At 37.0% G+C, this 60,948-nt stretch overlaps 1 protein-coding gene across 1 annotated transcript; it reads left to right on the forward strand.

The window, feature by feature from the left end:
• Window positions 1–35,196: 35,196 nt before the first annotated feature.
• Window positions 35,197–53,060, forward strand: LOC134844666 (uncharacterized). Its single transcript, XM_063861467.1, has 3 exons — window positions 35,197–35,715; window positions 39,429–39,604; window positions 52,724–53,060. The coding sequence occupies exons 1-3, from the start codon at window positions 35,652–35,654 to the stop codon at window positions 52,961–52,963; spliced, it is 480 nt and encodes a 159-aa protein (XP_063717537.1). The 5' UTR covers window positions 35,197–35,651; the 3' UTR covers window positions 52,964–53,060.
• The last annotated feature ends 7,888 nt before the right edge of the window (window positions 53,061–60,948 follow it).

The raw sequence follows: 60,948 nt of genomic DNA on the forward strand, positions 1-60,948 counted from the left end.
TCTAAGTTTAAGTGTTTTAGCCTGGGTCATTTAAGAGGAAGGGGATCAAGTGAGGGATGAGTAACCGAAGTTCTTCACTGTTTATCCTAATCAGAATGGTTAGCTATTGAAAAATTTCTGTTACTTCTGGGTCTTTAAAAAGGGTTGGGTAGTGAATCGACGTTTGAGGTCATTAGACACTAATTTTTTTTCAAGATGTTTTTAATTTACTGCAGATTTTTCAAGGAGAACAACTAGTGGTGTTTTTATCCGTCGTTATTGAATAATTATTAGGTTTAGCGCCATGAAAGGTTATTGAAGATGTTTCTTCAAAACTTCAGTAAATGTAAGATGTCAGTAAATGAAAATTTAAATTTACTGCTGTAAGTATTTTAAATATAAAAGTTTGATCTGGTTTTGTCGTACAATCATGAAATTGATTGGTAGATTTCTTCCTAGTAGTAAGTCGTCTCTTGTCCGAGGTTTTCTTGCAACACCGGGTAGTTTTCGTATTGTTTGGAAAATTGGTTCTGATCTATTGAGTCGTAGAGACCTTTCTACTAAATTTTGTCATATAACATTTTTTAATTGTTGTATTTGTCAAATTCTAATCTAATGTTCCGGTTGATGTTTCTACTCTAAGTTGGTTAAGGTCTTGTTCGAGACTTTTGGTCGCACCAGATGAGTTTATATGTTATATGGTAAACTCATAGAGTAATTTCAGATAAGGTACACCGTCTTTTTTCGGCCGGATAGATTCGTGCAACTTCTTAGTCTAATACCAATCTTAATCTTACTCTCAAATCTCCTAGTCTCAATAGATCTAGTGTACACCGGTTTATGCGAGTTAGTTTTCAGAACGAGAATAACTGTATTCCAAGTTTAATTCAAATTGCTCTGGTGCTGAAACATCAAGTAGTTTCAGCACTTACAAATGAGTGGGTTGTTAGTTTGATGGAGATCGTATCATGATTTCTGATCGGTTGTGATGAGTGTTTATTTGGTTTATTAGAGAATAGCCATGCTCCAATCTCCTTCGGATGTGGCATGTTAATTTGATGGAGTATGATTGGTTAGTATTCAATATTTTATAGAGATAAAACATCAGAATAATAACCAATCATAAATTCTAGTTTAGATCTGGTTCCACTTTCATTAGAAAACCTATAATTTTAGAAAATCTATCAGGGATTAGAAACCTGCCATCCTAAGACCTCCTGAATAAAAATTGAACATTAGTGTACTATGAACAGACAAACAAATGATAAGTGAGATTACATCATTTGTGAATATTGAATTTGCTCTTTGTGAGTTTTGATGTTGTTGCTTATGTTTTATGTATTCTGTAGAAGCTTGTTTGGTGACTGATATCTGTTGTGTAGACTCCATATTGTGATGTGAGACTAAATATGCCTTTGAGATAGTGGTCAACAAATTGTTTTTTGTTTTTACATCTGGAAATTTTTTTGTCCATGTAAAAAAAAATTTTTCGAAAATAAATTTATGATTAAGTTTTGGCAAAATTGTACCTGTCCACGAGCTTCAGCTTGTGGATGTATTAAAAATGGGAGTGTTGAATCTTCTAGGTTTTCTTCATTTCGAATCATTCTTGTGTTGTATCACTGTTAGCTTCTAACTTTCAATGTGTCTTATTGGTTGATTCCAATTGTACAGACGTATTGGTTTTTTTGTGTATGACTTTTTTGTTCTACGTTTTCCTTTTATTGATGCTGGTGACGTGTTTTCTGAGTCAGAAAAGTATATTTGATAGTTAATTTGATGGTTTTTGTTTATCGAGTCTTTTAAATTGTAGAAATCTTGTATTGCGCTTGTTTCTGATTCTGAGACTGCGTTTCTTCGATTTTAAAATCGTTTCCTAATAATTTGTTTTGTTTGTTAATAATTTTTTTTCTTAGTGTTTGTCTTTTTGTTCTTATGTATCCTATTTTTTGTCTGTGTGGTGTGATTACGAGGTCGTATCTTTCGTCGTTAAATAAACAGTTTTGTAATATAATTGTTTGTTTGTTTGTTTGTTTGTTTGTTTGTTTGTTTGTTTCCTAAATTGTCTCTTGACATAAGGTTGAGGTAGAGACCAGTTTTAGTTTATGTAAGTTATATGAATTTCTTTCTGTATGAAACCTGCCATCCTAAGACTGCCTGAATAAAAATTGAACATTAGTGTAATATTAACAGACAAACAAATGATAAGTGAGATTACATCATTTGTGAATATTGAATTTGCTCTTTGTGAGTTTTGATTTTGTTGCATATGTTTTATGTATTCTGTAGAAACTTGTTTGGTGATTGATTTCCGTTGTGTAGACTCCATTTTGTGATGTGAGTCTAAATATGCCTTTGAGATAGTGGACAAGAAATTGTTTTTTGTTTTTACATCTGGAAATTTTTTTGTGCATGGACTATCTCCTTTTTCGAATAAATTTATGATTAAATTTTGGCAAAGTTGTACCTGTCCTCGAGCTTCAGCTTGTGGATGTATTAAAAGTGGGAGTGTTGAATCTTTTAGGTTTTCATCATTTCGAATCATTTTGGTGTTGTATCACTGTTAGCGTGTAACTTTACAACTATTCTTTTCTTTACTATACATTTCACAACTTCAACATGGCGCAGCCAGCGGAACAAAAAAGAGGGGGAAAAATCCGCTTAATATACTATCATTTTGGGACGCACGGACGCCAAAACCACCAATCTACTGGGAGGAATGGATCATAAAGTTCCACTGGAGTGTGATAGCGAAAAATGACATTGACCCTGATGATTTTTATTTTGCGCGTACGTTAAATGCTGCGGCCATTGCAGCGTTACCAGAAGACGCAAAGGGGAAAAATCGTATCAAGGCGGAGAAGAAATTGAAGTCTAACCTATATCTATTTATTGGAGACGAAGCGCAAACAAATTCAAAGCCCGAAAACCGGCGGTAAATGTTAAAACGGAAAGGTACCAACAGGTATTAGACGAAATGCAAGATGTCTTCAAACGCGAGCGAAATGTGACACATGAGAGGGGACTCTTCTATGGAAAAAAAAACAGAGGGAGAATGAAAGGTTTGAGAAATTCTACGCGGAATTAAGCGCCCTTGCGGGTAGGTGTGATTTTGCTAAATGTTTGTGATTTTATTATGAACATGCGGGAATCTGATTGCCAAACAGAATTGTCACGGTCAACAAAGTTACCAGAGGAGGTTTAAAGGATAGCACTGTCGTATGAAAGAGGTGAAGGCGCATATAAATCCTACACCGGAAAACCGGCCTCGTCCGCGCCGCCGATAACCATAAAACAGGAGCCAGTTAATAATATCAGAAGGAGACAGGGCTATTTCAGAGGTCGAGCACGCGGGGGACGCGGAAGATATACCCAACGATCAAGCTGTGGGGGCGGCGGAAATAACCGTAGGTGTTTTAATTGTGACGCGCCGAATTTTACTCCCGATCATATTGCGAGTTGTCCTGCAAAAGGAGCAACATGTAATGCGTGCCGAAAATTGGGGCATTTTGAACGCACAAGCAGGGGAGTTAGAAGAGGTACTAACCAGTGGAGAGGACGAGGACCAGTGGAGATGGGTGAATCAGCAGGGAAGCGGGGAGAGTGAATCCATGACGTCAGGATCCGATGACTACATCGTGATGTCGATCAAGAAAAAGAACGTGATGGAACAGGAGCCAGAGTCCAGGTTGAGGTGTCGGGAAAGAAGATGCGGCTGTGGGGGGATAGCGGATGTCCAGTGACAATTTTTAGCATGACGGACCTGAAAGCAACATTAGGTAAAACTAATATTCAGTTACAACCATCTCAAGATGAGTTCTTGGACTACAAAAACAAGCGAATACACATACTTGGGAAAGAAGCGGTGACGATGGCGTTGAATGGCTGGGCAGCTCCAGCGCAAGTGTCAGTAATATCAGAAAATCATCAGTCAATCCTTGGGCGCAATCTGATGGGTACCCTAGGCCTGGAGTTGGTGCAAATAAAGAAAGTGATGAGAATCACGGGGGAAGGGAGCAGCCAGGAAGAGGAGGAATATGATGAATTACAAACATATTTCTGTAAGTTGTACCCAAATATATTTACCAGAATAAGGAAAATCCGAAAAGCTTAAATAAGAGCCGAATTAATTGAAAATCTAAAGCCGATACAACAAAAAGGGTGTCGGGTGCCTATCAGTCTACAGGATAAAGTAGACAAAGAAATTGACCGGTTATTGAAAGATGGTCATATCATTAAATTACAAGAATGTTCGGATAAGTACTTTGTCTCCCCTATAGTAATCACAGTAAAAAAAGATGGTAGTATAAAATTGACATTGGAATCAAGAGAACTGAACAAGCAGGTACACAAGAATAAGTACCAAATGCCAAACTTTGACGAACTAGTAGACGGGGTAAGTCAAATAATTGCAGAACAAAAAGCGGGGGATGTATATTTTACAACATTGGATTTCACGCTATCTTAATCCGGCCGAGAAAAAGTATTCTACAAACAAATTAGAATTACTAGCGGTAGTGTGGGCTACGGAACATTTTTGAAACTATATCATTGGACGTTACTTTACAGTTAAATCAGATCACAAGGCGTTGCTTACACTATTAAATTCTTCCCCAAAAGGAAATAAAACATTCTTTAGTCAGTTAACTCGATGGTACGCTCGCTTAGTACCGTATGATTTCAAAGTTGAACATCGACAGGGGTCGAAAGGTGGAACGGCAGACTATTTGTCTCGGTTTCCATCTGCAGCGACGCCCGAGACAAGTCATTACGATGAAAGTTTTACACGAGCGAAAATAAAAATGATAAACGATGCATTGAAACCTAAGGACCAGTTAAAGCCTGGCGGTCAAAAAGTGAATCAAATTAGAACAAATCCGACAGTAGAGGGCGGACGGTCATGTTTCTACTCAGAGAGAAAAGTTGTGTCCGATGAAATTAAAAGAAAAACAGAACATGCAAATATTAACCGTGAGCACACGCGCTCACTAGAGGGCGTAGTTACATGTAACCGACGGTTAGCCAATCAGAATTGAGATATTTGCATACCGGCGGAAATTTGCAAATTCCGAAGCAAGAAATCAGACGTTGTTCTCAGTACGTAAAATCAAGTTGTTATCTTAAAGAAAAAATTACGAAAAATAGGTCATCTATAAATTCAACCAAGAAAAGCGATCCGAAAACACCTTCCGCTATTGTTCATACTTCCACTCATTCCGGAAGTGTAAATTTCAATCTAGTTTTAAATAGAGTTAACCAGCCGCCGAGTTTAAGGTCTGATTCTGATATAAAAGTAATACCGCCAGATGAAGTTATTCCGAAAACGTCTAATTCGAAAAAAAATTTAAATCCGTTATTTCAATCTCCCATCAGTTCCCCGGATTATCTTATCCCCTTGTGCAAAGTGATAAATGGATTTATTCAATTTTGCCTACTGATAGTCGAGTAGTTAAAAAATTGATTATCCTGAAATTCTGAATTTGAAATTAGTTGAAGCCAACTTGGAAAAGAACTCGATATTGAAAACAACCCAGGACGCAATCCGAGACAAGGACCCACGGACCAAGGACATTATTACTAGATTGGGGCATTTTTACGCTCAACATTTCAACGATTTTGCAGTGCGCGAAAACTGCTTGTGGATGGATGGCCGGCTGGCCATATGGAAGGATATGCCGTCAGCAGTGTTAAACCAATTGCATCACATCCACCATGGCCGGGACAAAATGTTCGCGGCGCCGAAGGACGTCTGGATACCGCTCAGGAACCATGCGGCCACAGCCAAATATTGTAAAAGCTGCCTAATGATCTGGTTCAATTAGATATCTGGGCCCGGTAAATTATGTAGGTTCTAGTAGCAGTAGATACGTTTTCAAATTGGCCGTCGGCTTATGTCTGTTCCAATAACAAGTCTAAAAATGTGTTAAAAAATTCCTAAGGAAATACATAAATACATATGGGCACCCAAGGAAATTACATATGGATCAGGCAACTGGGTTCTTCTCGAATGAGATACAAAACTTCTGTAATTATGAGGGCATTGAACTTATAAAATCTCCGGTTAAGGACCACCGCGCTACGGGGATGTTCGAAAGAACAATTTGCACGATAAAAAAACTACGTTCTAACATATCTTCAGGAAAATAAGAACTATCAATTTGGATTGATGATATCCGGTGCCTTGAGCGCTTTACGATTAGTGCCGCACTCTAAAACTAAGCTAACGCCATTTGAGGCCTATCATGGAAGAGAAGCAAATACGGCCCTTCGAAATTTGACAAAAAAGCCATCATTGAAAAACCTTAATTGGAAAAATGTCATTAACCAGAAATTATCTCGATTGGGAGAAACGTAGCAATCTCATGTACGCCCCGGAAAACCGCAAAACACCAAGGGTTTTGGATGAGAACGACCTGATTGAAACAGACGTGGACCCTAAGGTCAAAGAGGTGGACAAGGCACATGAGTTGCCTGAAAGCGACACAAAACCAGTACCACGACGGTATATCAGAAGACCGGGAAAACTGACCCAATGGGACCAAGAAGGTATAAACTTTTACCATTAAAAATTGAAAAAATGACAAATTACACGGTGCAAAGGGAAAAAGGATCGTTACTAAGGCGAAGTGGTGTTTCATTTAGATCGGCGGCTGAAGAATGCTGAATTGAGAAGGGGACCGACGCTAACATCCCGGGTCCAAGCAAGCCTACGGAGCAAAAGAGCAAAGCGGAAAAATCGAAAGGAGACCAATTAGAAATGGAACGAGCGTGAAAAACCTGTGAGAACCGAAAAGCGAAGAAAAATCGAATAGTCGAGAGCAGCGAAGACGAAAGCGACGAAGAGGAGGAGAGCGAATAGGCAGTCGTGGGGCGCGAGGGCGAACCCGAGAAAACTGCAGCGAGCGGGGCGAACGAACCGTCGGGAATGGATAAAGAAAAAACACCGAAAACCGTCGGTAATAAAAAGGAAGTTGAGTGAGGAGGCAACGCGCAGATCGACGCGACAACGGAGAGGAGTCAACAAAATGAGTGGAGTGATGATTCACCGGATCGAACAAACATGAGAGAAAACCTTAGGAAGAGGTTTGGCAAGCATGCCAAAAAACTCTAGTTGAAGCTAAAACTGTTCAATAAAACTATAGCGAAAGTTATGAGTTGATAAATTTTCCATCTACAATCTTAAATTTATTTGTGGTTGCTCGAATGAGATAGGGCCCAGTTTGAGTTTATGTAAGTTATATGAGTTTGTTTCTTTCTGTCTGAGGACCTGCAGTCGTGACCTTGCGATCTCTATCGTCCGGTACGAGCTAAAGCAGAAAGCTGCAGTAAGATTTAGATTTGATGCCTAACAGTTGCTTTACAATTAAAGTTAAACAATTATTCTTTTCTTTACTATACAATTCACAATTTCAACAAGGTTTGGGATGATGGATGCAATATTGGGGTTAGTGATTTCTTGTGTCCTAAACTGTTAGTTCTTACAATTTTTTGTGGTTAGCTTAACTTGGGGCGTATTTGTGGGGTTGGAAAGAAAAGCATATATCGATTCGTGAGAATGGTTTTTACTTCCTCGTGAATAATTCTAAGTTAAGATAGACTTACCTAATCTTACCTAGGGGTTGTGATTTGTGATCAAGGGTTGGAGATTAGTATATCGACCCACACGGTTCAGGTACAATTAGAACGCAAGTAAATAGTAAGATACTATTTTATGACTTTCTAAGTTTAAGTGTTTTAGCCTGGGTCATTTAAGAGGAAGGGGATCAAGTGAAGGATGAGTAACCGAAGTTCTTCACTGTTTATCCTAATCAGAATGGTTAGCTATTGAAAAATTTCTGTTACTTCTGGGTCTTCAAAAAGGGCTGGGTAGTGAATCGACGTTTGAGGTCATTAGACACTAATTTTTTTTCAGATGTTTTTAATTTACAGCAGATTTTTCAAGGAGAACGACTAGTGTTGTTTTTATCGGTCGTTATTGTATAATTATTAGGTTTAGCGCCATGAAAGGTTATTGAAGATGTTTCTTCAAAACTTTATGTCAGTAAATGAAAATTTAAATTTACTGCTGTAAGTATTTTAAATATAAAAGTTTGATCTGGTTTTGTCGTACAATCATGAAATTGATTGGTAGATTTCTTCCTAGTAGTAAGTCGTCTCTTGTCCGAGGTTTTCTTGCAACACCGGGTAGTTTTCGTATTGTTTGGAAAATTGGTTCTGATCTATTGAGTCGTAGAGACCTTTCTACTAAATTTCGTCATATAACATTTTTTAATTGTTGTATTTGTCAAATTCTAATCTAATGTTCCGGTTGATGTTTCTACTCTAAGTTGGTTAAGGTCTTGTTCGAGACTTTTGGTCGCACCAGATGAGTTTATATGTTATATGGTAAACTCATAGAGTAATTTCAGATAAGGTACACCGTCTTTTTTCGGCCGGATAGATTCGTGCAACTTCTTAGTCTAATACCAATCTTAATCTTACTCGTATATCTCCTAGTCTCAATAGATCTAGTGTACACCGGTTTATGCGAGTTAGTTTTCAGAATGAGAACAACTGTATTCTAAGTTTAATTCAAATTGCTCTGGTGCTGAAACTACCAGAAGTTTCAGCACTTACAAATAAGTGGGTTGTTAGTTTGATGGAGTATGATTGGTTAGTATTCAATTTTTTATAGAGATAAAATATCAGAATAATATCCAATAAAAATTCTAGTTTAGATCTGGTTCCACTATCATTAGGAAACCTATAGTTTTAGAAAATCTATCAGTGATTAGAAACCTGCCATCCTAAGACTGCCTGAATAAAAACTGAACATTAATGTACAATTAACAGACAAACAAATGATTATTCATTATTTTACAAAAAAAATGATATTGGAAACCAAATCTTACATCGAGATTTGGAAACCAACTATTTTTGTCTAGTTCGTGAAAGCTTGGCAAGTTTTCGTTGACCGAAAACGTTGATTTGATTATTGTTTATCCAAAACTGTTTATCTATCGTCTAAAACAGTTCTAAAAATTTTTAATCCAATTTCACTAGTTATTGAATTATATCAAAAATAGTGTAATTTTGAAGAGTGTCTTTAAGATTGAATAGCTCCATACAGAAAAATATGGCGTTTTTGAAAGGAGCACGAACGTTTTTTTTAAATCTTATTCTCAATAGAACAGAAGCAACAAAATCGAAATGCTTTGATCAGTTCATATCTAGTAAAAAGATGGAATGTGCATTTTGAGGACAACTATTAGTTGCCGTTAGACGATAACACAAAAAATTTGATTATCGAGATCTAAAATATTTGAAATTTTTGAACATTTTGAGATTTGCTTTTAGAGGTCTCAAAATTGAGGACATTGCAAAATTGAGCATTTTATGGTAGTACAACGCAAGCTATTGGCCACTTTATTGTTAAATTTGCACCAGAAAAACAGGAGTACGAATTATACAAAAAGTTGATTAAAAAAGGGTAAATACAAGTCAAAAATGAGATGGAACAAACCAAAAATTCATATTGGTGGATTTTGTAAAACCGAGTTTTGCCATCAATTTTATTGAGCTTAAACATATGAATGCAAGTCGACAGAATTTCCTAAAAAAATACTGGCAGTTCATATAGTTCAAAAAAAAGTCTTGCTCGAGATATACCAAAAAGTACATGTTTGTGAAAAACTTCAAAGGAATGATTTATTTTCTTTTTATTCTTTTTCGAGATGTGTGAAAAAATTGATCTCCGTAAATTGTTTCAAATGATTACATTTTTTGTTCGAGGTGGGCTTTGAGGTAGGTTAGAGTAATATTTCTACCATGCTCAAGGTTTGTTTAGACAAAAATTTCAGGGTGTTGTTAGGGTGGTTTTTTCATCATACAGAAATTATTTGATCATTCGTAATTTATTGCATTATTGATGAAAAATGTTTTTAAACTGTGTTGTGAAATTTTTTTAAATTGCGTTTGGTTTTTTTGCAGACTTGAGTATGAAATTTTTGAAAATTGTAATAACTTCCACATACTACTTCGTCCTTCCCGTGGTAGATTTGTGAGTGTGCTCGAGGTATTTTCCGATTGTACTCGAGGCAAGTTTCGACCATGCTCGAGCAGTTTTTGACGCATTTCGACCTGTTTGATGTATGTTTCGACCAGACGGAAAATAGTTTTTGGCGGAATCTATTTCAACATCAGGATAGTAATTTCGTCAAAAAGAATATATTATAAATATTAACAAGACTGCTCGTATCAAGGTTTACTGTTTATGTAGCAGTAATAACATTAAATGAAATGTAATAAAATAAAGTTAACATTTCTTATTTAAAATTTGAGATGTTTTGTGAAAGTCATCCCCCCACACGCCATATATAAATTCAAAAAGATAAATTTCACTCCTTAGTAACAAAACAATTATGGCACATAAGCTTCCTTCAACCAATGTGGAACGATTTCTTAGACGGATTAAATCGCGTTAATAGCGCGAAATATATCGCGAAATATATCGCGTTAATAGCGCGTTAATAGCGCAAAACATATCGCGCGTTAATTGTCCCAATTTGGCCAAGATGGCAATCTGTAAACCCCCATAACTTTACGAAAATGGTCACAGGTAAAATATTTTTTCAAATTTAGGCTCAAGACAACAATAGCTTTCGAAGGATGATTTAAAATTCCGTCAAAAATGGCTGGTTAAAAAATCGAAATTTCTCTGAAGAAAAAAAGCGCACCCAGAGCACAAATATTCCGCTTCGGATTCAATGGATTATAAGCAGGGGAAGTGCGATTCCTTGGTCACCCCAAAGCCAGGACTTGAATCCATTGGCTTTTTGGCTATGGGGTCATTTGGGTAACATTATATTTGATGCCAACCCCCACACAGTCCCAAATCTTATGCAAACTGTGGAGAACGCTTGTGGAACAATAACTCCGGCCAGGGAGTGAAAGCAGCAACAAATTTTGAGATGCGGTTACATCTTTGTATTCAAGAAAACGGCGGACATTTCCAGCATTTATTATAACTCTTATGTACGTGTTCCAAAATCTTAATCTGTTACATAAAAATTGTAAAAAGAATCAGTTAAATCCAATGTTCAACCCGATCCAAAGTTAATTCCGATTGTTATTGGAATTTGAAAAAAAAAGATTTCAAACCGTATTTACTCGAAGTTTTGATTCTATAGCATTGCTAGTTTTTAAAAAAATCATTTCATTATTCATCTCACCCAAGATGGTTTTCGAGCATGCTCGATGTGTTTTTCTATTGTGCTTCAGGCATATTTCAAACGTGCTCAACAATTTTGTATGTATTTCAACTCTGTTTGAGAAATATTGTGACCAAAAATGTGAAATTTTCGAAAAATTTCTGAAGTTTAGGTAAAATTTTTGCTTGTGCTCGTCACAAACCCTTGTCTCAACTTTTCTTTACCGTTCGAGCAACGATTTTTTACTCAACAAAATCGAGACCTCAAATCAGCAACTCGACCGAAAATTTTTTATTGCCCAGCGCATAGGTTCAAATAACCTCAAGAATTTTTTCACCGTATTTCCTAGTTCTTGTCATACCTCTGAGTATGAATATCTAATTCTCGAATCCGAATGGGTCGATAAACAATGAGTCTCAACCGAATCGGTGTAAAACAACTAGTTGATAGACAACGTTTATTTCCGTCTGAACAATAGTTCAGACACAGTTCATGTTTTGTGCCTATCAAGGTCAACCAACCGACCAACTGAGTGATTTTAACATAAACTATGAATAATATAAATAACATGTATAAAGACTGAGTTTATTGATCCAGGCCGGATGACATTCCCCTCAGCAAGAGCTTTAAGCGACTGTTTTGATAATTTGAGTTTTATAATCCTCGTGGGACTGATTGGATCTTGAGTTTTATAGTCCCCGTAGGACTTTTGATTTCCACACATTTCTGGATGTTTTCCATCTCTGTTGGCGTCCTCTTGTATTTGTGATCCAGGTGGATACGTTCGTCCGCGGAAAACACTCCGACCTCTTTGTGGGTTTTGATTGTTTGACTAGTTGTAGCGGCCACGTGTGTTCATGTAGTGTGCCTGTTCTTGTTTTGTTGTTGTAGTTTATCCTCCGTAGGGATTTATCTGCAGGTTTTTGGAATATACTGCTGGCTGCACCATGTCATACCTCTGAGTATGAATATCTATTTCTCGAAACCGAATGAATCGATAAACAATGAGTCTCAACCGAGGCGGTGTAAAACAACTAGTTGATAGGCAACGTTTATGTCCGTCTGAACAATAGTTCAGACACATTTCATGTTTTGTGCCTATCAAGGTCAACCGACCGACCGACCAACTGAGTGAGTTTATCTCGCCAGGCCGGATGACAGTTCTAACAGATTTTTCGATGTTAGTTCTGATGTTTTGATGATACCTCGAAATTGAATCTTGAGCTGATAGTTTGAGTTTGATGGTACATTATTTTTTGGAGTCACTCTTAATCACATTTAAAAACATTTTAAACAATTTGCTGCTGCTATCATTGCGCATTCAGCCATAATAACATGTAAAAAAACTTTTTTGAAAAATGCAAATTTGAAACGTGGGGCAAACGGGGGGGAGGTGTTTGGAAAAAAAACAGCGAATTGGCACCGAAATTTATATGCAAAAGGATAGATTTTGCTCCTTAAAACAAATCAATTATGGCACATAAGCTTCCTTCAACCAATGTGGAACGATTTCTTAAACGGATTAAATCTCCGCTTACGCGTTAATAGCGCGAAATATACAGCGCGTCAATTGTCGCAAATTGGACATAATGACAACCTTTAAACCCCCATAACTTTACAAAAAATGATCACAGTTAAAATATCTATTCAAATTTAAGCTCAGCACAACAATACCTTTTGATTGATATTGAAAAATGGCTATTTTAAAAGTCGAAATTTGTCGGAAGAAAAAAAAGCGCACCCCGAACACAAATTTTCTGTTACTTTCGCATCGAAAGTCGGAACAACAAGACTGCTCTTATCAGGGCGTTTTACATAAAAATCATTAAAAAATTAAACGTAATAAAAACTGATGTTAATTTTTTAAATTTGAAGTTTTTTCTCCCCAAACGAAAATCATCCCCAAACGAAAATCATCCCCCAAACGCTATATAAACACAAAAAATATATATTGCTCCTTGTAACAAATCAAGTCTGGCAAATAAGCTTCTTTCAACCAATTTGGAACGATTTCTATGGCGGATTAAATCTCCGCTAACGCGTTAATAGCGCGAAACATATCGCGCGTTAATTGTTCCAATTTGGCCAAGATGGCAATCTGTAAACCCCAATAACTTTAGGAAAATGCTCACAGGTAAAGTATTTTTTCAAATTTAAGCTCAGGAAAACAATAGCTTTCGAATGATGTTAAAAAGTTCCGTCAAAAATGGCTAGTTAAAAAGTCGAAATTTCTCTGAAGAAAAAAAGCGCACCCCGAGCACAAATATTCCGCTTCGGATTCAATGGATTATAAGCAGGAGAAGTGCAATTCTTTGGTCACCTCAAAGCCAGGACTTGAATCCATTGAATTCTTGGCTATGGGGTCTTTTTGGTAACATTATATTTGATGCCAACCCACAGACAGTCCCAAATCTTATGCAAACTGCGGAGAACGCTTGTGGAACAATAACTCCGGCCAGGCAGTGAAAGCAGCAACAAATTTTGAGATGCGGTTACATCTTTGTATTCAAGAAAACGGCGGACATTTCCAGCATTTATTATAACTCTTATGTACGTGTTCCAAAATCTTAATCTGTTACATAAAAAATGAAAAAGAATCAGTTAAGTCCAATGTTCAATCCGATCCAAAGTTAATTCCGATTGTTAAGGGAATTTGAAAAAAAAAAGATTTTAAACCGTATTTACTCGAAGTTTTGATTCTGTAGCATTGCTAGTTATAAAAAAAATCATTTCATTATTCATCTCACCCAAGATGGTTTTCGAGCATGCTCGATGTGTTTTTCTATTGTGCTTCAGGCATATTTCAAACGTGCTCAACAATTTTGTATGTATTTCAACTCTGGTTGAGAAATATTGCGACCATACATGTGAAAATTTCGAAAAATATCTGAAGTTTAGGTAAAATTCTTGCTTGTGCTCGTCACAAACCCTTGTCTCAACTTTTCTTTACCGTTCGAGCAACGATTTTTTACTCAACAAAATCGAGACCTATAATCAGCAACTCGACCGAAAAATTTTTATTGCCCAGCGCATAGGTTCAAATAACCTCAAGAATTTTTTCACCGTATTTCCTAGTTCTTGTCATACCTCTGAGTATGAATATCTAATTCTCGAATCCGAATGGGTCGATAAACAATGAGTCTCAACCGAATCGGTGTAAAACAGCTAGTTGATAGACAACGTTTATTTCCGTCTGAACAATAGTTCAGACACAGTTCATGTTTTGTGCCTATCAAGGTCAACCAACCGACCAACTGAGTGATTTTAACATAAACTATGAATAATATAAATAACATGTATAAAGACTGAGTTTATTGATCCAGGCCGGATGACATTCCCCTCAGCAAGAGCTTTAAGCGACTGTTTTGATAATTTGAGTTTTATAATCCTCGTGGGACTGATTGGATCTTGAGTTTTATAGTCCCCGTAGGACTTTTGATTTCCTCACATTTCTGGATGTTTTCCATCTCTGTTGGCGTCCTCTTGTATTTGTGATCCAGGTGGATACGTTCGTCCGCGGAAAACACTCCGACCTCTTTGTGGGTTTTGATTGTTTGACTAGTCGTAGCGGCCACGTGTGTTCATGTAGTGTGCCGGTTCTTGTTTTGTTGTTGTAGTTTGTCCTCCGTAGGGGTTTATCTTCATTGTGCGACTGTTTTCAATGCCCTTTTCCCGACGTATTGCATATTCGTGCGCTTGTCTTGTGGACTCCGCGTTTATGCTAGTAATTCTTCCGCAATGTTTTCCTTATTCATATGCGCTGTGAACTAGTCTCTTACCCACTCGTCTTCGCGTTCACCACAATCAGCTCGTGGAGCTAGCTCTACTAAGTTTGAATGAAACTGTTCAAGGCTCTCCGATTTCTTTTATTTCCTGCAAATAAAATTGTATCTTTCGAAGGCTACTATTCTGTTCGTAACGGAAATATCTTCCAGTGTCGTCATGAGTTCTTGTGTGGTAACAGTACGTAGTTCCAAGCTGGGTCTTTTCTGTTGAATTTATCTTTGTCCTTCAGCTCTTTAACATACTCCTTTCTCCTTTCTCCTGAGCTTTTATGACATGGTTTTCCCAACCGACTCGATTTTCCTGATTTCGAACCTTCCGGTTTTTCTTCTGTGCCTCTGTTTCACCCGTTATTTCAACTTCGTATACAGGTTCTGAAGGTTCAAATAATGGTGGTCTGGCTCTCAGCAGGTTTCGTACCTCAATTCCGTCCTTTGTGAATACTGCCATCTCCAGTATTGCTGCTCACTTGGACCACTCTAATGGCGGTTCGACAGACGCCTTCTCCCAAAACGGGTTATCTTTTAGTGGGTTTTTGGAATATACTGCTGGCTGCGCGGGTTTTTGGAATATACTGCTGGTTGGAAAAAAAACAGCGAATTGGCTCCGAAATTTATTTATTTGAGCTTAATTAAGCATAATCTGCCTTCAAAATGCATCGCAAGTTCAAGGTTTGATCCGGTAACCATATGCCTGCTTGATTATCACGTGCGCCTCAATGCCACTAGTGCAAGTTTTCGACCTCTTTTTACTCAAAAACGTGCGCTGGCTAAAGTTATTCATAAATGCTGTAGCTTTAAGTCTTTTGAGTCTTTTTCTTAAATCGAGTCTTTTGAAAATGGTAATATTTTGTTTCTTGGGTTTTCCAAGGGTAAGTCACCATTAGTTCATTGAAAATAGCTTTATCTGCTCAATTCTTCTGCTGAGATTAGAGCGGTAGAGCTAATGGCAAAATATTTGTCTATATTGTATACATAGACATGCATTTCATCAGAAACCGCTGTCGTAAAATATTATCCAGAGGGTAGTTACTTTTTCAATTGGCGAGACATTTGAAAATCTGAGCCCATTTTTATGACGCATTTATATATTGTTCAGGTGGTTTGCTCAAGGCCATTAAAAAGCAATTACTACTGCAATTTGTACCTTAGATAAACTAGAGTCGCTTGGTTTCTGGTCGTCTGTAGACCTAAATTTTGTTTACCATTTATGGCTAATTAACTTTCAAGAGCTACGACAGAAGTCGGAAAACAAGAAACCCCGCCGCTGCCTCAACGTCTTATTTTACAAAAATAACTGAACAAAATTGCAACTTCAATTTCAATTGAGGATATTTTCTTGATCTTTTCGTAGAGCATAGTGAAGGCTCTTCCCGGGTTGAAGTCCCACCGTTAATTATCGCTCTTTCAGTAGTATTCCAATGAACGCTATTTTACAGCGCTACTTCATGTATAAATCAGAGTTGTTTGCATAGCTAAACCTGCGATATTTCAGAGCTATTTCAATAATGATTCCGCAGAAAATCAGCGCCAAAACTTGAGAAATTTTACTTCATTTTAGTAGGTTTCAAATGAGAGCGTGGGTTCATAAGCCTTTTAACTTGTGTACACCTAGAAATTCGTTGGCATGTCCACTAAGCTGATGGTTGAGGGATCGAACCCCGGTAGTTCACTATTTTTGCTAATTTTTATAGGTTTTTTATTGCTGTTTCATCGCTGACAACTAGCCAAATTAGCGATAATCTATCGCTAAAACTTGCTACTGGGGCAATGAACATCGTCAATTCATCAATGGCGATCTCTGTTTTTTCCCACTTCTTTATCGCTTATTTTCAATGTGAATTCAACCCGGGAACTCAATAGTGTATATATCCGCTATTCAAACAGTTTGATATTTTTGAAAATATCGGGTTGTTGCTAATCGGGTTCAACAAAAGTCGCTATCATTCAACTTTTTTTTATAAGAACCTCACAACTTGTTACAGTTTTAGGCTTTAATAATGTTACAAGATAGGGACTTTAAAAAGTTTGCTATAATCAATCTAAGTTTTCTCCACTGTCGCACAGTACAATACCGGAAACCCTTAGGCCAAACGAGTTTTTTCTGCGCTTTTTTTCTGTAATTTAATGCATGAATTTTTCAAAATCAAATTTTTCAGATAATAGTTATTATATACGCATTTCGAACAAAAATTTCCCAAACAAAAAATTTGATTTTTTCCGCTGAATCTCCTAGCTATACGTAAAAAGTGGTTGTGGTTCGAAATTGTTTTGGAGACAAAAAAAAAATTTTTGACGAATCATGTCATATAGCTACGGACAAGTAAAATGTACCTGAAATTCGCTTTCAAGAACCGCGAAAGGCGGAAAACTAATTACACCGTTGCCACCCCAGGTCAAGTTTTACAAGTATAATGTAACAAGTTGCACTTTTTATCGAGAATTTTTTCGCTTCTAAAAATTTTTCTTTGTTCAAAATGACATCAACTTGAAAACCAGCAAATGATGCCGTTATTGGCTTTTTGAACAAAACCAAATGCTTTTTGTATCCGCTATTAAAAATGTTTGAGGTTTTCTATGAAGATAATGGAATGAAATGATCAAATTTGAAAATGCTGACCAAATAATAAAGGTTTGTGAGCTTTCTTACAAAAAAACTACTTAGTGAAGCTAATAATTTCGTTTTGATAGGAGCAGTTTTGTTGCAGTTGGAAATCAATGTGCTCAATCGTTTTTTGGATAAAAGCAGTAATTTGATCGCAAAAAATGCAAAGGTTTTGGAAGACATTTTGCTGAAATCAGAAACATTGCATGGATTGTCAAATAAACATAAGAACATCATTTAAGCAAGAAATGAGCAATTTTACCGCTTTTTTTGATTGGTTGTAAAAAGAGATATTCCAAGAATCTTCATCAAAGCAACGTTCAGAAATATTGTCAATTTGTTTCCAATTGGCTTGAAAACAATCAAACGCTTAGATACAATCACAATTAAATCGACAGTATTTGTGTTTGCTCATGTGTTTTTGTGCAGTGAGGTTCCGTGGATGATAAATAACTACAATCAATTTTCGTGGTCAAAAACGTGCCAACATAATCGATTTTAATTACACTTTGGGACCATGCAATCGATTATAATCCATTGTAGCCACTATTTTTAGTGTAATTAAATTGATTATAAACCATTCATTAGCCATTATAAGGGATTATAATGCATTATAAACTCTATAAAATTTCTCCATACTTTCTGCAAACGTTTTGCTAAACCTTCTCGCATTTAATTAACTTTTATAAAACTTCATCCCTCTCACTTTAAGCCCAGGTCTTCTAAATTTTAACCCACAAGTTGAAGTCGCCCAAATTTACAATTCCCCCACAGAAACACACACACACAAACCCACACACACAAACCCACACAAACATTTCTCAGCACTCATTCCCCACCTTCAAATATCCGCCACCCCATTGAAGCTTATGACCATTTGGGTCGGAAGCTTTGATTGGATCAAGAAGAGCACCCGCAAGCAGCGTCCTGTTGTCGATTTGTGTTTTGATTGTTTCTGCTAATATCATCAGATCATCTGTGGTAGAAAAACGTTTTCAAAAACTAAATTGATGTTTAATCATCTAATAAGAGTAAAGGGTTACCACTGGTAACTAAGATATCTAACTAAGAATAAAACAGAATAAAAAGTAATGTGTGAATTAAAACGGACTGTGGTCTAAAAAGGGCAACTAGTGACTCGAAGTCCAATAGACTTCATAGAGTGAACATTAACTGGTACTTGATTAAACATTAAAGGTCAAGGTTACAACATACTAAAATACTAAATCACAACATTCCCCACTGCATAAAAATTTATATCTGCCCGCTCCTCGATGTAGCCAATATCACTCGTATACTCCATTCTCCCCTCGCTCCACCAGGGCCAAAGTTGAAACAAAAAGTAACCGCGTTTAGCACCAATGGAAATTTACATAGAGTAAAAATTACAATGGAGGTTGTTCTATAGTAAAATATACAGGCTACCTACAAGTTTACACAGATATCTACAGTGAATGTACAAAATGATATGTACAATTGGGGTTATGTGGCATTTATACAAATAAGAAAAACTAACCTAAATCACTAACTAATTACATGGGTAATCCACTAGATATAAGCTGAAGCAAATAAAAGAACTATAATGATACGAGTTTAAAAGTTTTTAGAGTTTCAAATCGTGGCGTTAAATTTGTCATGAAAGCTATCGGCCTCCCTCCTTGCATCTGCATCAATGCCTGAGGATATATCGCTGCCGTCCTCATCCTGAATGATCGAACCAACTTCTACCATTGGAGATGGTAAACTCGCGACATTTGCTGATCGAGAAGTGATTGTTGAGGAGGGGCCTTGTGTGGTTTCCGCCACCAGTGTTGGGTGCCAAGGTATATCTTCAACTGGTGTCAAGTAATCTGAAGGGGACGCCGTTGAATAAACTGTCCGAGTACGTGGGCTCTTTGAGTTGGAGAACGTTAGAGGTTCGTCATCAGAGTCTTCTACACGGATTGTCTCCGTTCCAAGCGTCACTTGGTCGATAAAACGCCTATCTCCATAAATTTAGGGGGACCTGGATTTCTTCTTGCGCGGGGTTTGATGGATCCCGGAGTTTTTGGCGTCTTCAATGTCTTCTCCGGAGAGCTGTCTAATCTGATTGGATCATCGTTTGTGCCCGTTGGAATCGTGATCGTTGTCTGCTTGTTCATTAGGCCTGATAAGGTACTTCTAGGCTGATCTAAATCACTATGCAAATTAACAGTCGGTGTATTACATACAGTTTCCGCGTCCGTACCCAAGTAATCGTCAATCACTATATCCCAAAAGTCTAACACTAGCGATGAATCTAAATTATTAAGCGAGGATTTTGAACCTTTCGTGTTCGGGGTGTTGGTTCGCCTCCTTTTCTCTGCCTTTCCTTCCGTTGGTATGTAAGGCGACGATGGGCCTCCTGCATTTGAATCCGGTCTCTTCGACGAGGAGTTTCTTTTTTGCTTGCCTGCTAAATCATGATTGTTAATTAGGGGGTTCGTTACTGCCGAAAAATTACTAGGAACCGACGGTTGAGTTTTATTAAAAGCTAAGTCAGATTTTCTGATCACATGTCCGTTGTCTAATGTAACCGTGTGTTTCGTGTCTGACAATAGCTTTCCCCCCAATGAGTTAAAGTATGGTTCGCCTTCCCTCCGGTTAACTGTCTTCCTAAACCAGTTACCTCCATGGCTGAACGGGTTTGACAGTGGGGCTCACTGGAGGTTTCTGTCTGTTTTATCCGAAGGGTCGCTCTCATACCCTCTATTGTCCGATGCTATGTTTTCCATATAGCCATCCTCAAACGCGTCGTCTGCTTACCAGTCTTGTGCTCTATCCTTTGATAGTATTGACTTCCCCAAACTAATCGCGTGAGAGACCAGAGATTTCCAAAACGTGTTGGGGGATCTATTAAAATGTCTTGCAAAAGGAGAGCATCCAATGGATGATTGTTTCGTCGACCAAAAATTGCAAATGATTTTATCAATAGACGTATTTAAAGATGGTTTTGGTTCGTTACACGACATTGCCAGAAGTTTAGCTTTAACAGTGTAAATGAGTCGTTCTACGACTCCGTTGGATCTGTGATCCCCAACAGTACACAAAATTAATTTAAAATTGTTCTTCTCGCAGAAGTTTCTAAAATCGAAAGAAGTAAAACATGACCCATGGTCGGCTCTAATAGATTTTGGAAATCCGTGAATGTGGCAATTATCTGTCATGAAAGATAAAATTGAAGACGCCGAGGTGTTGTTCACTATTTTTGCTGACCGGAATTTTGAGAAGCGGTCGATGCATAGCAAAAGATATTTCAAATTACCCCAATTTTTGTACAATGGACCCGCAAAGTCTAAATCTACTTCTTCGTTTGGTTCGGTCAGAATCGGTAATTTCTCCGTATTATTTGTCCCTAGTATCACTTTTAGGTTCTTACCGGCCTTGATGCACTGGATGCAATTTTTCCCGTGATAGTAAATCTCCCGGTATAGATGTGGCTACATAATGTTCTCTGCCAACGATTTCATCCCGACTTGTCCTGGGTGTGTTTCATGCAGTAATGACAGGAATGGCGACCGTAGAGCTGCTGGTACTATCAACTTGTTATCGTTAAATAACAATATTTCTTTAACGTGAATGTCTCTCTGAAAGTTCTTTAGGTAGGCTCCGAATTTATCCAGTGGTCTGCCTTCCTCTACTGCCTTCTTCACCTCCTTTAGGATTTTGTCTTCGTCCGCCATCAGTTTTATTAGCTTGTTTGAGCAATGATCTGTAAGGGATAGCGGAGTGTCTGGTAATTTGAGATCTCCCTTGTATTTAGCCAGTAGTTTTTTGTGTAAATCTGACATTGTATCGTTATTGAAGTTCAACGAAATTCCTTTATTTTCTGCCCTGAGGGAAATTTTTAGCAAGTTAACCGATTTAATGAATTCTTGTAACTGTTTTTTTTCTGATCTGAATTTAACGACTTAATAATTGAAAGTATTGACTGGGCAAGAAAAAGTAGAAAGGTTTTATCTGATAAATAAAAATAATTGAAATCAAACTTTGATAAATTTAGTGGAACGCAACCGCTTGTACAAGACTCTAAACGTGAGTGATTGGAATTGCAAATTCTAACTGTGTCGTTTACGTAGTTTAGAATATTCGAGAAGAACGACCGTTGGATGCTAAGCGATAATTCTTTCTTTCCACTCATTGGGTTACTACAATCCAAGTTACTGATCGTATTTACATCCACTGGATTATACAACTCGTTCTTTTTACAATTATTATTTTTACAATCACTATTTACAGAGAGGTTTTCTACAATCTTTTGTACTGTAGCCACTACAAATTCGCTATCATAGTGAGAGGTTGGGAGTGCTTTTCCTGAAGGTAATCTCGACAATAAATCTGTAAATCCCATTTCTTTTCCCGGTATGTGTTTGATCTTGAAATTGAATGGTAAAAGTAGGTTTATCCAACGGTTTAGTCTGCTGTGCATAGTTTTTTTACTCTGATTTGCATTTAGTGCTGAAAGCAATGCCTTATGCTCCATTACAATTTCGAAATCAGCACCATACAAATAATTTTTAAAATGCTCCGTCACCTAGACTACTCTCAACAATTCATGTTCATTAGTCGAATATTTACTTTCGTGATTATTTAAAAATCGGGATGCAAATGCTATTGTTAATCAATTCTCCCCATCCCATTGTTCTAGGGTGGCTCCCAGGCCGCTATGAAAAGCGTCTGTCTTAAGTCTTGAGTTCCTTTTTTTGTCAAAATGGTTGTTCTCTGTGATGTTAACTATCTGTTGTTTTGACTCTTCAAACGCCTTCGTGTGCTCGTCGTTCCATTGGTACACTGATTTCTTTACGAGAAGTGGTCGTAAGGGGGAACTTAGAGATGACAAGTTCGGGACGATTTTCATATACTGATTGATTGATCCAAAGAATGACCTTTGTCCAGAAATTTTTTCAGGATTTTGTAGGCTTTTTGTCGAATATAATTTTCCCACCAGTGGTCTTACGTCCGAATTCGATATCTTGAAACCCAGCCACTCTATTTCTTTTTGGAAAAATGCACATTTCTCTCATTTTACCGCCAGATTCTTGTTGTCCAAAATGTTTAAAATTTTTGATAATATTGCTTTGTGTTCATTTAATGATCCTTTCGAAGCTATTAAAATGTCGTCTATATAACAATTGGTAAAAGTAATGTCTTTTATTAAAGAGTCCATCACCCTCCGGAGTTCGTTTGGCATATCGCCCAGTCCGTAAAATCCCGTTAAAAACCTATAGGTCCCGGTGGTTTCGCCCCCCACAATACTAAAGTTACGCTGTTTGCTGGTGTCTGTACATAATTGAAGTTGACTGTACGCATTTTTTAGATCTAAACTACTTAACCAATCTTCTCCTGACTCTTTGCTTGACAGTTGGAGCGCTATGTTGTCTATCAGTTCACGTATGTTTGGCATTTGATATTTGTTCTTGAATATCTGGTTATTTAATAATTTCGAGTATAATACCAACTTGATGCTACCGTCTTTTTTTCTTGTAATCCTTATTGGACTTATGAAACAATCTTCATCGCATTTGTTTAGCTTCACAATATACTCTTCTTTTTCCATTCTATTTAGTTCCATCTTTACTTTATCTAGTAAATGCAGGGGTACTCTTTTACCTTTGGTTTGGATATGTTTGAATGGAGAGTGAAAATTTGTAATTTTTCTGTCCAATGGTATTTTCTAAACTCTGTTAAAAAATCTTTTGTACTTATGATACAGATTAAGGATTGTGACAGAGTTACTGTTTAACTTACACAACTCTGGGCGTGATATGTTGTTGACGGGTAGTAGAGGCTGTCGTTGAGCTATCTCGATTCCAATTCTCGGTAGGTTGTCGTTTCCCAGGATGTTCCTCTCATGTCCAGAAGTGATAAAAAATGGGGTTTCGTCCTCGATCCATCCATTGGATTGTAATCTTACTATCACTTTCTCGATTATGTTGATTGTGTCGTTGGTAAACCCGCAGTATAGTTCCCTAGTTTTCTTCTCTACCGGGTGTATTTTCAATTGTGGATTTCTCAACTTCAATTCGTGTAAGACGTTTTGCTTCAGGAAGCTCACTGGGTTTGCAGAATCCACTGGAATGTTCAATTTAACTATCGCATGGTCTCCCAGTCCGATGTTGACTAATTTCTTGGTTTCCAAGCCATTGGTATCGTATATTGTTCTGATGTTAAGAACAGAATAGTCATTGTTGTCGCTCTTCGGTCCACGCGTTGATCACTCTGCAAAAATTCTCTTCGCTTCTTGCTTGAAGGTCTTCTGGGGAATATGAACAATTCTGACTATTTACAGATTCATCTACATTATTTACAGCGGGTTTTCTTCCTTTCGATTTACATAGTCTTCCAAAAGGTCCTTTATATTTACAGATATTACAAACAATTTCTTTCGCCGGACACACATTCAGATGACGCTTGGTAAACGCATTCCCGCATTTCATACAAGTATTTGATCTTTCAATGTTCAGGCTTGGTTTCTTTTTTACATTAATGAAATTTTTGTACACTGTACCGCTACTTCCTGTCGTGTTGAATGATCTAGTCATATATGTTAGTTTCAGGTGGTTATAGTAGCCTTTTTCGTCGATGATCGCTCGGTTGAGTGCATCCATTGGATTGAGGGTTTCCGAGAGTAGTCTACGTTGTAAGTCACAATTTTTCATGTTAAAAATTCTGCATTGATTCCAATTTCACACGATCTTGCTAAATCTGATAATGCGCCCCAAAATTGTTCGTAGGATTCTCTATCCTTTTTTTTTTCCTGCTCAAAAGTTTGTATCGCTCAAACGTTATATTAGTTGGTTTGATAAAAGCCGATTCTAGCAGTTCGTAAATTTCTTTGAATGAGATTCCTAGGACTTTTACCCTTGGATGTTTTTGGTCAAAAACTCTTTTTCCTTCCGCTCCTAGGGCCAAGTACAGAATTGATCTTACTTTTTTGTCGGCCTCATATCTCCTAATTCCTCCGAACTTCCATTTCTCTTCTGCCAGTCTTTTCTCTTCTGCGTGTTCGTAGACTCGCATTACTTCTTTATTCCTCGCCTAGTTTTCCTCTGTTGGTCAATTTCTGACTCCTGGGCGCCTTCTAGGATCGGTAACGTCGTCTCCCCTTCCACTGGTTCTTTGAGATTATCTATGTTTAGATTTTCCTTCGCAATGATAGCCAGGTGGAATTGGTCTATCCAGTTGTTCCAATGGGTGGGAGGTTCTACCGTGTGGTTCGGCCAAAAGGCGGATATTCCCCGCAGGTTCAAATCAGTAGTTGACTGCGCCATAATAAGAGTAGAGGGTTACCACTGGTAACTAAGATATCTAACTAAGATTAAAACAGAATAAAAAGTAATGTGTGAATTAAAACGGACTGTAGTCTAAAAGAGCAACTAGTGACTCGAAGCCCAATGGACTTCCTAGAGTGAACATTAACTGGTACTTGATTAAACGTTAAAGTCAAGGTTACAACATACTAAAGTACTAAATCACAACATCAACTAATGGATTTTATCTAGGTACTCAATCACTTGTTAACTAAGACCTTTTTAACAGATAACGGTTTTTTATCTGTTGCATCTTTATCTTTAGTATCCACTTTTTAAAACAAAAGGATTATCTTAGCCAATCCAAGGAGTCAATCAATAGAATTTTAAACTTAGAATCAAAAATGTTAATATTGAGCTTCAACCGTTCTTTCAATTTTTGTTTGGTTGTTGAGGGGGTTGAATCCACATGGAAAAAATGTACGCACCCCCCGCCCCTATGTCCGGCCCTTGTTGACTGTGGACAGTTGTCACCAACTTCGAAAAATAAACGACAACCGTCAAAAGTTAAACATCTTATTTGTCTCTTGTCACTACAAAAGTTTTCAACTAAAAATCAAAGCGATGGCTGCAAACAACTTATACAGTCAACTTTGAGGATAGGCCTTGGGTGCCATCGAACCAGGATTGATTGCGTTTTGGACTTATACGCAGGCCAATAAACTATACTGCCCATTGATACTGAGACTTCTAATTAATCTAATTCAAGTTTTAAAACCCACCTTATTGATACATTAACAGCCACCTTAAAAATACTTATTGATCCATTTTTGAGTAATTAGTTCATTTTACTAAAAGATTTGATTCAAAAAAAGTTCTCGAAGTTGTTGAAGATTTTTGTATTTTTTCTTTGAGTATCGATATTTGAATATTATTTTTGAAGTTGAAAAAGATTAAAATTTAAAAAACTGATTTGAAAAAAAAATTTATATTTAAGCTTGTTTGAGTTCATTGAAACTTTAAACCTTTTGGGTATGCTGACGTTAGAGTCGAATTATCAGTTTGCTGGAGTTTTGTCAAGAAAAGATTTTACCACTTTTTTTTATCGAGATTTTCGTTTCGATCTAGTTCTTCAAAGTCAAACAATGTCCGGTAAGTCTAACAAAGTCAAAAACGGACATCGTTCGACTCAAAAAGTCAAAAACGAACATCGTTTGACTCAAAAAGTCAAAAACGGACATCGTTTGACTATTTCGGTCTAATCATAAGTCGAGCACCTGAACCCGGGTAGTGACAATAATTATGTTAAAAGCAGAAAATGCAGAGGGCTAGCGACTGGCTGATAATCAATTTAATGAAATTTGAAACTGTCACGAATATCTTATTGATCGCTCGCAATTAAAATTTTGAAAGATGCTATTGCGAATTTTTGTTGTGATTTTTTTGAAGAAACGTTGCGGTTTTATGTGAACTGGAAGCTTAACTACTTTTTTATTTCTGACTGAGATATTTGGGCCAAATTCTGAAGTTAATGCAAATGCCACCGTTCGCTAACTTTGCGCAAAATTAGTTACCTAACTACAAAGCACGCGTTCATTTCTTGTCTATGAGTCAAAGTTTTTTATTGCATATATTGCAGGCGTAAGATCAATTGAGATAAACCAAGCAATCGAAATACTGCGTTGCTAGCATCCGAATATATCACTTTGCTGGAGTGATATATCACTTCGTATTTGGCCTAGCGGTTGGCTTTAACTGCTGAAAAACTTGGGAAAAAAACGTTTTTCAAATACATTTTTCATCAAAAACTGCTTCAAAAATGCTAAGCGGCGTAAGAGCATGGTCTGGTAATTTGAGATCTCCCTTGTATTTAGCCAGTAGTTTCTTGTGTAAATCTGACATTGTATCGTTATTGAAAATCAACGAAATTCCTTTGTTTTCTGCCCTAAGGGAAATTTTTAGCAAGTTAACTGATGTATTGAATTCTTGTAACTGTTTTTTTCTGATCTGAATTTAACGACTGATTAATTGAAAGTATTGACTGGGCAAGAAAATTAGAAAGGTTTTATCTGATAAATAATAATAATTGAAATCAAACTTTGATAAATTTAGTGGAACGCAACCGCTTGTACAAGACTCTGAACGTGAGTGATTGGAATTACAAATTCTAACTGTGTCGTTTACGTAGTTCAGAATATTCGAGAAGAACGACCGTTGGATGCTAAGCGATAATTCTTTCTTTGCGCTCATTGGATTACTACAATCCAAGTTACTGATCGTATTTACATCCACTAGATTATACAATTTGTTCTTTTTACAAATATTATTTTTACAATCACTATTTACAGAGAGGTTTTCTACAATCTTTTGTACTGTAGCCACTACAAATTCGCTATCATAGTGAGAGGTTGGGAGTGATTTTCCTGAAGATAATCTCGACAATAAATCTGTAAACCACATTTCTTTTCCCGGAATGTGTTTGATCTTGAAATTGAATGATAAAAGTCGGTTTACCCAACGGGTTAGTCTGCTGTGCATAGTTTTGTTACGCTGATTTGCATTTAGTGCTGAAAGCAATGCCTTATGGTCCATTACAATTTCAAACTCAGCACCGTACAAGTAATTTTTAAATTGCTCCGTCGCCCAGACTACTCTCAACAATTCATGTTCATTAGTCGAATATTTACTTTCGTGATTATTTAAAAATCGGGATGCAAATGCTATTGTTAACCAATTCTCCCCATCCCATTGTTCTAGGGTGGCTCCCAGGCCGCTATGAAAAGCGTGTGTCTTAAGTCTTGAGTTCCTTTTTATGTCAAAATGGTTGTTCTCTGTGATGTTAACTATCTGTTGTTTTTTGTTCTTCAAACGCCTTCGTGTGCTCGTCGTTCCATTGGTACACTGATTTCTTTACGAGAAGTGGTCGTAAGGGGGAACTTAGAGATGACAAGTTCGGGACGAATTTCATATATTGATTGATTGATCCAAAGAATGACCTTTGTTCAGAAATGTTTTTAGGATTTTGTAGGCTTTTTTATCGAATCTGATTTTCCCACCAGTGGTCTTACGCCCAAACTCGATATCTTGAAACCCAGCCACTCTATTTCTTTTTGGAAAAATGCACATTTCTCCCATTTTACCGCCATTTTCTTGTTGTCCAAAATGTTTAAAATTTTTGATAATATTGCTTTGTGTTCATTTTATGATCCTTTCGAAGCTATTAAAATGTCGTCTATATAACAATTGGTAAAAGGAATGTCTTTTAATAAAGAATCCATCACCCTCTGGAAATTGTTTGGCATATCGCCCAGTCCGTAAAATCCCGTTAAAAACCTATAGGTCCCGGTGGTTTCGCCCCCCACAATACTAAAATTACACTGTTTGCTGGTGTCTGTACATAATTGAAGTTGACTGTACGCATTTTTTAGATCTAAACTACTAAACCAAACTTCTCCTGACTCTTTGGATAGGTTTGGATAGGTTTGAATGGAGAGTGAAAATGTGTAATTTTTCTTTCCAATGGTATTTTCTAAACTCTGTTAAATAATCCTTTGTACTTATGATACAGATTAAGAATTGTGTCAGAATTACTGTTTAACTTACACAACTCTGGGCGTGATATGTTGTTGACGGGTAGTAGAGGCTGTCGTTGAGCTATCTCGATTCCAATTCTCGGTAGGTTGTCGTTTCCCAGGAAGTTCCTCTCATGTCCAGAAGTGATAAAAAATGGGGTTTCGTCCTCGATCCATCCATTGGATTGTAATCTTACTACCACTTTCCCGATGATGTTGATTGTGTCGTTGGTAAACCCGCAGTATAGTTCCCTAGTTTTCTTCTCTACCGGGTGTATTTTCAATTGTGGATTTCTCAACTTCAATTCGTGTAGGACGTTTTACTTCAGGAAGCTCACTGGGTTTGCAGAATCCACTGGAATGTTCAAGTTAACTATCGCATCGTCTCCCAGTCTGATGTTGACTAATTTCTTGGTTTCCAAGCCATTGGTATCGTATATTGTTCTGATGTTAAGAACAGATTAGTCATCGTTGTCGCTTATCCCCTATTCGGTCCACGCGTTGATCACTCCGCAAAAATTCTCTTCGCTTCTTGCTTGAAGGTCTTCTGGGGAATATGAACAATTTTGACTATTTACAGATTCATCTACATTATTTACAGCGGGTTTTCTTACTTTCGATTTACATAGTCTTCCAAAATGTCCTTTTTATTTACAGATATTACAAACAATTTCTTTCGCCGGACACACATTCAGATGACCCTTGGTAAACGCATTCCCGCATTTCATACAAGTATTTGATCTTTCAATGTTTAGGCTTGGTTCCTTTTTTACATTAATGAAATTTTTGTACACTCTACCGCTACTTCCTGTCGTGTTGAATGATCTAGTCATATATGTTAGTTTCAGGTGGTTATAGTAGCCTTTTTTGTCGATGATCGCTTGGTTGAGTGCATCCATTGGATTGAGGGTTTCCGAGAGTAGTCTACGTTGTAAGTCACAATTTTTCATGTTAAAAATAAATATGTCTCTAAATCACTCCTGTTCTGCATTGATTCCAATTTCACACGATCTTGCTAAATCTGATAATGCGCCCCAAAATTGTTCGTAGGATTCTCTATCCTTTTGTTTCCTGCTCAAAAGTTTGTATCGCTCAAACGTTATATCAGTTGGTTTGATAAAAACCGATTCTAGCAGTTCGTAAAATTCTTTGAATGAGATTCCTAGGACTTTTACCCTTGGATGTTTTTGGGCGAAAACTTTTTTTCCTTCCGCTCCTAGGGCCAAGTACAGAATTGATCTTACTTTTTTGTCGGCCTCATATCTCCTCATTCCTCCGAACTTCCGTTTCTCTTCTGCTAGTCTTTTCTCTTCTGCGTGTTCGTAGACTCGCATTACTTCTTTATTCCTGTCCTCCCTAGTTTTCCTCTGTTGGTCAGTTTCTGACTCCTGGGCGCCTTCTAGGATCGGTAACGTCGTCTCCCCTTCCACTGGTTCTTTGAGATTATCTATGTCTAGATTTTCCTTCGCAATGATAGCCAGGTGGAATTGGTCTATCCAGTTGTTCCAATGGGTGGGAGGTTCTACCGTGTGGTTCGGCCAAAAGGCGGGTATTCCCCGCAGGTTCGAATCAGTAGTTGACTGCGCCATAATAAGAGTAAAGGGTTACCACTGGTAACTAAGATATCTAACTAGGTTAAAACAGAATAAAAAGTAATGTGTGAATTAAAACTGACTGTAGCCTAAAAGGAGCAACTAGTGACTCGAAGTCCAATGGACTTCGTAGAGTGAACATTAACTGGTACTTGATTAAACATTAAAGGTCAAGGTTACAACATACTAAAGTACTAAATCACAACATCAACTAATGGATTTTATGTAGGTGCTCAATCACTTGTTAACTAAGACCTTTTTAACAGATAATGGTCTTTTATCTGTTGCATCTTTAGTATCCACTTTTTAAAACAAAAGGATTATCTTAGCCAATCCACGGAGTCAATCAATAGAATTTTAAACTTAGAATCAAAAATGTTAATATTGAGCTTTAACCGTTCTTTCAATTTTTGTTTGGTTGTTGAGGGGGTTGAATCCACATGGAAAAAATGTACGCACCCCCCGCCCCTATGTCCGGCCCTTGTTGACTGTGGACAGTTGTCACCAACTTCGAAAAATAAACGACAACTGTCAAAAGTTAAACATCTTATTTGTCTCTTGTCACTACAAAAGTTTTCAACTAAAAATCAAAGCGATGGCTGCAAACAACTTATACAGTCAACTTTGAGGATAGGCCTTGGGTGCCATCGAACCAGGGTTGATTGCGTTTTGGACTTATACGCAGGCCAATAAACTATACTGCCCATTGATACTGAGACTTCTAATAAATCTAATTCAAGTTTTAACACCCACCTTATTGATACATTAACAGCCACCTTAAAAATACTTATTGATCCATTTTTGAGTAATTAGTTCATTTTACTAAAAGATTTGATTCAAAATAAGTTCTCAAAGTTGTTGAAGATTTTTGTATTTTTTCTTTGAGTATCGATATTTGAATATTATTTTTGAAGTTGAAAAAGATTAAAATTTAAAAAACTGATTTGAAAAAAAAATCTATTTTTAAGCTTGTTTGAGTTCATTGAAATTTTAAACCTTTTGGGTATGCTGACGTTAGAGTCGAAATATCAGTTTGCTGGAGTTTTGTCAAGAAAAGATTTTACCACTTTTTTTATCGAGACTTTCGTTTCGATCTAGTTCTTCAAAGTCGAACAAAGTCGAACAATGTCCGGTAAGTCTAACAAAGTCAAAAACGGACATCGTTCGACTCAAAAAGTCAAAAACGAACATCGTTTGACTCAAAAAGTCAAAAACGGACATCGTTTGACTATTTCGGTCTAATCATAAGTCGAGCACCTGAACCCGGGTAGTGACAATAATTATGTTAAAAGCTGAAAATGCAGAGGGCTAGCGACTGGCTGATAATCAATTTAATGAAATTTGAAACTGTCACGAATATCTTATTGATCGCTCGCAATTAAAATTTTGAAAGATGCTATTGCGAATTTTTGGTGTGATTTTTTGAAGAAACGATGCGGTTTTATGTGAATTGGAAGCTTAACTACTTTTTTATTTCTGACTGAGATATTTGGGCCGAATTCTGAAGTTAATGCAAATGCCACCGTTCGCTAACTTCGCGCAAAATTAGTTAGCTAACTACAAAGCACGCGTTCATTTCTCGTCTATGAGTCAAAGTTTTTTATTGCATATATTGCAGGCGTAAGATCAATTGAGATAAACCAAGCAATCGAAATACTGCGTTGCTAGAATCCGAATATATCACTTCGTATTTGGCCTAGCGGTTGGCTTTAACTGCTGAAAAACTTGGGAAAAAAACGTTTTTCAAATACATTTTTCATCAAAAACTGCTTCAAAAATGCTAAGGGGCGTAAGAGCATGGTTTTGCCTTCACAAGAGGAAAGTTCTTGCCCTTCAAATTTAAAAAGGAAAATCCCGAAAATTTTCATTAGATTTTATATTCGTCAAAAAACAAACGCTTTGGTGAGGTTTGGGAAATTTTTTCGTATGTTATTTTCCAAAACTGGCTGAGATAAACTATTTTTTGAAAACGCACAATGAATAGAGCATGCAATTTCAATCTTTTTGCAATTTAAATTGCAATTTTAATTCAGAAACTTATGGCTTTGCATTGATCCGAGCAGCTCTTTTTTGGGTTTGGCAGAGGTTTTTAGATGTTCATTATCAACGTCCGATAAAAATTTTTTCTTTGATTCAATTTGGATAATTAATACATTTACCTCTAAGTGGCTTAACGCATAAATTGCCGCCAGCATTGTAATTTTTTTCAAAAAACCTAAATTATAAGTGAAACTATAGCAAAAAATTTTTTTGGTCTTCCAAAAGAAGTGCGGGATATTTGCACCTGGGGTATTTTTTTTCATTCAAATACTTGTTGCAACAAAAAAAATTAGGTTACATCGAAGATATTGACTCTTTGAACTCAAAGTTAACAAAAATGTTTTTATCTCCAACTATTTTTGTAAAATATTGTTTTTGAAAATTGCCGTTTTGGCCATGCTCTGATCTAATCAATTTTTTGTCACTGAAACTAACCTCCCTGAATTATACCGCTCTAAAAAATTGTTCAAAATTGAAATGAAGAAAGCTAATCGGTCGTGCTAAACTGGTATGATTCAATTTTTACCACTTGTTGTTTGATAGTGCTCGAAGTTCATGGTTATTTATTTTTTTCTCTTCCAGAAAATGTTTGACACCAATCAAGGGGCTGTCGGAACCTTCATTGTTTTGTCTTGATATACGATCAGTTTTTTTGGTGCATTCTTAGAAAAAGATTGGAAAATAACAATTTTATTAATTACCTTTTTGTTAATAACCTTACCCAATTTTTCTCAGATTTATTAAAAGCGGGGACAACGATCTGCAAATAACTGGTTCAGTGAGAATTTTTTTTGTTCCGACCAAGTTTCCTGATTTGCAGTTTTGTAAAATTTAATGCTTAAATGCAGATTGAAAACACTGGGCGCAATGATTGGTTTGGTTAATTTTAATACGATCGCTTTTTTTAAGGCGACTTCGAACAAGGCTGCGCAGATGTGTTTTGAGCAGATGTGAAGGTGGTAATTTTTTCCCGGAGCTATTTTCTGTGTTTCATGTCCAGTCTGGGTAAAACTCAATTACTATATTATAATAGTTTATTGCAATATATTGGAATAATTTACCAAACATTCTATAACTTTGCCTGATTCATCTTTTTTAAAAGTGAACTTAAAATTGTGAGCAAACCATTTTGAGATAGTGTTGAAATCTGATTGGCTAATTGTAGCCAATCTTATTGAGGCAAAACTTTTCCGGTTCAAGATGACTCAAAATTATAATTGAATTTGTTATGAAGCTTCCAAATGATTAAAATGCGCAGTTGTTTGCAAATTTTTGTTTATCAAATAATTTTTGAGAGGCCATCTTTCATTAATACGCACAAATTATAATAAAGCGCAACATATTTCTAACATGAAATGTTATTTATACACCGATATTCGCCTAATATCTGAAATATCTGTATTTGTCTCCCCCTAAATTGCTTCGGTGGGGAGATTGTACGATTAAAAATTTCTCTGGATTTTTACCAAACAACAAAATGTCTCCTAAACTTCACTCAAATTGTCAATATTGCTTGCATGAACTTAAATGTGTGTGTGATCCAATACTCCCGTGGTATGTTTCATAGAATGTACTTTAATTTGCGGAAATGTATATACCATAATCCATGTAGCTCCTCCTTTCCCTGAGGTATTGTCCTAAATAAAATATTATTAATTTGAACTTAAGTGAACAAATATGCCCCCGAAATCAATTTAGCCGATGAGATCGTTGTCGTTCACTTGGTAAAAAGCGGATGTTTTTAGCCAGTCAGAAATGAGAATTTTAAAAGTTCTTTTCACAGAAATGATATTCTTTTCACATAATTGCTAATTATGGTTAAATTAGCGTTGGAGGGGGGGGGGGGGGGTAGGGGGACTGACTACATGGCCTGGCTTCTTGTACAGATATGAGCAAACGGTATTTTTGAAGTAATTCCAATTCTTCAGTCTGGTTTTTTCAATTCTAAGAAAAAACCGTACTATCTCGCTTATTGCATTTCTTGAAGCAGTCAAACCAAATACCCTTCATCCTTTAATGCTTTCAACTATCCCCATTTTCAATTATACCTGATCACGTGGGGGGGGGGGGGGGGTCTTGAGTATCATTCGAGTCAAAAGAAGCCCTCGTGATATTATTAATTTATTATTAATATTATTAATTTGAACTTAAGTGAACAAATATGCCCCCCAAATCAATTAGCCGATGAGATCGTTGTCGTTCACTTGGTAAAAAGCGGGTGTTTTTAGCCAGTCAGAAATGAGAATTTTGAATGTTCTTTTCACAGAAATGATATTCTTTTCACTTAATTGCTAATTATGGTTAATTTAGTGTAGGAGGGGGGATTGACTACATGGCCTGGCTTCTTGTACAAATATGAGCAAACGGTATTTTTGAAGTAATTCCAATTCTTCAGTCTGGTTTTTTCAACTCTAAGAACAAACCGTACTATCTCGCTGAATGCATTTCTTGAAGCAGTCAAACCAAATACCCTTCATCCTTTAATGCTTTCAACTATCCACATTTCCAATTATACTTGATCACGTGGGGAAAAGAAGAGGGGGGAGGGGGGTCTTGAGTATCATTCGAGTCAAAAGACCCCCTCATGATCGGGTATAATTGTTTTTTAAGTTTCTTTTTTATAACCTTCTTTCCTTGAGCTTTTGAACGCGGTCTTTCCTTGAATGCAGTTTATACACTTTAAATGAAAGCTTAGTAAAAAAAAAGTGGATCCATTTTTTTAAAACCAATTTCCTGTTTTATTGTGTCTTGGCAGGGGGTGCTATAAGATTTGGCTGAGTTTCCCGTCATGCAAGGGTTGCAAATCTTATAACACCCCCACCAATCACAGTCGAACAGGAAATTACTATAAGAAAGATCCATTCGTTGTTTTTGACTAACTTGGCTTAAATCTAATTCGTCACAAGGAAAAGGTTTTTTTATTACTAGATCCTGCTATCCATTGAGCATAGTACAGAACGGGCCATATGAAAAAAGTTAAGATTACTCTGCCCTTCCCCATCCGTTTGTATGATTTGAAGGAGATCCTTCAGCTGAAGTCATCAGCAATTTAAGCAGTTTCCAGTTGTCAAATTTGACAGTTTTTTAGTTATAAGTTATAACTTGTTCCCAAATTAATCATATAGCATTGCTATTTCATTCAGGTCTTCTTATAGATTCAATTTTAGATGTCGCAACTTTCCACGGCTGTTAGGTTTGTGCAGTTTTTTGCAGATTTTGTTTTAAAAATTTCCATTAGTATTAATGAAAAGGAATAAAAGCCTGCTTGTCCTAGACCGAATTATGATTTTGTTGCTTGTCTGTCAACGATAATCAGCCTGTAATTAGTTTTATTGTCCGCAACCGAATAGTCCAGCTGTTTAATGAAATCCAGATTTACAAGATTACCTTCTGGGTCATATACCAACGTTCGATTTTGATCCTCAATTTGTTGGACATTCTGGGCGGAGTTTTCTCTTTGATTATGTACCAACTTAAAGTTTGCAAATAAACATTGGATGTTATAGAAGAGATTAAAGATTTAAAAGGTAATCCTTTTTGATGGACCAATTGTAACACTGGGGTTTAAGAAAGTGCAATCTACAGTTAGTTTGCACTTTTGACACTTTATCTGGAATTGCAGGCATGGGTTATCTGGCTGCCTTCTGGAGATTGGGTACTGTCGTTCTTTCTACGTCATTCGTGGCTGGTAAGTTTTTCATTCATATGGTAACACTACCAAATTATTACATGAAAATTTCACTCCAAAAGTCTATTCCTAACGCTTCCAGATCCTTCAATTACTATAATGGATGATATATGCCTTATTAAAACAAGGATAACCGATTGCTTTGCAAGTAACCGGGTTGACAAAAATGCTTATCATACTATTTCATATTATGAAAAAAATGCTTATCATACTATTTCATAATACTTCATACATCAAAAAAATACTAATAAAATAGCAAGATAAGTACTTTTTATACTATGAAATGTTATAATAAGCATTTTTTACCACATTCTCTAATTAAATAAAAAGCGTTGTGCCATATTTTTCCCACAAAAATTTTATAAAAATAGCAAAAAGCAACTTTTTGTTCTGTGAAATTGTATGATAAACATTTTTTCTATACTATGAAACTGTGTGATAAATGAAAATACATAAATGAAAATACAAAAAAAAATCGTTTTGAAGTTTTGGGTTTCATCCGAAACACTAATCAAAAATTTTCTGTCATAAGAAAACCTAGAGTGTAACTGGCAGTTACCACTCAGATAAACTGTATTTGATGATTTTTGCCATTTCAACATTTTCACATTGAAATATTTACCAAAAATTTAATTTTTTGTAAATGACTAGAAAATTTTAAGTTCAAAAATTTTGATACTAGAGAAAAAAGGCCCATTTCTTTACAAATTTATCTTTATCATAGCATTTGAAACGAAAAAAATCATAATTGTGGTTACAAAAAAAAACACTTTTTTGTGACTTTTAAACTTTTTGGGTGAAAAACTCATCCTGCACTACGTTATAAGCATAAAAAGTCAAATTTTGCAAGCTGTTTTTTTTTCGTAAAATATATATTTGAGCACAGAAGCAAGTTTGCAACCAAAATTTTTTTATATGAAACAATATAGCATTTTTTCCGACCAAAATTGAAATTTTCTTTTTGACAGTAAGTTGATATCACCACTGAAAACCCCTTTTAAACTTACTTAAAATCTTACACTTTTTTCTTTCAATTTTTTCACAAATTTTCGAATTGGCTTCAATGGGCAGTGGACAATCATGGTTTCCTTTTAGTATACGATCAATTATCAATAAGTCGTGGTTTCTAAGATTCGCAAGGACATATGAAAGCGTACCTAAACTGCCCAGGAACAATCTGTCACTCTTGTTTCCCACACTTCAGCAATCCAGACTTAATTATTTTGTTGGTGAAAGCTTTTTTAATTTAGACTCGTCTTGTTGTATCTAGAAATTTTACGTGGTACCACTATTGCAGCGGAAATTGGTCAAGCTGTGGTAGATTTAACGCTAGAAGTCAAAAGAAAGTGGCAGGTGATCAATGACATAAGAGAACACCTCAACGCTAAGCTACGCGCTTCAATTCCGTTTCCCAATTTTGACTGGATATTCACTTTTCTTATTTTGACGGGAAGGTTTTTTATTTGATTTTAGAATATAAACTTTGGCCATTTGAAAGTAAGAAACTGAAATTCTGACCAACAATATAAATAGTGAGGCTGAGAACCTTTAATTGTTCCTTTTTGGGGTTTTGATACAAATAATGTCTCACGAAAATTTGGGGGAAATTTTGGAAAACTTTCTTCCAAAACTGCTAAGTAAGTTTCGAAGGCTACAAGACTTTGCATCATTTCTCCACAACTAGTTTTGATTTGTTTTATTTTTATTCTTTAAGCCACAGTTCGTTTCTGATGTTTTTTGCAAATAATAATATATATTGCATGCACTACAAATGATAAAAAGTCAAGCCTCCTTAGTTTTTCCAGAGACTGACTTACAGTGGATTGTTTTTGTTTCTTATAACCAAGTAGTGTCCCTGGATAACTTTGATTGATTGCGAGTGTTCAATTCTCAACCAAAAGAAATTAATGCTGTCCGTTTTTAGTACAATTTTCTGAGAAACTCAGAGTTTTTTTCAACTCAGTGTTTTTTACGCGAAATTTTTCTCAACCGGCTTTTTCTACAATTTTTTCAACCGGCTTTTTCTTCAAACATATATTTATGCGCTAATATCAAAACAATTTTTTTGTACAGCTACATGGGTTTGAGTTTTGGCGTTAAAGAAGTTTGCGTATAATTTTTATTCTGAATATTTAAAATATTTTTTTTTATGATTTTTGCGACTATTCGGAAAACTCAAATTCTCAAAAAATGGGAAAAAATTTGTTAAAAAATCCTTGTATTGGAGCCTGAAAGTAGTTGAATACAAAAAGTTTTGCTTATTTTTATTTAACCATTAATAACAACATAGTGATGTTTTTGTTTGTTTTATTATTAAATTTCAATTTTAGATTTTAATCATTTTTCTGAATACAATTACCTACAATGAAAAAAATATCATTGCATCAAAACCTGCAAGTTATGGATTACAAATCTATATTGCTTCCTGTCTATAAACCGATAAGCACAGCAGAAGAATGTTTTTGATAGTTTCGATTTTTAAAAAAAAACGCTCAAATATAACATCTTGTTGTTTGACAAAATCAATTTGATATCTGCTAAAATTCAACATTTTTCAAAGGTTATCGAGGTGTTTCATCAGCAGTTGGCTGGCTAAGTAATTTAAACACTGGCAAAAAAACGTATTCATCTGCATCAAATATCCAAGAAAAGCAATAAAATAAATAGGCTAAACAAATTCTTTTGTTGTAAAATTGGCAGAGATTATGTTTCGCCAAATGGTACAAATAATAATTGGCACACGTTAGGTCTAGATGCTGCACACCTAAGTTTATCCAAAAATGCCATAGAGCTGTCAGTTTTGCTGTGTTACGGGAGTGGAATAACAAAAACAAACCAATTCTAATTTTTTACATAGAAAAAATTTTTCTCCTATAATAAAAAAAAACTCAGTGAACGGTCTGAAAATTGTTTTTTTGATGGGTTTAAAATGTGGCAAATTACTTCACACTTCTCTAATGATAGTTTGCATTCTGTGTAAGTAATTTCTTCATCTTCAGGTATTCAAGTATTCAAATTCGTCCTCAATGTTCAAACGAGACTTGATTTGTTTACCAAACAAAGAGCCTTCAGCCTTTGATAATACTTTTTTATCTATATATTTTTTGCAGATGAAACTTACCCCCTTCTTTCTTATTTCAAGCAAAAAAAAATCAAAATAATAAGTTTTTGCAAAGGTGTCTTGCAGAGGACTGAAATGCCGTTCTTAGTCAATCTTTGGCGGTTTTGATATTTTTCTATATTTTTGTTCGTTCCCTCTTCTCTCAATTTTACTTGGCAAGTAAACAGTTTCGATGAATCTGGATGCACCACTGAGTTGGTAAGTCAGAGCAATTAAGACTCCGCCGCTCAGTCGAGAGGTCAGTGTTTCGAGACTCACCAAGACCAGTGTTCGTTCCCTACGTGCGACCCCACAGCTATCAACTCAGAACAATAACCGAAAAAAAAACATTTATCAAGTTTGTAAGTAGTAGCACTACAAGGCTCTTTGCGAATAAATGGTGCTTGAAGAACAAATTGGGGCCTTGTGGGTAAGGGGGGATTTGTCTCTTTTACAGTGCGACCGTAACTTCCGCACTTATCTCAAATTAGAATATAAGCATGTCTGCTGTTAAAAAACGCGCTTCTTCTTTGATAAAACCATAATCACGTCCTATCATAAACTTTTACTATTTTATGAGTACAATTTGCACCGTTGTATTATTCCATCACAGGTATTGTGCTCGTCGGACTGGCTGGGCTCTATCTGGGCCCCAAGTGTGTGAACAACCCGGGCAAGCCCCATTCTATCTGTGTGCTAGTCAGGTCCAGCCAAGTGGGCGGGGCCCTCATTGCTCTGGGCGTCACCATTTCCGGAGTATTCGCACTCATCTGCGCAATTGAAATACAAGTAAGTTTTTATGATACTTTGTACATTTTAAGCCATCTACCACTGCAAAAAAGTAGCAAAAAGTAGACAGTCATAAAGTAGACAAAATCGTGAGCCAATCATAATCGAGATGACAAAACAAACAGACGAAATATTTTATTTTCTCGATTCTAGTTGGCTATTGACTTTGTCTACTTTATGACTGTCTACGTTTTGACCGCACTCCAAAAAACATCTGCCGTTGGGATTCCGTTGTTTGCTAAGTTCTATCTCATCGTACGAGTAGAGTTCTTTTTCTTTAGTTGGTACCAGAAAAGGGTTTATCTGGGGGGGGGGGGGGGGGGGAAGGGGGGGAGGGACCTGACCCCTCCACGACCCCTTCCGTACTATTTTACGACTTTCGTCTTAGCTGACCGATCCTTAAATTTCAATTTTTCCAGGTTTTTCCATTATATATGAACTTTGCACCATAAGAATTTTTACAGCAACTATGAAAATAGAAACTTTGAAATGTGGGAAGAAAATAAAAAAGAAACCATTTTTTGAAAATCTCCCTGCTCGAGACAATATAAATTCGGCGCCTGGTAGGTAGGTACCGGGAGAGATTGTTGACAAAATCTCCTCCTCAAGGGTGGATCTAGAATTTTCTCGAGGGAGGGGGGATTTTCAAAAATTTTGTCTACTTTTTTTAGGTCGTCCAAAATGATTTTTCGAGCTCTCCCAATGTTATAGGAAGACCTTGTTTAGGCCAAATTTTTTGCGCCGCAGGCAAAATTCTGAAAAAACATTTCAAAAAAAGGTGTTTTAAGGCACTTTGTGGAAAATTTTGACAAAAAAAAATTGCGTTTTTTTTGGCGCGCGCTCCCCCCTTGTTATACCCTCGACCGTTAGGTGAGGCATAATCTATGTTAGTTCTGTGTTAGTGAGAACTACGCTGTGTGTTGGTTGAGAATTAAACAAATAAAAGAACAACTTAAATTCAACGTTCTATGTTTAAGTCTGGCTGACACTGTCCTCGAATCATTTGAGAGACAGTGCCTTATAAGTACTAGTAAATATGTGATTACGTATAAATAGGTACTTATTTAATCATCAGACTTCTATAGGTTAATTAATTTACTCTAAGTCTATGACATACTAAAGTTACCAACTGGTTATGTTAGCACCTGAACTGGCTTGATCAATACTGGATGTTTTGCTATAATATCTGTACGGATAACATTCCCCTCTTTTTGATAAATTGAGTCTATCAATTTAGTATGTCCCCACAATTATATGTCCTCCTCCTGCTGGTCCTCGTTGACCTTTCCTATCATCGCAGTTGTGTGCTGATTATCACTGATAGTTGTTGTCGGTGAGTGTTGTTTGCTCGGTTTTTGAGATATTTGTTCCTTTTCTCTTTGAAAGGACATGGAATTGCCTCTAATTGGGCTGATTGAATGCAGGAAAATCATAGCATCCTCGAATTCTTTACTAAACGAATCTTCCGTTGTTCTTGGTTTGTCAAGGATGTAACGCGAGCCTGTAGTTCTGGGTGGTGAGTTATCCGCTTGGACCGTTTCTCGGGCGTTTTCAGGCGTATCACTATTCATGTGGACCTCAGTGCACAAGATATCTTCGGATGTTTGTGACAATGGTGATGGAAATGCCGCAGGGTCATCGGCCACCGTGGTTGGTCTGTTGTCTATTTCTGTGGGGTTGTTTGATTCATTCGCTGTAGTCCCAGCATTGTTCGAATCCTGAATCATTGCCACCGTAATTAATGTCTCCGTGTTAATCGAGATGTTTCCAATGGGGATAGCGTTTCCGAATTTCTCCGCCAGTGTACTTTTTTTTGTTCTCGTTGAACGCCGGATTTCAGGTGAGTGTGCTTCCGGTGTGGCTTTGAGGTCAATTCTTTTGGCGGAAGGTTGTTTATCCGGTGATGGGGTTTTGTGGTTTAGATCGGTATCCGACGAGAGTGAGATTGAGGTGTCGCATTCGAACTGGATCTTAGTGAGATCGACTTTTGATTTCTTTTTAGGGCTCATTTACCTTGCGGTATTGTTTTTGGGAGACGTTGTGTGGACGGTTCGCTTTTGTTACGTTTGTCCCGGGCGTTCAGTTTTCCTTTAGCTGTAAAAGGTTTCAACAGTTTTTGGGGTCCAAGAGCTCTTCGGTTCAACGTATGTTGAATGATTTCTTGCGTTGTTTTTGGTGGTGGTCTTTTCGGACTTGTTACTGCTTTTCCTCCTTGTGTCTCGTTGATAGGTGTCTTTTTTCTGAAACATGCGGTTTGGCTCTTGGTAGGTGTTTATAGGCCACGAAATCCTTTAGTGCCGCTGGTCTACACTTTCCATAGACCCTTGGGTCTGGTATGAACGCGAGACCATCATGCCTAATTACTCTAGGTTGTTTGCCATCCTCCCTTATCCACGCAGTATGCGGAGAGCAATTTATTATTGCACCATTTTCAATTATTTTGAATTGTGCCCCAAATGTCCCCAGATTTTTAGATTTCCTGGCAAAATTTTCCGTTTTTCTAGCAATTTGTTCGAGGCTGAGTCCTGTTTTAGAATCTATCGTATGGGCTGGACCTTTGAAACGATCTTTATGGAATAGTAACGGTGCCCTTTGTAAATTTTGTTTTTCTTGTCGTGTTAAAAGTCTTATGGGTTTACGTGTCCTTAAGTTTTCGAAATCGTTAGTTTTTTCTTTTAGAAAAGATTCCTTGAGTGACTTAGTTTCGTACGGTTTTATTTGACATAGGTAGGTGCGCACCTAATGGGAATTTTTGGAGTAGTCTCCTGTCGAACTCCTCATCGCTGTCATCCAGGGTAATTGCATCCGTGTTTGGAAAAGTATCCTGTTGGTTTTTTGCGCGTTGTTTGCCCGAGTTGGTTGTTGTGCGTGGAGGGACCTCAATTGTGTTCTGTTCTACGTTGTTTTGTGCGGGTGGTACAGGATTGAAGATATGTTCGGGTACGTATTGGTGGTGCGATGTGGGTTTGCCTTGGTGCTTGAATTTTAGGTCCAGTTCATCCTCGCTATTCACCTCTCCGTTCCACATGGTTTCCGCCGACAGCGCGGTCTTAGAAAGCACTTTTTCATCTAAACATGACAGTTTAGTGTTTTCCCACGAAATATTTGAGGATTTAGGCGACGTGCTGAGGTTACTTAGTGGTGTATTAGCTCTTCTACCATAGTGAGCTTCGAAGGGTGTAACCTTAGTAGATGCGTTAGGGGTAATGCGGAGTGTTTTTATTAATTCAGCCACGTCTGATGCTAATTTGTATGGTTGATTTGATTTATCGATTTTCATAATTGCTAATCGTGATTTTAAGGTTCGGATGAGCCTTTCGACCATACCCATAGCTCTGTGGTCGTCCACTGGTGCGAAAATCAGTTTTACATTATTAGTTTTACAATACATGAGGAAGTTTTTGGCCCTGAAACCTTGTGCCTGGTCACATCTGATCGCTCGTGGTACGCCTTGGTTTACTATGTGATTTTGCATAAATCGGATGATTGTATCCGCTTTGTTATTAGGTACGACTTTTGCGTGTGGGAAACGTGAGAAACGGTCGACACCCACCAATATGTAAACCTCTTTATCGTTTTCATCAGGTAGGGGCCCCGCAAAATCCAATTGAATTTCTTCGTTTGGTTCTACCACCGCATCCAATGTTGTGTAGTGTTGTTTACCCGAGATTACTTTAAAGTTCTTACCCTTTTCACGGCAGTTTTTGCATTTTTGGGCAGTTGCTACAATATCGCGATGTAAATACGGGTAACCACACATGTTTCGCCGCTTCTAGCATTCCCCCTTGTCCTGGATGTGTAAGGTGTAGTGCATCCATAAGTGTGGGTCTTAACTGCTTTGGTATAACGACTCTGTCGTTGTATAGAAGGATATTTTCTCTGACGGACAGGCGGTGTCTTACATTATAAAACTAAGGGCCATAGCAATCCTTAATGTTGTCCCATTTCTGTTGTTTAACCATGTTTAGGAGCGGCGATAAATTTGGGTCTCGTCTAGTTGCGGCTGCTAAAAAGCTTACGTCCATCACTTTTCGTAAGTTTTTGCGGAACATCGGGGTGTCCTCTTCCTCTATGCTGGCGGTTGTTTGACATTCAGTGTCCTGTCCGGTTGAGCGGTCCTCTTCAGTCTGCGTCTGGCACTCTGTGTCCGGTGTTTCCGCTAATGCCAGAGTCTGACAAATTGCATCGACCCGGTCGTTATCAACTCTTCTGACTGTAAGGCTCTCCGTTGACGGTATAACTTGGTGTTTTACGTCACTGATTGTGAGTTCTGGCGGTGGTCATTTTGAGAGAAATTCATTAAAGGACAAGTAATTTATAGGGGAAAAAGTAAGTTGGGTCTGTACACCACTGTGAGCTTTATGCGTAATTCGTCGAAACGGAGGTAATGCCATGCCTTGCTGCAATTGCCTATTTATGATTGAAATTTGATTGAATTCCGAATTTTGTTTGGAATTTGGTTTCAATGAGAAGCGACTTGATTCAAACACTTGACTACGAACAGTGAATGCAGTTTGTGTGTGAACCGAATTTGAACGTGCGAAATTTTCTTTCCACTCTTTGGTGCTTAGATAATTAATCGATTTAACATTATTCAAGGATAGGATATTACTGCTGCTATATTGGAACTCTACGCATTTGACGAAGTCATCGATTAATGCTACGACAAATTGTTCATCCCAGTACGCCGGGGGTTGTGGTTTCCCGACCGGGTGTCGTGAAATGTAGTCAATGAGACCCATTTCACTACCGGCCAGATGCTGTATATCGAATTCAAATGGAATGAGTCGATCAATCCATCTGGTTAACTTACTTTGGTAGATTTTGTTGCCCCGATTACTTTTTAGGGCACTTACTAATGCTTGATGGTCCGTTATCAGAGTAAAACGTCTACCGTATAGTTAATACTTGAAATGCTCAATGGCCCACACTACGGCCAAAAGCTCGAGTTCGTTTACCGAGTATTTTTGTTCGCATGAATTTATGAACCTTGATGCATACGCAATGGTTGCCCAACCATCTGGTGTATCTTGTTCAAGAGCCGCGCCTACTCTTTCGCGGCTCGCGTCACAAACAATGCGAGTTTCCCTGTCACTTACGAAGTTTCTGTTTTCCGTAATATTTTTAACGGCATTAAGAATGTTTTTGAACGCTGTTCCGTTTTCATCGCTCTAATGAAAATTTTGTCTACTTTTTTTAGGTCGTCCAAAATGATTTTTCGAGCTCTCCCAATGTTATAGGAAGACCTTGTTTAGGCCAAATTTTTTGCGCCGCAGGCAAAATTCTGAAAAAACATTTCAAAAAAAGGTGTTTTAAGGCACTTTGTGGAAAATTTTGACAAAAAAAATTGCGTTTTTTTTGGCGCGCGCTCCCCCCTTGTTATACCCTCGACCGTTAGGTGAGGCATAATCTATGTTAGTTCTGTGTTAGTGAGAACTACGCTGTGTGTTGGTTGAGAATTAAACAAATAAAAGAACAACTTAAATTCAACGTTCTATGTTTAAGTCTGGCTGACACTGTCCTCGAATCATTTGAGAGACAGTGCCTTATAAGTACTAGTAAATATGTGATTACGTATAAATAGGTACTTATTAAATCATCAGACTTCTATAGGTTAATTAATTTACTCTAAGTCTATGACATACTAAAGTTACCAACTGGTTATGTTAGCACCTGAACTGGCTTGATCAATACTGGATGTTTTGCTATAATATCTGTACGGATAACATTCCCCTCTTTTTGATAAATTGAGTCTATCAATTTAGTATGTCCCCACAATTATATGTCCTCCTCCTGCTGGTCCTCGTTGACCTTTCCTATCATCGCAGTTGTGTGCTGATTATCACTGATAGTTGTTGTCGGTGAGTGTTGTTTGCTCGGTTTTTGAGATATTTGTTCCTTTTCTCTTTGAAAGGACATGGAATTGCCTCTAATTGGGCTGATTGAATGCAGGAAAATCATAGCATCCTCGAATTCTTTACTAAACGAATCTTCCGTTGTTCTTGGTTTGTCAAGGATGTAACGCGAGCCTGTAGTTCTGGGTGGTGAGTTATCCGCGTGGACCGTTTCTCGGGCGTTTTCAGGCGTATCACTATTCATGTGGACCTCAGTGCACAAGATATCTTCGGATGTTTGTGACAATGGTGATGGAAATGCCGCAGGGTCATCGGCCACCGTGGTTGGTCTGTTGTCTATTTCTGTGGGGTTGTTTGATTCATTCGCTGTAGTCCCAGCATTGTTCGAATCCTGAATCATTGCCACCGTAATTAATGTCTCCGTGTTAATCGAGATGTTTCCAATGGGGATAGCGTTTCCGAATTTCTCCGCCAGTGTACTTTTTTTGTTCTCGTTGAACGCCGGATTTCAGGTGAGTGTGCTTCCGGTGTGGCTTTGAGGTCAATTCTTTTGGCGGAAGGTTGTTTATCCGGTGATGGGGTTTTGTGGTTTAGATCGGTATCCGACGAGAGTGAGATTGAGGTGTCGCATTCGAACTGGATCTTAGTGAGATCGACTTTTGATTTCTTTTTAGAGCTCATTTACCTTGCGGTATTGTTTTTGGGAGACGTTGTGTGGACGGTTCGCTTTTGTTACGTTTGTCCCGGGCGTTCAGTTTTCCTTTAGCTGTAAAAGGTTTCAACAGTTTTTGGGGTCCAAGAGCTCTTCGGTTCAACGTATGTTGAATGATTTCTTGCGTTGTTTTTGGTGGTGGTCTTTTCGGACTTGTTACTGCTTTTCCTCCTTGTGTCTCGTTGATAGGTGTCTTTTTTCTGAAACATGCGGTTTGGCTCTTGGTAGGTGTTTATAGGCCACGAAATCCTTTAGTGCCGCTGGTCTACACTTTCCATAGACCCTTGGGTCTGGTATGAACGCGAGACCATCATGCCTAATTACTCTAGGTTGTTTGCCATCCTCCCTTATCCACGCAGTATGCGGAGAGCAATTTATTATTGCACCATTTTCAATTATTTTGAATTGTGCCCCAAATGTCCCCGGATTTTTAGATTTCCTGGCAAAATTTTCCGTTTTTCTTGCAATTTGTTCGAGGCTGAGTCCTGTTTTAGAATCTATCGTATGGGCTGGACCTTTGAAACGATCTTTATGGAATAGTAACGGTGCCCTTTGTAAATTTTGTTTTTCTTGTCGTGTTAAAAGTCTTATGGGTTTACGTGTCCTTAAGTTTTCGAAATCGTTAGTTTTTTCTTTTAGAAAAGATTCCTTGAGTGACTTAGTTTCGTACGGTTTTATTTGACATAGGTAGGTGCGCACCTAATGGGAATTTTTGGAGTAGTCTCCTGTCGAACTCCTCATCGCTGTCATCCAGGGTAATTGCATCCGTGTTTGGAAAAGTATCCTGTTGGTTTTTTGCGCGTTGTTTGCCCGAGTTGGTTGTTGTGCGTGGAGGGACCTCAATTGTGTTCTGTTCTACGTTGTTTTGTGCGGGTGGTACAGGATTGAAGATATGTTCGGGTACGTATTGGTGGTGCGATGTGGGTTTGCCTTGGTGCTTGAATTTTAGGTCCAGTTCATCCTCGCTATTCACCTCTCCGTTCCACATGGTTTCCGCCGACAGCGCGGTCTTAGAAAGCACTTTTTCATCTAAACATGACAGTTTAGTGTTTTCCCACGAAATATTTGAGGATTTAGGCGACGTGCTGAGGTTACTTAGTGGTGTATTAGCTCTTCTACCATAGTGAGCTTCGAAGGGTGTAACCTTAGTAGATGCGTTAGGGGTAATGCGGAGTGTTTTTATTAATTCAGCCACGTCTGATGCTAATTTGTATGGTTGATTTGATTTATCGATTTTCATAATTGCTAATCGTGATTTTAAGGTTCGGATGAGCCTTTCGACCATACCCATAGCTCTGTGGTCGTCCACTGGTGCGAAAATCAGTTTTACATTATTAGTTTTACAATACATGAGGAAGTTTTTGGCCCTGAAACCTTGTGCCTGGTCACATCTGATCGCTCGTGGTACGCCTTGGTTTACTATGTGATTTTGCATAAATCGGATGATTGTATCCGCTTTGTTATTAGGTACGACTTTTGCGTGTGGGAAACGTGAGAAACGGTCGACACCCACCAATATGTAAACCTCTTTATCGTTTTCATCAGGTAGGGGCCCCGCAAAATCCAATTGAATTTCTTCGTTTGGTTCTACCACCGCATCCAATGTTGTGTAGTGTTGTTTACCCGAGATTACTTTAAAGTTCTTACCCTTTTCACGGCAGTTTTTGCATTTTTGGGCAGTTGCTACAATATCGCGATGTAAATACGGGTAACCACACATGTTTCGCCGCTTCTAGCATTCCCCCTTGTCCCGGATGTGTAAGGTGTAGTGCATCCATAAGTGTGGGTCTTAACTGCTTTGGGATAACGACTCTGTCGTTGTATAGAAGGATATTTTCTCTGACGGACAGGCGGTGTCTTACATTATAAAACTAAGGGCCATAGCAATCCTTAATGTTGTCCCATTTCTGTTGTTTAACCATGTTTAGGAGCGGCGATAAATTTGGGTCTCGTCTAGTTGCGGCTGCTAAAAAGCTTACGTCCATCACTTTTCGTAAGTTTTTGCGGAACATCGGGGTGTCCTCTTCCTCTATGCTGGCGGTTGTTTGACATTCAGTGTCCTGTCCGGTTGAGCGGTCCTCTTCAGTCTGCGTCTGGCACTCTGTGTCCGGTGTTTCCGCTAATGCCAGAGTCTGACAAATTGCATCGACCCGGTCGTTATCAACTCTTCTGACTGTAAGGCTCTCCGTTGACGGTATAACTTGGTGTTTTACGTCACTGATTGTGAGTTCTGGCGGTGGTCATTTTGAGAGAAATTCATTAAAGGACAAGTAATTTATAGGGGAAAAAGTAAGTTGGGTCTGTACACCACTGTGAGCTTTATGCGTAATTCGTCGAAACGGAGGTAATGCCATGCCTTGCTGCAATTGCCTATTTATGATTGAAATTTGATTGAATTCCGAATTTTGTTTGGAATTTGGTTTCAATGAGAAGCGACTTGATTCAAACACTTGACTACGAACAGTGAATGCAGTTTGTGTGTGAACCGAATTTGAACGTGCGAAATTTTCTTTCCACTCTTTGGTGCTTAGATAATTAATCGATTTAACATTATTCAAGGATAGGATATTACTGCTGCTATATTGGAACTCTACGCATTTGACGAAGTCATCGATTAATGCTACGACAAATTGTTCATCCCAGTACGCCGGGGGTTGTGGTTTCCCGACCGGGTGTCGTGAAATGTAGTCAATGAGACCCATTTCACTACCGGCCAGATGCTGTATATCGAATTCAAATGGAATGAGTCGATCAATCCATCTGGTTAACTTACTTTGGTAGGTTTTGTTGCCCCGATTACTTTTTAGGGCACTTACTAATGCTTGATGGTCCGTTATCAGAGTAAAACGTCTACCGTATAGTTAATACTTGAAATGCTCAATGGCCCACACTACGGCCAAAAGCTCGAGTTCGTTTACCGAGTATTTTTGTTCGCATGAATTTATGAACCTTGATGCATACGCAATGGTTGCCCAACCATCTGGTGTATCTTGTTCAAGAGCCGCGCCTACTCTTTCGCGGCTCGCGTCACAAACAATGCGAGTTTCCCTGTCACTTACGAAGTTTCTGTTTTCCGCAATATTTTTAAAGGCATTAAGAATGTTTTTGAACGCTGTTCCGTTTTCATCGCTCTAATGAAAATTAAATTTGTTTGCCGTAGACAGTAGTGGTCTCAAAGGGTTACATAATTGAGCTAAGTTGGGAATAAACTTGTTTAGATGATGGATCGAACCCATAAAACTCTTCAATTGTTTGAATGTTTTTGGGTATGTTAGATTGATTTATTATTGCGTCCGTCTTCTTCTGCATAGGTGTGGTGTCGTGTTCGTTTATTACAAACCCCAAGCAATCTACTTCTTTGCAACCAAATTTACACTTATTGATCGAAATTGCCATTTTTTCAGTATCTAATTTATTAAGGACTTTAGTCAGTTTTTCGATGTGCTGCTCTTTTGTGCCGTGTGATATAATTAAAATATCGTCTAGAAATGCGAACGTGTCTTTTTCGTTGTTAAGGGTTAGATCGATGGCTTTCTGGAATTCTGCGGGCATATCCGTGAGCCCGTAGAAACCAGTTTGGAACTGATAGGTTCCCATTGCCTTTCCCCCAATTATACTGAAATTACACTGCGTACGGGTTGTATCGTCCAGTGGCAGTTGACTATACGCGTAGTGTAGATCTATTGTTGAAAAATATGTCGTTCCTGGCTTATTTGTACCCTCCTGTGCCGAATGCGCTATATTGTCTAACAGAACATCAATAATCGGCATCTGGTACTTATTTTTGTGGATCGACTTATTTATTTGTTTTGAATCCATGGCTAATTTAATTGATCCGTCTTTCTTAACAGTGATTACAATAGGGCTTATGAATTGTTGATCACTGCATTTTTCAAGGCGAATGATGTGGCCTTGATCAATTAAAAATCTTATTTGGTGTTCCACCTTTTCTTGGATATGGATGGGAATGCGGCGCCCTCGTTGTTGTAAAGCTTTGAATTCTGATAAGAATTCTGTATGCACCATATGGTTTTTTGAGCGTCCGATTCGTGTACAGAGTCCAAGGTACGAGGTACTTACCCACGTCGCAATTTGTGTATCTGAACTATCGATACTGTTAACATGTAGTGCTGACTTACCAACTGGTTTTCTCTCCTGTATAGCTGTATGCCAATTTGTGGGAAAATATTGCGCCCCAGGATGTTCGCTCGTCTGTCGTCCACCACTATGAAGGAGGCTGTGTGGATCTTCCAACCACCTGATTCAATTGGGGCGGTTAGGCGACCAAGGGACGGGATTTTGTATCTATTGTAGCAGACCATTCGGTTAGCTTCGTCGTCCTCTCTCATTCTTGTTCTCACTGCTGACTTGACTGTTGTAGACATTAGTTTGGCTGTTTTTTCGTTCACGAAAGATGTTGGGGATCCTGTGTCAGCAAAAAAACGATAATATTTGTCTGCGAGCGCACCTTTTTTAATGTCCTTGTAGATCTGTGTTGGTGGTTTCTTCTGCCCGTCTTGGTTCGAAATTTATCCAGTTGTTGGATGTATCATCCGGATGGATTAGTTCCCACCCCGGAATAATGTCACCAGCTTGCAGGTAATTGACGTAGGCGGTCATATCGGTGTCTTGAATATCTTGTTGTTGTGGACTATCCTCTTGGATTGCATTTACCTCGCTAGATTTGCAGAACCTTGCAAAATGACCCCTCTTGGTGTATTTATTGCAAATTTTGTCGCGCGCCGGACACTGTGCTAAATGATTTGCTGAGAATGCGTTGCCGCATTTGAAACAATCTTTTTTCTGTCCAGATTTATCTGTGTCACTCCTCGACTTTGTTCCTCCTCTACTGCGTCCACCTCGCGGTTGAGACTTGTAGCCACCCCGCCTTTGGACGAAGTTTACCGGTTCTGACTTTATATTTGAAAATCCGGTGTGACTGTTTGAAGTTCCCTGTTTTCTGATATGAATCTGATTCTCTAGGCCTTTTTCACGTCTTACCGCGTAATCCAATGCTTGTTCCGGCGTTTTTGTTTCAGCAAGAAGATCTTGTAGAACTTCGTCGTTTGACATGTTTGCTGTAAACAAGTCTCTGACTATTTCGGATTCGAGGCCTCCATCGTTGCATGCTGTACATTTGAAATTTCCTTTTACCACGAGTTCCGTAAGTCCGCAATGGAATTCTTCCAGGGATTCTGTTTTTTTTCTGTTTGCGTGGAAAGGCTCATACCGATCGAATGTTACATTTCGTGCCTTGACGAAAAGACGGGTTAGTCTGTTCCAGAAGTCTATAGTTGCAATTTCTTGTATTTTGAGGTCCGGATAGTATTGTGTCAATCTTCTTTGACCTTCCGTCCCCAAACACAAGTAGATGTAGCTCCCGCATTTAATGTCGGCTTGTTCTCATGGAATTCCGTCTACTGTTGGACCCAGGTTGTCCAAATGTTGACACTGGTTTTCCCACGCTACCCGTTTCTCCTGGTTCCGCAGATTGCGATCTCGGAGTTGCTTGTCTGTTTCCCCCTCGTTAGGGAGTTCGTATCACGGTTCTTGAGGTTTTCGGATAGCTGGAAGATTTTGTAACAATTTTGTCAGGTTTACGCCGTCTTTTGCAATAATGCCGAGGAATAGTTGCTGGTTCCACTTGTCCCACTCTACCGGTGGTTCCGCTGAGGCTTTTTGCCAGAATGGTGTTATTCCCAGCGGGTTCTTTGGAACTGCTGGCTGCGCCATGTTATACCCTCGGCCGTTAGGTGAGGTATAATCTATGTTGGTTCTGTGTTAGTGAGAACTACGCTGTGTGCTGGTTGAGAATTAAACAAATAAAAGAGCAACTTGAATTCAACGTTCTATGTTTAAATCTGGCTGACACTGACCTCGAATCATTTGAGAGACAGTGCCTTATAAGTACTAGTACATATGTGATTACGTATAAATAGGTACTTATTTAATCATCAGACTTCTATAGGTTAATTAATTTACTCTAAGTCTATGACATGCTAATGTTACCAACTGGTTATGTTAGCACCTGAACTGGCTTGATCAATACTGGATGTTTTGCTATAATATCCGTACGGATAACACCCCTCAAAGTAAAAATTTATTGGCGCTAAAGTTTTGGGGTCCATCCATCAGCCAAAAATGGCGGTTTCAAAATAGTTCAAAGGGAAACCCCTTTGGGTCGGCAGGGGGTCGAATCCCTGAGAGTGGAAGGTCCGCTACCCCCACGCCCCCACCCCCCACGATCCCACCCCTTCCCTTAATCTGCCCCTGCCCCTCCTCCATGTGCCATTTTTGCACGAACAAAAGGATTTCAAGATGAACTTCAATTATTGTCTCAATTAATAAATGATAGTGAATTAACCAAGCGTGAAATTGCTATTTTGTCATATGAACTGATTTTGTTACGAAACTCAATTCAATCACGCTGAGTATAAATCCGAAAAATTTGTTAAATTGTTTTTTTTTGCATTTTAAAAGTTTGAAAACACTGGTAAGCAATAAATGCAATAATCAGTTTTTTAAATAGGAGATTTGAATAATTTGTTTTAGACTCGCTATTTCCCCACGAGGAACCCATCAAAAATAATAAATGAGAAATACGCATCAAGACTGCACGAAATCAAAGAGGAACTGTCCAGCAGAAGGAGTTCCCAAGCCCAAACTCTTCTGCACAGCCAACTGTCATCCGCACCAGAAAACCGCAACTGTTCCGCCTCAAGACAGATTTCATCAGAATTGACTTCAAGCCAGTGTTTTTTAGATTACCATAGTTCTGTTGTTAGTATTTGAGTTAATTTAGTTTCATCTTTTGGAGTTCCTTTACATCTCTTAGTTGAGTATCGCCAAATGCTGATACCTGTATTTTTGTCATTCAACAGAGCTGCATTTAAATTTAACTGCAGTATCTCCATCTTTTCTTGATGATTTTTTGGAAGGTTCGGATTTGGGATCCTTTCTGATTCATTTTGAGGTTTCAAGAAAAACATTCTGAAAATTTATTTTTCAGTTCATGTTATTGTATCTCAAAAGCTGGTTAATATTAAATAAATAAAAAGTCAATGAATACAAATGCGATCATGGAGGGTCCCTGGAAATTAGCGGACTGACCAAACAAAAATTGCAGATTCAGAATAAGTTTTAATTTAATTTTTTGCTAATAATGAATGCTCCGAGTCCCCTTCAACCCTTTTATTATGGGGATATTTGTTTTCGGCAAATCAAAAATTTTTGAAATTCTGAGTTTTTTTTGTTCAGAATTTAAAAAGTGAAAAAAAAACTGTTCAGAATTTAAAAACTTTGTTCAGTATTTCAAAAATGAACCAATTACAGGCACTGAGTGTAAAAATCAGGAGCAATAAGTTTGACAGGCGGTTTTTCCCGTCTTTTGCCTCTATTTTGACTGTATCCCGCTTTTTTCTTAATAACTCTCAAAGTACTTGGGATTTTTTTTCCAAAAAAAACACAATGCTTGGAATTTAGCGAAACATAGACTACTCGCTTTTTTTCCGAATTCAGTCTGGTTCTAATACAGGGGCGGATCTAGGGTTTTCTCGAGGGGGGGGGGGCGGATTTTCAAAAAAATTTAACGACGTAAAAAAGCCATTTTTGGGCTCTTTTTGGAAAATGTTGACAAAAAATCGCGTTTTTTGGGCGCGCGCTCCCCCTCAAAGTTAGTATATATTGGCGCCAAAAGCGCTTTTAGAAAAATTTTAGAGTCTGTCGGCCAAAAATGGATATTGGAAAGTAGTACAAAGGGGGGACCCTTTGAGTCGGCAGAGGTTCGAATTCCTGAGGAGGAGGCGTCCGCCCTCACCTAAATCCACTCCTGTTCTAATACAAAAAAAAAACTATTTTGAATGTAAGAAGAGAAAAACGTACGTGTGGTAAAATCAATATCAATAATAACTGACATTTTGAAGAAAAAAATTCAAATATTTCGCTTTCTTTACAACCTATAATCGACACTTTCGCTAAATAGAACAAGTTGTTTGCTGTTTCTGTTTGAGTGTTTTATGGAAGTAACGAGACCAATTAGCCGGCCTCAAATCAATTTAGAACTATTTTGACTTTAAACTAACTCGTCGAGCTCAAATATTTCGTAGATTAATAGACATTCTAAGTAACATAATTGATAGACGTTCTAAATAAGTTTATAGAATGCAGGTCCCGAGCCGCTTTCTTTATACTTACTTAGATTGTCTACTGATTTTTTATTGAATCTGTTTTTGATGCATCAGATTTTTGATTTCGGAATGTTTGTGCTCGGGTTAACTTTTTTCTCCAGATCAACTTTTTAACTAGCAATTTTTGACGAAAATTTTTTAATATTAAAAAGGTAATATTTAAGAAGATACTTCACCTTTGATCATTTCTCGCATGGTTATGGGGATTTAAAGGTTGCCAATTTGGGACAATTAACGCGCGGTGTTATCAAAGCATAAGCGAAGGTTTAATCCGCCTTAGAAATCGTTCCAAACTAGATAAAGGATTGCTCTTTGACCTACTTTTTACTTTGCGAAATGCATCCCTTTACATTGCGTGTGAGAAAATTTTTCAAAAACATTGAAGAAAAACTGAAATTTTATCATTTTTCAAATTTAAACTACTCCATAGAAAAAGCAGTCGGGACAAACAGGGTTTTGCCCTGATACAAGCTGTTTTATTCAAATTGTGTCTTTAATTTTATGCCAAGAGTTATGATTGTAGTAAGATTTCAGACAAAAACAATTGTTTTGACGTCTTGACAAATTGGTCTAGCCTAAAACATTCTGTAGATATCATAAGTTCTACAAAAATTGTTCACTGATTAGAAAAACTGCTTAATATAAAAACAAGAAATGTTCAAATAAAGTAAAATCAGAAACAGATGCTCACTGACTTTTTAAATTAATATTAAAATTATACATTTACTATAGTAATTTAGTTTTTAAAAAGTATGGCCGGTTAATGTGCAAATAGCACAGAATGTTCCAACCATTGTCTTACAAAACACAGAAAACAAATATTTTCAAATTAGATTAGTTTTTTTCCTTCCCGGTGTGATAAGAGGATCTGAACAAAAAACTAGAGCTTTCTAGCATATTCGACAATCAGCGTAATTTGGCAAATTTTTTTGTAGCGAAAGAACATAACACCAAAAAAATCAATTTAATTCCCAAATTTTTTTTTTTTTAAATCAAAGATTTTTCAGTTTTTTTGCAGAATTTTTTTGATCTTTAGAACTTTCTTGATTCAGACAGTGATTCAGACTCTAAAAACTATTTCTATACGAGTAAAACTAAGTTTTCACGGCTTAAATTAAGCATAAATAAGTTAATGTAAATCTTCTCGCTCGCTTTTTTCGCTCTAATTTTATCTATAAATCGAAAACTTTCAGCCCGTTTTTTTTTCAAATTAATATCATGGTTTGTTGGCGATTCGATAGAAAAGCTATATCAATAAGTAGCAGTTTAAAGTTTTAGACGTATTCTAAAACATTTTTAAAAAAATGAATAGAAATGAAAAATGAAGAAGAAAAGTTTTGAAAAATCAAAAAATGTTAGTATTTTTTGAAATTTTTTTTTTGACTATGAAGCGCGTAATTTGGCAAATTTTTGCCTAGGAAGAGCTTAGTAGTTTTCGCTTTAGAGAAATCTAGTTGTTTTATCTAAAACTTTTAGATATTGACGCTACTCGGACGCTTAAATCCCTCGAAATAAGACTGAAGCTCAAAAACTTCAAATCGGTGTTTCTCGTCACTTAAAAAGTTTGTTTTCAAAAACTTTTTACAGTAATTTTAGACACGGCTGAAAGAACTTTGAAACAATATAATATGAGACCCATTTCAAAAATTTTTTGGGATTTGCAACGACAAAAAAACTAAATAACCCACAAGTACAAAAATCCTTCCCATTTTCAATAGTCGGAACAATAATCAAATTGATTCATTACACGTTGAAATTAGTACTAATCGGAATTTTTTCTGATCCAATTAATTTTTTATTAAAGTAAAACTAATGGTTTTGTACGAAAATGGCCTTTGGTGACTCGGGTAGTGGGGTGTTTAGTAAAAAGCCGCGACCTAATATTCCGATAGTCTGAATGTAATCATTTTTGATATTCATGTTTTTCACAAGATCACGTGATTTGAAAACCTCAGCTATCCCGGAATGCAAATAATAAACGTTTTTTGCCATAAACATGCTTGATTTTTTGTGCAAAACTTGCATTATTTTTGCAAAAATTGTGCAAATTGTGCATTGAATTTCGAAGAAACAAGCGAGGAATCAAAAATTTTATAGCGCTTGTTATGATAAAACCTAAGTGTGCAATATATTTACATTCCTTATTTAAACAATTCTAAAATTGAAACCAAACCATATTTAAATAAAGCACTGCTAAATAATGCACAGTTATATGAGGCACAACTCAAAAACGTAATTTGATTTAGTTGTTTATGTTTATCACAACATGCCCATTGAATACATTGTTAAAAGTCCCATTTTTCATACTCAGGGTTCCTAAACACATATGGTTTTTCGGTCGGTAGCTCTTCATTGAATAACATATGCAGGCTAACAAACATCTCATCAAAAATTTTGGGATGGTATTCGTCGCAAAAACGTTTTGGATGCAAAAACGGGCCATGTATTCATTTTTAATTGGTAAAAAAACTCTTTAAGAGGTTGTCCTTTGAGCATCCAAGAAACTCGTTGTCGTTTTTCTGGATGTTATACAGCCAAATTTTACGATGTCATTTATAGGGAAAAGCAATTCAACCGCCGCCTTAGCGAAAGTAGTGTACGTTTTTTGGAGAACTGGATCCAGGATTTTATCCGAGCTTCCTATCTATTTTTCAGCCATTGAATTTACGAGGCAATTGCTGGAGCTTTAAAAATTAGTCATCAATTTTGTGAATAAATTCGGTCCATTTTGAAATTTAAAAAAATAGATAGTGGAAATCATGTCTGAGAATGAAAACTTTTTCAATAGTGAGTATTTGTTCAATTTTGTGAGTATATGTGTTTCATACCAGATAAGCAACTGCTTATATTGCATCTCAAAGATTGTTCACAACTCGACACAGCGTGTCTCGATTTGTTCACAAAGATTCTCGATGCAAAATGAAACTGTTGCTTATCTAATAAATAAGCGGTAAATGTTTCCTCGATATTTTTGTAAAATTTTCTAAAAACAACCAGGGTCTTTGTCAATAGAGTTTGACGAACACAGAAAAAAATAAAATTAAAAAAAGAAGAAAAACATACAAATTTATTTAACTCTGCTAGTCATTCGATTTCTGGCCTTTTACTGCCCAAACTTCACATGCCGTTTTTGTACATAAATTTTAGCTTTACTGTGTAATCTTTGATTTTAGGAAGCTGTGTGTGATGAACAATTGTATTCTGTTATTGCGCAATGCAGCCATTTGCCAATTTTTGTGAAAATTGGACTTCCGGGTTGATCTTCAGACTCCAAAAATACGTTTCATTCAATTTCATACGTATACAAATGTATGGAAAAAATGCTTATCATATATTTTCCATAAAATTTATATGCTAAGCAGTTTTTCTAGAAACATTTCTGATCATGAAATTTGTCAAAAATCTAAGAATGAACCTGAAAATGGCAGACAAAACAGTCAGTGTTACTAAGTTTCGAAAAACTTGATAGCAACGAAAATCAAACGATTTTTGAATAAAAAACGCTTATCATATAATTCCCATAAATGGAAACTGAATGATTGGAATTTTTTTGATGGTGGCAGAAATTCCAAAATCAATCCAAAGTTTTTAAAAATTTTTAACCGCAAAGCGACTTTTGTACTCAACCAAACGTTTTTCCAAAAAAAAATTTTCCATGAAAGGCCATTTTATCAAAAAATTCGGGATAAGTGAGAATAAAGCTAATTATTGAGAAAAAGAGTTTTCTCGAGGGAGACAAGCGAATTCTAGCGGCGACTGCACTTGTTGGAAAATGAGTTCTAATCTTTCATATTTCTCCAACGCAGTATGTCAACAGCTCCCAGACTACAATTTAATTTGTTGAGTGCATATCATAGTCTTGGATGCACAAATTCTGTATTTTTTTCATTTTAATAGCGCGTACTAACATACAGTTGTATAATAAATTTTATGTGTTTCTTCAACAATTTTTTTGGTCCATTACATCAAAAGTTTTACTTTACACTAGAGAAACCCCTGAACTTTTGAATCTAAAATCTGCACTAATTTTACTTTTGGTTCTTATTCAAATATTTTTAGCAGCTGTTTTTGTTGTAAACTTGTTATATCAGACAAATTGTGTGCCGCGACACTCAGGATAGTCGGGATAATTTCTATTTTTTTGGGAAAAACACTCTTTTATCGCGAAAAACGATAAGTCGGGACAAAGGGATGAAGAGAAGAAAGGCCATTTTATCAAAAAAATTCGGGATAAGTGAGAATAAAGCTAATTATTGAGAAAAAGAGTTTTCTCGAGGGAGAAAAGCGAATTCTAGCGGCGACTGCACTTGTTGGAAAATGAGTTCTAATCTTTCATATTTCTCCAACGCAGTATGTCAACAGCTCCCAGACTACAATTTTTAATGTCAGTGAGTAAATTCTTCTGTCGCCGTAGGTCTTATCCCAGTGGTAATTGAAACATAATCAGGAGTTCAGGAGTTAGAAAGCATCAGTTAACTCATTCTGAGATAAGACGACTTCGAAGACCAAAGTTTTCAAGTTTACAAAACAGCTAATAATTATTAAACGTTAAATTTTGACCAACTTTTTTGCGGTAAGCATTTGTATAGTGAAATTTGAGTACAACTTGAACCCAAATTGGGCTTGTTCCCTAAATTGTCGTTCAAACTTTACCAAGTTCAACTTCACAAAAAATTCAAAATTTTTAGGAGAAATTTCTGAAGGGTTATCACCTCTAAATTAAAAAAAATGTACACATTTTTGAAAACTCCCAAACTCGTTCTAAAATTCCAAAATGATTGCTTGCACCTCGTCGTTCATCTCGTGGAGTGAACTAATTTGAGTGGATTTCTTACCACAAGTGTTCTCTCAGGCGTTGTCTGAAGCTCAAGAAAAATCACCTATCATACTCGTTCTCGGAATTGTTTTCTGAATCGCGTTTCATCCCGGAAAACTTGTCTCTAACAAATCTCATTTCCGACTTTGTTGTTAAAATTTCTGGTTTAAGTGGTCTCTTACCTCAGAAGTTCTACCAGGTGTTAATTGGCACTCAGGTCAAAACATTCAACTCGACTGTTCGCCGATGCGATCCAATTTTTGTAGCTCATTCTATAAATGCTTAACCTTTAGCTCCATACTTTTTGTTACTGGCACTACTTTACCACAACTAAGTATTACTTTTCCGTGTCATTGTTTTTTTAAGCCCGCTATATCTAATATGTATGTTCTGTCCTTTACTTCATAATGTACACCTGATAATAGTTTTACTAATGCTTTCAAGGTACCATTTTTTTTGCTTCGACGTTCTTTTTAATATGGTCTTCGTACTAGTAGCAAGTTCTTTTTTTATGTGACTGAACTACAACCCCGTAAAATCAAAGAATGTTTACACAGACGTTTTTTTAGCTATTAAAGATTAAGTTTCATTTTTACTGCGAAGAACACAAAGAAAATGTTTCAGAAAATTGTGTCATTATCGCTTCACGCACCAATATAGTTTAATGGCACGATTTGATAGATAACTCAGATGGTCCTCACATAAGTACTAACAATCAATGTCTCTCTTCAACACAAATATCTCGATTATTGATTAATTATCAGGACAATAATCAAGCAGTTAAATCATGTCAAAAGTATTGAGCTGATAAGGTTTTTGAATCCTTAAAATAATCTAAGCCCCTAACAAGGATAGACGATTACTTTGCATGTGCCACAGAATTTTCCGACCACAGTCTTAAACAATACAAAAATGTTTTCTCAAATTACTGTCGCTTTTTATGCATGTTGTGATGAAAAAATCTGTATAAAAATTAGAATTTGGGCATATTTTAGAGCCATAGTAAAACAGATCAATTGAAAAACTGTTTAAAAAAATGATTTAAAAATGGAGAAATTTTTTTTAATTTCTAAAGTTTTCAAAAAGTTTCTTGGGAAAATTTTGGAATTTTCATGTTTTTGATTCCCGAAATTGCGCTAACAAACTCTAAAAACTACTTTTATTTGAGTAAAAATAAGTTTTCACGGCTTAAATTAAGCTTATATAAGCTACTGCAATTAAATAAAACCTTACTAATTGGCTCAAATTGAAACCAAAAAAAAATTTAAACCGGTTTTTTTAACACTGTGAAAGGTTTTTTAAAAGTTTTTTTGTCGTTTGAATCACGACTAAAAGGGCTTTAATATGATATATCACTCAATCCTGTCCGATGCATCTTTGTAGTAGCTGATTTTGCGTGGAAAAAAAGCAAAAAAAAAAACACACCCGAATACAAAGTTCCTCCCCATTTTCATTGGTCGGAACAATGATCTCAATAATGAAACATGTTATATCGGCTCTTTTCCAGTCCCCCACCTTTGATTTTTTCTGAATTTCATTAATAGAAAGTCCATTTAAAATTACTTTTCATCTTAGAAACTGCATTAAAACGTGTCAGCGTGAACAGGTGAACAAATTTTCAGAACATTCATAACATTCAAAATGCCGTGTGAACAATTTTTGAACAGCTTCAGTTTGTTATTTTACGAGGGGGGTGGGAAACTGGAAAAGAACCGTTATATCAATGGAAAACGCCGAAAATCATCTTATGCAAAAAAGTATAAGCAAGTACATCA

The sequence above is a fragment of the Symsagittifera roscoffensis genome, chromosome 4 (genome assembly GCF_963678635.1).
Source record: "Symsagittifera roscoffensis chromosome 4, txSymRosc1.1, whole genome shotgun sequence".
Taxonomy (NCBI): domain Eukaryota; kingdom Metazoa; phylum Xenacoelomorpha; order Acoela; family Convolutidae; genus Symsagittifera; species Symsagittifera roscoffensis.

Excerpts from the sequence above, each read along its gene's own strand:
- LOC134844666 (XM_063861467.1), top strand. The coding sequence starts at position 35,652 with ATGGGTTATCTGGCTGCCTTCTGGAGATTGGGTACTGTCGTTCTTTCT. Across the intron at positions 35,716-39,428 it reads TTCTACGTCATTCGTGGCTG|GTATTGTGCTCGTCGGACTG; the intron begins GTAAGTTTTTCA and ends ATTCCATCACAG. Across the intron at positions 39,605-52,723 it reads TCTGCGCAATTGAAATACAA|ACTCGCTATTTCCCCACGAG; the intron begins GTAAGTTTTTAT and ends AATTTGTTTTAG.